The following is a 72,089-nucleotide window of genomic DNA, read 5'->3' on the forward strand; positions in this document are numbered from 1 at the left end:
TTCTTGAGGTGGATCGTGACGAAGGACGGAGGTTGAAGCGGTGCACACGTCGATCCAAAGTTTGACGAGGCAAGTTCCAGCGCTCTGGTCAACAGGCAGGATCATCAGGCGCCCACCGTGGGGCCGTGTAAAACCTGTTCCATCCACAGCGTGAGTTCTTGGAGGTTTTCGTAGTTTTCTGCGTGGTTGTGTGCTGGTGCAACCATTGTTCGCTGTTCGTTTGAGATTTGTTCGGTGATTTCGCGTTTTCCACCGTTCGTTTGGGTTGTTTTTCGGTGAAGTGAAGTTTTCTGTTGTTTACGCGAGATTTGTTCGGTGAGATTTGAGTTCTTTGGCTCGTTTGGTTTGTCGTGGGAGAAGCGGTGGTTTCTGGTGGAGTTGCAGGTTTCTGTGGAGGTTCGCTGTGTTCTTGAGTTTTCTTGCGGAGTTTCGCGCAGTTTTGACCGATTGATCGCTGAATCGATCGTCGCTGAAGGAAGTGTTGTTCGTTACTCTATGTGATTTGCTGAGTTTTCATGAGAAAAATGAGAAGCAACCGTTCAAGTCCAGTTGCGCCCGTTGCTACTAAAGGCGCCGCCGCCATGACCATGGCGCAGATGGTAGAGATTATGCGCTCGTTGCAGGCAACTGTGGAAGCCTCGCGCATAGAACAGACGAGAATGCATGAGGACCTGGCCGCCTCTCGGGCCAGGAATGATGAGCTTAGCAAAGTGACTGAGGAGCTGCATCAAGCTCTTCAGGAGCAGCAAGGGCGTCCTATTGCTGAAGAGGTCGCGCCGTCAACGCCGCCTCGTGTTTTCCCCATGCCTTTCGCTCAGGCGATTACTGACACGCCTATTCCTGCGAGTGTGGTACCTGTTAAGGCTGTTTTTACCGGCGTGGAGGATCCTGAGGCTCATCTCACCACGTTCCATACGCAGATGATGCTGTTAGGAGGATCGGACGCCGTGTACTGCAAGATGTTCGTGAGCACACTCCAGGGAACGGCGCTGGAATGGTTTGTGAGCCTGCCTACAGGTGACATAACCAACTTCCAACAGTTTTCGAAGATTTTCGTCGAGCAGTACATCGTAAATAAGGCACCGCCCAGGGTGTCTTACGATTTGTTTGATATAAGGCAATATCGAGGAGAGTCCCTCAGGGACTACTTGAATCGTTTTGGGGTGCAGATGGCCAGATCGCCGGCCAAAGATGAGGAAATGCTGGTCTACGCATTTAAGAAGGGTGTGCTGCCGGGACCATTCTGCGAGGCATTGATCAGGGCTCACCCTGCCACGTTTGCTGAGGTTAGGTGACTTGCGGTGGCCCACATCGCCGACGAGAGTGAAGTCGCCGAGAAGAGGGGAAGCGTGGCTCCCGCTAGGCCACGCGCCCAGACCAGGATCCAGCCACAGAGGGTTCTGGAGACAGCGGCGGCCAGAAGGGATCAGAGGACTCGCCATCCTTATGATCCGAGGAAGAACAAGGGCAGGGGCCAAGGGCGCCAGCAACCAGCACGTCGGGAATACAATCGCCCGCCTAAGCACAAGTTTGTCATGGGATTGGCGGACCTGATCGCCATTCCCAACATATCCGCTAGGTTGAAAGCGCCAGAGAAGGTGGGCGACAAGGTGCTGGGACCAAAGCCAGACGCCTGGTGTGAGTTTCACCAGGGCTTTGGCCATACAGTGGACTCGTGCTTGGCTTTAGGATACCAGCTCGACGATCTGGTTAAGAGCGTGTTCCTAAATGACTATTTGCTGGAGAGAAGGACGGGGCGCGCCGAGCTCCCAGCCAGCAGGTGGAGAAGCTCAGCAGCACGAGATGCCTACGCACGGGGAAATCCACACCATTGCAGGGGGTTTCTCGGGTGGTGGATGCACCGCATCACAGAGGAAGAGGTATGCGAGGCCTGTGATGACGGTGGATATGTTTGAAGACCACTCGCCTGAGGTGGACATCACGTTCACCAAGCAAGATCTGCGGGACGTTGTGCCCCATGACAACGATCCCATAGTCATCTCGTTGATCACGGCAGGAAGAAAGGTCCACAGGGTTCTGGTGGACCAGGGAAGCTCGGCAGAGTTGATGTTCTGGCCGACTTTCACGCAGCTGGAGCTGCCCCTTGACCAGCTGAGGCCTTATGGAGGGTGTTTGTATGGTTTCGCTGGTGACCAGGTGGAGGTCAGGGGGTACATAGAGTTGAGGACTACGTTTACAGATGAGGCGGGTTCGAGAACGGAGAAAATCAAATACCTTGTTGTAAACGCTCCTTCAGCATACAACATCCTGTTGGGAAGACCCACGCTCAACAGGATAGGCGCTATACCGTCGACCCGGCACATGAAGGTGAAGTTGCCGTCTATGGAGGGGGTGGTGATCACCATCAAATCCGATCAGAAAGAAGCGAAGAAGTGCTACGAGAATAGCCTGAAAAACAAGAGATCGGTGAGTTACGTGACAACCACCCCGCCTCCTGGTGTGAAGCCCAGATCGACGGTAGTAGAAGAGACCGCCGGAAGAGACGTGGAGATGGTGGATGCTGAGCTGGGGGAGGGGAATGCCGGTCTGGAGGAAGAAGAGGCGAGGAATCGCCCTGAGCAAGCGAGAGAGCTGGGAATCGCCAGGGCGGTGATCGCCAGAGAGACCAGGCCAAAACCCGTCGAGCAGTGGCTCGAGAGAGAGATCGGGGGAAAGATCTTCAAGCTGGGAAGATCTCTGGAGGTCGAGCTCCAGGACCAGATTGCTAAGGTGATAGAACGGCATCTGGATGCATTTGCATGGTCCGCTTCGGACATGCCCGGGATTGATCCCGACTTCTTGTGCCATCATCTGGCGATGGACAACTTGGTGAGACCAGTGCGACAAAGGAGAAGGAAGTTCAAAGAGGAGAGGAGGCAGGCGATCAGGGACGAAACACAGAAACTCCTCGCTGCAGGCCACATCAGGGAGGTCCAGTACCCTGAATGGCTGGCAAATGTCGTGCTGGTGAAGAAGAGTAATGGGAAATGGCGCATGTGCGTCGATTTCACCGATCTGAATAAGGCTTGCCCAAAGGACTCATATCCTTTACCAAGCATAGATGCCTTGGTGGATAGTGCTGCAGGGTGCAAGTGATTGAGCTTCCTGGATGCCTTCTCGGGGTATAATCAGATCAAGATGCATCCCATGGATGAAGAGAAGACTGCATTCATGACTGAGAGGTCGTGCTATTGCTACAAGGTGATGCCGTTTGGGCTGAAGAACGCGGGGGCCACGTACCAGAGGTTGATGGATCGAGTACTTGCACCGATGCTGGGAAGGAACGTGCAAGCGTACGTCGATGACATGGTCGTGACCTCGCCAGAGAAAAGCAAGCACGTTGCAGACTTGGAGGAGTTGTTCACGACGATCGCCAAGTTCAAGTTGAAGCTGAATCCAGAGAAATGCATCTTTGGTGTGGAGGCTGGAAAGTTTTTGGGTTTCCTCTTAACTGAAAGAGGAATAGAGGCCAACCTGGACAAGTGTGCCGCCATCTTGGCGATGAGGAGCCCGGCCACTGTGAAAGAAGTACAACAGTTAACAGGTTGGATGGCAGCCCTGTCTCGCTTCGTGTCAGCTAGCGGAGAGAAGGGCCATCCCTATTTTCAGTGCTTAAGGAGGAATAACAAGTTTTCCTGGACGAAGGAGTGTGAGGAAGCCTTCGTCAAGCTGAAGGAGTATCTGGCGAGCCCGCCGGTTTTGTGCAAACCGCTGGTGGGAACCCCTCTCAGGTTGTATTTTGCTGTAACTGAGAGGGCGGTATGTGCGGTGCTCGCCCAGGACCAAGATCAGGCTCAGAAGCCTATTTATTTTGTTAGTAAGGTGCTGTAGGGCCCCGAAACGAGATATCAGGCCCTGGAGAAGGCTGCACTGGCAGTGGTATTTTCGGCGAGGAGGTTGCGCCACTACTTCCATAGCTTCACGATACTGGTGATGACTGACCTGCCCATCCAGAAAGTTTTGAAGAAGCCCGACGTTGCGGGAAGGATGGTGAAGTGGGCAGTGGAGCTGTCGGAGTTTGACATTAAATATGAGCCCTGAGGCCCGATTAAGGGGCAAATTTTCGCAGATTTCGTGGTCGAGCTCTCGTCTGAGGCAACACGAGTGGAAGGGGACGACTTCCGTTGGGTGCTCTCGGTGGATGGATCGTCGAACCAGCAGGGTAGCGGTGTTGGAGTCATCTTGGAGAGACCCAACGGCGTGCTGATCGAACAATCTTTGAGGTTTGCCTTCAAAGCCAGCAACAATCAAGCAGAATATGAGGCGCTGATCGCCGGGATCTTGCTGGCAAAGGAGATGGGAGCGAGGGTGTTGATGGCTAAGAGTGACTCGCTGCTAGTCACGGGGCAAGTAACGGGCGAGTTCCAGGCTAAAGATCCACAAATGGAAGCTTACCTGGAGTATGTGCAGGAATTGAAGAGTTTCTTTGCCTCCTTTGAAGTGGTGCATGTGCCCAGAGAGCAGAATGCCCGAGCTGACTTGCTGGCTAAGCTCGCCAGTTCAGGCAAGGGGGGCAAGCAGAGGACGGTGATTCAAGAAACTCTGAAGACGCCGAGAGCATTTGTAGCAGATCACCTGGTTCTTCAGATAAGCAGGTCGACGGAAAAAGCGGCAAGAAGTCACAGGTCTTTGACGCAAGAAACGTTGAGATCGCCGAGAATTAGAGCATGTCGAGGAGAGAAGGTGAACATGACGCAGGTCTGCGCTACCCATGAGCCAGACACCTGGATAACACAGTACAAGCGGTGCCTGGCAGATGGCCTTCTCCCGCTGGATCCGACAGAGGCTAGGAAGATAAAGAAGAATTCTAGCAAGTTCACATTGATTGATGGCGAGTTGTACAGGTTTGGGTTCACTCACCCACTCATGGAATGTGTGCATGGCGAGAAGTGCATGAGAATCATGGCAGAGCTCCACGAAGGGATATGCGGAAGCCACGTCGGGGGTCGAGCTTTGGCCGCGAGGACTCTCCGTGCAGGGTACTACTGGCCAACGATGAGAGAAGATTGCAAGAGTTATGCGCAGTGTTGCAAACAATGCCAACAGCACGCCGATTGGCACAAGGCGCCTCCCGAGGAGTTGAAGTCGATCTACAGCCCTTGGCCGTTTCACACATGGGGAATCGACATCCTGGGACCGTTCCCGCTGGCGATCAGGCAGATGAAGTACTTGGTGGTGGCAATTGAGTATTTCACCAAGTGGATCGAAGCAGAACCAGTGGCCCAGATCACCGCACACAAGATCGAAGGTTTCGTGTGGAAAGACATTGTGTGCTGGTTTGGTGTGCCCAAGCGCCTGGTGTCGGACAATGGGACCCAGTTTGCAAGCCACCTGTTGAAGAAGCTGTGCGAAGGGGTGGGAATTCAGCAAGTGTTTGCATCCGTCGAGCACCCCCAGACAAATGGCCAAGTAGAGTCAGCTAATCGGGTGTTGCTAAGAGGTTTGAAGAGAAGGTTAGAGAAAGCCAAAGGAAGCTGGGCTGAGGAGGTACCCCGTATAGTCTGGGCGTACCACACCACCGAGCAGTCAGGAACCCATGAGACCCCGTTCAGCTTGGTCTATGGGTGCGACGCAATGATTCCAGTAGAGATCCAGGAGAGCTCGCCGAGATTCCAAAACTTCGTGGAGGAAGACTCGAATGAGGAGAGAAGGTTGAACCTGGATCTACTGGATGAGGTCAGGGAAGAGGCGAGATTGAAAGCTGAGGCGGTGAAGAGAAGGATTGAGCGAAGGTATAACTCGAAGGTGATGCCGAGACAGTTTAGAGAAGGCGACCTGGTGATGAGGAAAGCCCACCAGTACGAGATGGAGAATAAACTGTCGCCCAAGTGGACGGGACCGTTCAGAATACCGAGGCGCTCGGGAACGGCGCCTACCGCTTAGAGACATTGGAAGGAGGGGCGATTCCTCGCACTTGGAACGCCACGCACCTCAAGTTATATTACAGTTGAGAACTTTGTAAGTAAAGACAAACACGAAGTTATATTACAATGTCTCTGTTAAAACAGTTTGAAGGGGGCACTCTTTTTTCCCTAATGAGGGTTTTTAACGAGGCCACCCAATAAAGAAGAGTTTTCAAAGCTCAAAGTTGTTTTAGATTGCATGCTTGTTGTTTTCAGAAAGTTTTGAAGAAAGACCTTGTCACTTATATGTGATTTAAGGCAAGTAAAGATATATTGCATGCTTTCTAAAAGGTTTTAAGTCCTCATCGTCTTTCGGCGATCGGAGGCATCAGTTAAAGTTAAAGTCCTCATCGTCTTTCGGCGATCGGAGGCACCAGTTAAAGTTAAAGTCCTCATCGTCTTTCGGCGATCGGAGGCACTAGTTAAAAGACCTCAACGCCCTCGCGCGTTCTGAGGCGAGATAAAGACCTCCTCGCCGTCGAGCGAGTGCAGGCGAGGAAGAGTGAAAAGTCCTCAGTGTTTCTGGGGGCGAGAAGATGTAACCCCTGGGGCAATGTAGAGGCACCAATGAAAAGTCCTCAGTGTTTCTGGGGGCGAGAAGATGTAACCCCTGGGGCAATGTAGAGGCGCCAGTGAAAAGTCCTCAGTGTTTCTGGGGGCGAGAAGATGCAACCCCTGGGGCAATGTAGAGGCACGGTTGAAAGACCTTCTCGCCTATGAGCGAGTTCAGGCGAGTTAAAGACCCTCTCGCCGATGAGCGAGTTCAGGCAAGATAAAATCCTTCTCGTCTCGAACGAGTTCAGGTATGGTGTAAAGGGTGGAAGAAGTTTGGAGGGTGGCTAAGGTAGGTTCGAAGAGAGCGCCTAGCCACCCGGTCTCTTGTTCTGAAGCTCACGGAGGTAGAGAAGGATCCGAAAGGCGCCTCTACCCCCAGATAAAGGAACAATGGCCAAGGTATGAAGCCAAAAAGAAGCTGATATCGCCAAGAGTCTTTGGCGACCAGGAAAAGTTCAAGCAGTGGGAAGAAAGTTAAAGACCCGTTTCGATGAAGTAGGTCGGGTGAGCGATGTCTTAAGCCATTAGTTGGGTTAAAGTTCGTTGTTTGAAGAGTGATTTTACGCTAAAATTCATTGCCTTGAGATTACAAGTTATTAGAATGATTGTTATTCGAAAGCCAGTGGTTCGAAGCAGTTAAGTGTCTAATCGCGCTTACGAAATCGCTAAGTTAATTTCCTGAAGAAAATTGCGCATGGAAAGATAAAGCAGACAAAGGAGTTGCAAGAGGAAATACAAGGACTTTATCATTAAGTAAATATCAGTTCGAGGCACATGTACAGAAAGATAGAAAGTTTATTACAATCATATGAAAGGAGAAAGCATAAAGGTGGTGGATGGGGGGAATCAATCAGTCTTCGGCGGGAACAACCTTCCCATCCACCACCTCGTTGTTGAGGGACACCATGCTGAGATCTAGATCGGGGAACAAGCAGGCGAACTGTTCCCGTGCGGCCTCGAATCCAGCAGCAAGAATTTGGGCAGAACTCAGATTACGCTCTTCGATCTGTTTCTTAAGTTCTTCAATTTGTTTCTTCAGCCCCTCGTTCTGCTGCTCCAGCTCTTCAGCATGCTTCTTGAGTTCTTCTTTGGTTTCCTGAGCTTGAAGAAGGTCTTCAGCAACCTTCTTGGATTCTGCCTGCACCTGGCCCAGTTCAGCGGCGATCTTCCCTTTTTCTTAGTTGGCTTCGGCAAGCTTAGCCATGGTGTCGTCCCTCTCTTTCTCCACCTTTCCCAGGAAGACCTCCCGATCGGCTGACCTTTGTTCCAGTTTCTTCACCTTGGCGGCGTCAGTTTTAATCAAGGCCTCCAGGTCAACCACTTTGACACGATAACGCACTAACTTGCTCTCTAGCTCTATCTTCTCTTGAGCCAAAAGCTGCACCTTATGGCGTAGATCGGTGGCCTCCTTGCGCGCCACCCGGAGCTCGGTGCTTATTGCATCTTCTACTCGGGAGTGTTCAATCTCGGCGAGTGTCAGATTGCAGGATAGCTTCTCCGCCTCAATCCTTATAGTGCTATTCTCAGTTCGAAGGGCGAAGAGGTCATCCTGGAGCTTCCTGGTGGAGCTCTCCACAGCTTTAGATATAATGGCGGGGAAATCCTCCGCCATCATCTTTAGCTTTGCTGAGAAGGGCTCCCACATCCTCGTGACCTCAAGAGAGAGGTTTGCTCGTGGAGGCACCAGGTGGGCTTGTTGTTGATTTTCGCCGCCACCTTCTTGAGCTGGTTGCTCAGCGGGTTCTTCTTGGCGTGGTGGCGACGTCAGGGATTCAGTAATAAGAATTGGAGAGTGGTGAGCACCTTCATCCCCGATTGGTGCAGCGTTTGCGGTGGAGGCGTTTGAAGGAGGATCCCCTCCAGCTGTTATGTAAGGCGTGGAGGCGCTCGGGGGGTTCTCCAAGAAGTTGGCTTCGGCGCCCTCAGCCACAGGAGGCGCAGACGCCAATGGAACCGCTTGGACTGGCGAGGCGGGAGCTGGTGAAGGAGGCAATGTTGGAGGTGGAGCAGGCGTGGATGGCGGTGTTGATGTTGGAAGAGGGGGTGGAGCAGGTGGTGAAGAAGGCGCCACCCTCTTCCTCTTGGTGACAAGGCCATCTTCCATCGCCTCATCATCATCCTCTTCTTCTTCCTCGTGGACTACTTGGGGGGCTTTCCTCTTTGGTTTCCTGAGGATAAGCTTTTTGCGTTGGTTGGCGGGTTGGACATCGGGAGGAGTTGGGCCTTTGGGTGGCGATCTGCCCTGTGCGGCGGCGATCTCCACCACAGAGTTTGGCACGGTTTGGGAACCCGATGCCAACCCGTGGGTTCGGGCGAGCGCCCTCAGCTCCGCGAGTTTGCCCTGGCCCAACATACGATCTGCATAAAGCAAAGATGCATGGTTTAGCGCAGAGAGAAGAATAAATGCATAAGTCAGTATGCAGCAGAAAGCAGATAAATGATGCAGAAAATAAAACCAAAGTCTTGCGCACAACGCACAAGACGCCCAGAAACAGTTAACAGAGGTAATGTCAAAATAAAGACTTAGACGTTGAGGTGAGTTCTAACCTATGCGAATTTCAAGTTGATCTTCGAAGAACTCGAAGCAGATGAGTGTGGTGGTGAGGAAGGTAATGTTGGCGTCTGCCACACTCTTCCAGAAGAAGCAGAGGTCTTTGTCCAAAGCACCCATGCTATCAGGACTTCTTGGCCTCCTGAAGCTGCTTTTGGACTCTTTGTTCCCCTTGTTTACCCAATACAAGGGGAAAGCATCGAGCAGAGAAGCGTCCTTGTCATTGGGGCGCACTTGGACGAACTTGCCCTTCCAGTCTTTGTAGGATTGCTGGAAGATAGAGAGGATCGACCTCCCAGCGATCCCGTTCAAGCTTACCCACAGGCGATCTCCTGGGTGCTTGGCTTCAAAAAGAAAGAGGGAAACGTCCACTGACGCTGGCAGCCCCAAGTGGTCACACATTATCTGGAAGGCCCGTACGAACGCCCAGCTGTTGGGATGGAGCTGGGCGGCAGCGATGTCGAGCTCGGTGAGAAGCTCCCTTTCAAAGCGAGTGAAGGGAAACCTAAGTTTCACCTTCTTGAACAGGGTGGTGTAGACGAAGCAGAACAACCCGCCGTTGTTCCCCTTGTCGTCGGCGCACACGGGCAGATCGGGGGGGCAAGGTAGCACCGTCATTCTGTCGTCATGCTCCTTGTGGAACGATTGGTGAGGCTCATCCCCTTTCATCAGTCGAAGTACCGCCCCAGTAGAGTTTACTGAGGAGGTTTCCTTCAGCAAGGTCGAGGTGGCCCACGGGTATAGTTTTTTGAAATCTGGAGAAGGCACGGAGGCTCCTCCGGCGACGGGTGGAGTGGCCTGAGCCAAGTTGGGGCGGGAGGGTGCAGGCCTCTCAGCCTGAGAAGAAGAAGCACCGCGTGCTCGCGGTGGGTTGTGTGCTTGTGAGGAGGGGTTTCGTGACGAAGGAGGAGGATTTGGGGTGATCTTTGAGCGAGTCATTGCGGAAGCTGCAAAGGAAGAAGAAAAGAAAAGGTGATAAGGACTCGCAGAGGCTGACTCGATCATAAACGAAGGGTGAAAAAACGAACGAACGAAGGTTCGTTGTAACGAAGACGAAGCCCTAAGTTACGAAGAAGGAGAAATAGAAAAAACAACCCACAACGTATGCACCGGACAGTTAAAGGATGATGCGAATCGGTTAAAATGCAGGAAAAACCAGCAGAAGAAGGAAAGGAAGTACCTTTTTATGATCGGAAGAGTGATGGAGGAGGTTGGTGATTCAGGAGGTTGAAGAACGTTGAGAGCTTTTGCAGAAGAGAGTTGGAGCGTCTGAGAATACGAAGAAAGTGATGGAACAGTGGAGCGAAATGGGTTTAAGGGTTTTTTGAAATGGGTTTGGGAAGCGCAAACGTTAACTGAAGGTAACCGTTGATGAAGCCACGTGTCGAACGATGGGAGGAGTGTTTGGTGGAGCGTCAGAGAAGCAGAAAGTACAACCGCTTGGAATTCTGCGCCAGTGCCACGTAGATCGGTATTGACGTGACTCCTTTAGTCTTTTCGCTGGACTAGTCTTCGCTTAAGACTGGGGGGCTTGTGTACCGCCCTGGTAGTCGGAAGTGATGACGTGGCATCAAGCTACAGTATAGGCGTGTTGACAAGACGCCAGGTTGGCAAAAGGGAAGGAAGTCGGGGGGCTTGTGTAGTCGCCAATTATGAAGTTGGCGTGCTCCGATCTCCAGCATACTAGAGCCGGCGATCACCGGGTCAAAGATGAAGTCGCCAGATGTAAACTCAGGCGACCAAGTGATTGGAGATCGCCGGAGCAAGCACATCGCTGAAGATGAAGGTGGTGCAGATTATGAAGGCGGCCGGCGAGACCACAGGGAAGGTGTACGAAGGCACCCTAACTCGCCAATCCCAGTAGAGATCGCGCTCCAAGTTAGCTATGCACTGGGCAGTGCCATGCATAAGTAACTTAGCCAAGAGAGAGTCAGAAGCAGCGCCCAAGTCAAGGAGGCTCCAGATGATGGCACGTGTACGACTGGATGCGAGCCACGTGTCCAGGTGCGTAACTGCCAGGAGAGAGAAAGTGACCAGGTATAAAAGGGTTTCCCAACGAACTTCTGAGGTACGCACGTTCAGATTGTCTTCTTTACGCTTGCGAGTTCTTGAGCATACTGTGAGAGAGAACTGGTTCACGGTTCCTTGAGAGTTCTTGAGTGTTACTCTTGAAGTATTTGGTGGTTCAGTCACTGACTTGGGCGTTCGAGTGCGATCGGCCGCAGCGGCGCCGCTCTGTTCTTTTGCAGGTTCTTGAGGTGGATCGTGACGAAGGACGGAGGTTGAAGCGGTGCACACGTCGATCCAAAGTTTGACGAGGCAAGTTCCAACGCTCTGGTCAACAGGCAGGATCACATATCAAAACACAATTTTAACACATGAAATTGGTTTTCAAAGATATCATAAGTGTTTTCAATCAATTAATAGCGAAAAGAACAAGTCGCAAACATTTAGTTAAGTATTATGCTTGTTTTCGATAGTTAAGATACTTTTAAACTATTATTATACAGAACATTAACTTTCTTATAGTTTCCTAGGTTATAAAACCTTGGATTGTAAATGAAACAGGTATTAAACATATCAAAACACAATTTTAACATATGAAATTGTTTTTCAAAGATATCTATCATAAGTGTTTGAATTAGTTAATAGACCTTAGATTGTAAAAGAAGTATTAAACATATGAAAATACAATTTGAACACATGAAATGGTTTCTCAAAGGTATCATAGGTGTTTGAATTAATTAATAGACGTTAGATTGTAAAAAATATATGAAAACACAATTTTAACACATGAAATTGTTTTTCGAAGATATTCATTAGTGTTTCAATCAATTAATAGACTAAGATTGTAAAAGAAATATAAAACATATCAAAACACAATTTTAACACATGAAATTGGTGTTCAAAGATATCATAAGTGTTTTCAATCAATTAATAGCGAAAAGAACAAGTTGCAAACATTTAGTTAAGTAATATGCTTGTTTTCGATAGTTAAGATACTTTTAAACTATTATTATACAAAAAATTCACTTTCTTATAGTTGCCTAGGTTATAAAACCGTGGATTGTAAATGAAACAAGTATTAAACATATCAAAACACAATTTTAACACATGAAATTGTTTTTCAAAGATATCTATCATAAGTGTTTCAATCAGTTAATAGACCTTAGATTGTAAAAGAAGTATTAAACATATCAGAATACAATTTGCACACATGAAATGGTTTTCCAAAGGTATCGTAAGTGTTTGAATCAATTTATAGACCTTATATTGTAAAAAATATATGAAAACACAATTTTAACACATGAAATTGTTTTTCAAAGATATTCATAAATGTTTCAATCAATTAATAGACTAAGATTGTAAAAGAAATATTAAACATATCAAAACACAATTTTAACACATGAAATTGGTTTTCAAAGATATCGTAAGTGCTTTCAATCAATTAATAGCGAAAAGAACAGGTTGCAAACATTTAGTTAAGTAATACGCTTTTTTTCGATAGTTAAGATACTTTTAAACTATTATTATATAGAACATTCACTTTCTTAAAGTTTCCTAGGTTATATAACCTTGGATTGTAAATGAAAGAAGTATTAAACATATCAAAACACAATTTTAACACATGAAATTGATTTTCAAAGATATCTATCATAAGTGTTTCAATCAGATAATAGACCTTAGATTGTAAAAGAAGTATTAAACATATCAAAATACAATTTGACCACATGAAATGGTTTTTCAAAGGTATCATAAGTGTTTGAATCAATTAATAGACGTTAGATTGTAAAATAAAGATATGAAAACACAATTTTAACAAATGAAATTGTTTTTCGAAGATAGTCATAAGTGTTTCAATCAATTAATAGACTAAGATTGTAAAAGAAATATTAAACATATCAAAACATAATTTTAACACATGAAATTGGTTATCAAAGATATCATAAGTGTTTTCAATCAATTAATAGCGAAAAAAACAAGTCGGAAACATTTAGTTAAATAATATGCTTGTTTTCGATAGTGAAGATACTTTTAAACTATTATTATACAGAACATTTACTTTCTTATAGTTTCCTAGGTTATAAAACCTTGGATTGTAAATGAAACAGGTATTAAACATATCAAAACACAATTTTAACACATGAAATTGTTTTTCGAATATATCTATCATAAGTGTTTGAATTAGTTAATAGACCTTAGATTGTAAAAGAAGTATTAAATATATCAAAATACAATTTGAACACATGAAATGGTTTCTTAAAGGTATCATAAGTGTATGAATAAATTAATAGACGTTAGATTGTAAAAAGTATATGAAAACACAATTTTAACACATGAAATTGTGTTTCAAAGATATTCATAAGTGTTTCAATCAAGTAATAGACTATGATTGTAAAAGAAATATAAAACATATCAAAACACAATTTTAACACATGAAATTGGTTTTCAAAGATATCATAAGTGTTTTCAATCAATTAATAGCGAAAAGAACAAGTTGCAAACATTTAGTTAAGTAATATGCTTGTTTTCGATAGTTAAGATACTTTTAAACTATTATTATACAAAAAATTTACTTTCTTATAGTTGCCTAGGTTATAAAACCGTGGATTGTAAATGAAACAAGTATTAAACATATCAAAACACAATTTTAACACATGAAATTGTTTTTCAAAGATATCTATCATAAGTGTTTCAATCAGTTAATAGACCTTAGATTGTAAAAGAAGTATTAAACATATCAAAATACAATTTGAACACATGAAATGGTTTTTCAAAGGTATCATAAGTGTTTGAATCAATTAATAGACGTTAGATTGTAAAAAATATAAGAAAACACAATTTTAACACATGAAGTTGTTTTTCAAAGATATTCATAAGTGTTTCAATCAATTAATAGACTAATATTGTACAAGAAATATTAAACATATCAAAACACAATTTAAACACATGAAATTGGTTTTCAAAGATATCATAAGTGTTTTCAATCAATTAATAGCAAAAAGAACAAGTTGCAAACATTTAGTTACGTTATACGCTTGTTTTCGATAGTTAAGATACTTTTAAACTATTATTATACAGAACATTCACTTTCTTATAGTTTCCTAGGTTATAAAACTTTGGATTGTGAATGAAAGAAGTATTAAACATATTAAAACACAATTTTAACACATGAAATTGTTTTTCAAAGATATCTATCATAAGTTTTTGAATCAGTTAGTACACCTTAGATTGTAAAAGAAGTATTAAACATATCAAAATACAATTTGAACACATGAAATGGTTTTTCAAAGGTATCATAAGTGTTTGAATCAATTAATAGACGTTAGATTGTAAAAAATATAAGAAAACACAATTTTAACACATGAAATTGTTTTCCAAAGATATTCATAAGTGTTTCAATCAATTAATAGACTAAGATTGTACAAGAAATATTAAACATATCAAAACACAATTTAAACACATGAAATTGGTTTTCAAAGATATCATAAGTGTTTTCAATCAATTAATAGCAAAAAGAACAAGTTGCAAACATTTAGTTACGTAATACGCTTGTTTTCGATAGTTAAGATACTTTTAAACTATTATTATACAGAACATTCACTTTCTTATAGTTTCCTAGGTTATAAAACTTTGGATTGTGAATGAAAGAAGTATTAAACATATTAAAACACAATTTTAACACACGAAATTGTTTTTCAAAGATATCTATCATAAGTTTTTGAATCAGTTAATACACCTTAGATTGTAAAAGAAGTATTAAACATATCAAAATACAATTTGAACACATGAAATGGTTTTTCAAAGGTATCATAGTGTTTGAATCAATTAATAGACGTTAGAGTGTAAAAAATATAAGAAAACACAATTTTAACACATGAAATTGTTTTTCAAAGATATTCATAAGTGTTTCAATCAATTAACAGACTAAGATTGTAAAAGAAATATTAAACATATCAAAACACAACTTTAACACATGAAATTGGTTTTCAAAGATATCATAAGTGTTTTCAATCAATTAATAGCGAAAAGAACAAGTTGCAAACATTTAGTTAAGTAATATGCTTGTTTTCGATAGTTAAGATACTTTTAAACTATTAGTATACAAAAAATTCACTTTCTTATAGTTGCCTAGGTTATAAAACCGCGGATTGTAAATGAAAGAAATATTAAACATATCAAAACCCAATTTTAACACATCAAATTGTTTTTCAAAGATATCTATCATAAGTGTTTCAATTAGTTAATAGACCTTAGATTGTAAAAGAAGTATTAAACATATCAAAATACAATTTGAACACATGAAATGGTTTTCCAAAGGTATCGTAAGTGTTTGAATCAATTTATAGACCTTATATTGTAAAAAATATATGAAAACACAATTTTAACACATGAAATTGTTTTTCAAAGATATTCAAAAGTGTTTCAATCAATTAATAGACTAAGACTGTACAAGAAATATTAAACATATCAAAACACAATTTTAAGACATGAAATTCGTTTACAAAGATATCATAAGTGTTTTCAATGAGTTAATAGCGAAAAGAACAAGTTGCAAAGATTTAGTTAAGTAATAAGCTTGTTTTCGATAGTTAAAATTCTTTTAAACTATTATTATACAGAACATTCACTTTCTTATAGTTCCCTAGGTTATAAAACCTTGGATTGTAAATGAAAGAAGTATTAAACATATAAAAACACAATTTTAACACATGAAATTGTTTTTCAAAGATATCTATCATAAGTGTTTCAATCAGTTAATAGACCTTAGATTGTAAAACAAGTATTAAACATATCAAAATACAATTTGAACACATGAAATGGTTTCTCAAAGGTATCATAGGTGTTTGAATTAATTAATAGACGTTAGATTGTAAAAAATATATGAAAACACAATTTTAACACATGAAATTGTTTTTCGAAGATATTCATTAGTGTTTCAATCAATTAATAGACTAAGATTGTAAAAGAAATATAAAACATATCAAAACACAATTTTAACACATGAAATTGGTGTTCAAAGATATCATAAGTGTTTTCAATCAATTAATAGCGAAAAGAACAAGTTGCAAACATTTAGTTAAGTAATATGCTTGTTTTCGATAGTTAAGATACTTTTAAACTATTATTATACAAAAAATTCACTTTCTTATAGTTGCCTAGGTTATAAAACCGTGGATTGTAAATGAAACAAGTATTAAACATATCAAAACACAATTTTAACACATGAAATTGTTTTTCAAAGATATCTATCATAAGTGTTTCAATCAGTTAATAGACCTTAGATTGTAAAAGAAGTATTAAACATATCAGAATACAATTTGCACACATGAAATGGTTTTCCAAAGGTATCGTAAGTGTTTGAATCAATTTATAGACCTTATATTGTAAAAAATATATGAAAACACAATTTTAACACATGAAATTGTTTTTCAAAGATATTCATAAATGTTTCAATCAATTAATAGACTAAGATTGTAAAAGAAATATTAAACATATCAAAACACAATTTTAACACATGAAATTGGTTTTCAAAGATATCGTAAGTGCTTTCAATCAATTAATAGCGAAAAGAACAGGTTGCAAACATTTAGTTAAGTAATACGCTTTTTTTCGATAGTTAAGATACTTTTAAACTATTATTATATAGAACATTCACTTTCTTAAAGTTTCCTAGGTTATATAACCTTGGATTGTAAATGAAAGAAGTATTAAACATATCAAAACACAATTTTAACACATGAAATTGATTTTCAAAGATATCTATCATAAGTGTTTCAATCAGATAATAGACCTTAGATTGTAAAAGAAGTATTAAACATATCAAAATACAATTTGACCACATGAAATGGTTTTTCAAAGGTATCATAAGTGTTTGAATCAATTAATAGACGTTAGATTGTAAAATAAAGATATGAAAACACAATTTTAACAAATGAAATTGTTTTTCGAAGATAGTCATAAGTGTTTCAATCAATTAATAGACTAAGATTGTAAAAGAAATATTAAACATATCAAAACATAATTTTAACACATGAAATTGGTTATCAAAGATATCATAAGTGTTTTCAATCAATTAATAGCGAAAAAAACAAGTCGGAAACATTTAGTTAAATAATATGCTTGTTTTCGATAGTGAAGATACTTTTAAACTATTATTATACAGAACATTCACTTTCTTATAGTTTCCTAGGTTATAAAACCTTGGATTGTAAATGAAAGAAGTATTAAACATATAAAAACACGATTTTAACACATGAAATTGTTTTTCAACGATATCTAGCGTAAGTGTTTCAATCAGTTAATAGACCTTAGATTGTAAAAGAAGTATTAAACATATCAAAATACAATTTGACCACATGAAATGGTTTTTCAAAGGTATCATAAGTGTTTGAATCAATTAATAGACGTTAGATTGTAAAATAAAGATATGAAAACACAATTTTAACAAATGAAATTGTTTTTCGAAGATAGTCATAAGTGTTTCAATCAATTAATAGACTAAGATTGTAGAAGAAATATTAAACATATCAAAACATAATTTTAACACATGAAATTGGTTATCAAAGATATCATAAGTGTTTTCAATCAATTAATAGCGAAAAAAACAAGTCGGAAACATTTAGTTAAATAATATGCTTGTTTTCGATAGTGAAGATACTTTTAAACTATTATTATACAGAACATTCACTTTCTTATAGTTTCCTAGGTTATAAAACCTTGGATTGTAAATGAAACAAGTATTAAACATATCAAAACACAATTTTAACACATGAAATTGTTTTTCGAATATATCTATCATAAGTGTTTGAATTAGTTAATAGACCTTAGATTGTAAAAGAAGTATTAAATATATCAAAATACAATTTGAACACATGAAATGGTTTCTTAAAGGTATCATAAGTGTATGAATAAATTAATAGACGTTAGATTGTAAAAAGTATATGAAAACACAATTTTAACACATGAAATTGTGTTTCAAAGATATTCATAAGTGTTTCAATCAATTAATAGACTATGATTGTAAAAGAAATATAAAACATATCAAAACACAATTTTAACACATGAAATTGGTTTTCAAAGATATCATAAGTGTTTTCAATCAATTAATAGCGAAAAGAACAAGTTGCAAACATTTAGTTAAGTAATATGCTTGTTTTCGATAGTTAAGATACTTTTAAACTATTATTATACAAAAAATTTACTTTCTTATAGTTGCCTAGGTTATAAAACCGTGGATTGTAAATGAAACAAGTATTAAACATATCAAAACACAATTTTAACACATGAAATTGTTTTTCAAAGATATCTATCATAAGTGTTTCAATCAGTTAATAGACCTTAGATTGTAAAAGAAGTATTAAACATATCAAAATACAATTTGAACACATGAAATGGTTTTTCAAAGGTATCATAAGTGTTTTAATCAATTAATAGACGTTAGATTGTAAAAAATATAAGAAAACACAATTTTAACACATGAAGTTGTTTTTCAAAGATATTCATAAGTGTTTCAATCAATTAATAGACTAATATTGTACAAGAAATATTAAACATATCAAAACACAATTTAAACACATGAAATTGGTTTTCAAAGATATCATAAGTGTTTTCAATCAATTAATAGCAAAAAGAACAAGTTGCAAACATTTAGTTACGTTATACGCTTGTTTTCGATAGTTAAGATACTTTTAAACTATTATTATACAGAACATTCACTTTCTTATAGTTTCCTAGGTTATAAAACTTTGGATTGTGAATGAAAGAAGTATTAAACATATTAAAACACAATTTTAACACATGAAATTGTTTTTCAAAGATATCTATCATAAGTTTTTGAATCAGTTAGTACACCTTAGATTGTAAAAGAAGTATTAAACATATCAAAATACAATTTGAACACATGAAATGGTTTTTCAAAGGTATCATAAGTGTTTGAATCAATTAATAGACGTTAGATTGTAAAAAATATAAGAAAACACAATTTTAACACATGAAATTGTTTTCCAAAGATATTCATAAGTGTTTCAATCAATTAATAGACTAAGATTGTACAAGAAATATTAAACATATCAAAACAAAATTTAAACACATGAAATTGGTTTTCAAAGATATCATAAGTGTTTTCAATCAATTAATAGCAAAAAGAACAAGTTGCAAACATTTAGTTACGTAATACGCTTGTTTTCGATAGTTAAGATACTTTTAAACTATTATTATACAGAACATTCACTTTCTTATAGTTTCCTAGGTTATAAAACTTTGGATTGTGAATGAAAGAAGTATTAAACATATTAAAACACAATTTTAACACACGAAATTGTTTTTCAAAGATATCTATCATAAGTTTTTGAATCAGTTAATACACCTTAGATTGTAAAAGAAGTATTAAACATATCAAAATACAATTTGAACACATGAAATGGTTTTTCAAAGGTATCATAGTGTTTGAATCAATTAATAGACGTTAGAGTGTAAAAAATATAAGAAAACACAATTTTAACACATGAAATTGTTTTTCAAAGATATTCAAAAGTGTTTCAATCAATTAATAGACTAAGACTGTACAAGAAATATTAAACATATCAAAACACAATTTTAAGACATGAAATTCGTTTACAAAGATATCATAAGTGTTTTCAATGAGTTAATAGCGAAAAGAACAAGTTGCAAAGATTTAGTTAAGTAATACGCTTGTTTTCGATAGTTAAAATTCTTTTAAACTATTATTATACAGAACATTCACTTTCTTATAGTTCCCTAGGTTATAAAACCTTGGATTGTAAATGAAAGAAGTATTAAACATATAAAAACACAATTTTAACACATGAAATTGTTTTTCAAAGATATCTATCATAAGTGTTTCAATCAGTTAATAGACCTTAGATTGTAAAAGAAGTATTAAACATATCAAAATACAATTTGAACACATGAAATGGTTTTTCAAAGGTATCATAAGTGTTTGAATCAATTAATAAACCTTAGATTGTAAAAAAATATATGAAAACACAATTTTAACACATGAAATTGTTTTTCAAAGATATTCATAAGTGTTTCAATCAATTAATAGACTAAGATTGTAAAAGAAATATTAAACATATCAAAACACAATTTTAACACATGAAATTGGTTTTCAAAGATATCATAAGTGTTTTCAATCAATTAATAGCGAAAAGAACAAGTTGCAAACATTTAGTTAAGTAATATGATTGTTTTCGATACTTAAGATACTTTTAAACTATTATTATACAGAAAATTCACTTTCTTATAGTTTCCTAGGTTATAAAACCTTGGATTGTAAATGAAAGAAGTATTAAACATATCAAAACACAATTTTAACACATGAAATTGTTTTTCAAAGATATCTATCATAAGTGTTTCAATCAGTTAATAGATCTTAGATTGTAAAAGAAATATTAAACATATCAAAATACAATTTGAAAACATGAATTGGTTTCTCAAAGGTATCATAAGTGTTTGAATCAATTAATAGACCTTAGATTGTAAAAAATATATGAAAACACAATTTTAACACATGAAATTGTTTTTCGATGATATTCATAAGTGTTTCAATCAATTAATAGACTAAGATTGTAAAAGAAATATTAAACATATCAAAACACAATTTTAACACATGAAATTGTTTTTCAAAGATATCATAAGTGTTTTCAATCAATTAATAGCGAAAAGAACAAGTTGCAAACATTTAGTTAAGTAATATGATTGTTTTCGATACTTAAGATACTTTTAAACTATTATTATACAGAAAATTCACTTTCTTATAGTTTCCTAGGTTATAAAACCTTGGATTGTAAATGAAAGAAGTATTAAACATATCAAAACACAATTTTAACACATGAAATTGTTTTTCAAAGATATCTATCATAAGTGTTTCAATCAGTTAATAGATCTTAGATTGTAAAAGAAATATTAAACATATCAAAATACAATTTGAAAACATGAATTGGTTTCTCAAAGGTATCATAAGTGTTTGAATCAATTAATAGACCTTAGATTGTAAAAAATATATGAAAACACAATTTTAACACATGAAATTGTTTTTCAATGATATTCATAAGTGTTTCAATCAATTAATAGACTAAGATTGTAAAAGAAATATTAAACATATCAAAACACAATTTTAACACATGAAATTGTTTTTCAAAGATATCATAAGTGTTTTCAATCAATTAATAGCGAAAAGAACAAGTTGCAAACATTTAGTTAAGTAATACGCTTGTTTTCGATAGTTAAGATACTTTTAAACTATTATTATACAGAAATTCACTTTCTTATAGTTTCCTAGGTTATAAAACCTTGGATTGTAAATGAAAGAAGTATTAAACATATAAAAACACGATTTTAACACATGAAATTGTTTTTCAACGATATCTAGCGTAAGTGTTTCAATCAGTTAATAGACCTTAGATTGTAAAAGAAGTATTAAACATATCAAAATACAATTTGAACACATGAAATGGTTTTTCAAAGGTATCATAAGTGTTTGAATCAATTAATAGACCTTAGATTGTAAAAAATATATGAAAACACAATTTTAACACATGAAATTGTTTTTCAAAGATATTCATAAGTGTTTCAATCAATTAATAGACTAAGATTGTAAAAGAAATATTAAACATATCAAAACACAATTTTAACACATGAAATTGGTTTTCAAAGATATCATAAGTGTTTTCAATCAATTAATAGCAAAAAGAACAAGTTGCAAGCATTTAGTTACGTAATACGCTTGTTTTCGATAGTTAAGATACTTTTAAACTATTATTATACAGAACATTCACTTTCTTATAGTTTCCTAGGTTATAAAACCGCGGATTGTGAATGAAAGAAGTATTAAACATATTAAAACACAATTTTAACACATGAAATTGTTTTTCAAAGATATCTATCAAAAGTTTTTGAATCAGTTACTACACCTTAGATTGTAAAAGAAGTATTAAACATATCAAAATACAATTTGAACACATGAAATGGTTTTTCAAAGGTATCATAAGTGTTTGAATCAATTAGTAGACGTTAGTTTGTAAAAAATATAAGAAAACACAATTTTAACACATGAAATTGTTTTTCAAAGATATTCATAAAAGTTTCAATCAATTAATAGACTAAGATTGTACAAGAAATATTAAACATATCAAAACACAATTTAAACACATGAAATTGGTTTTCAAAGATATCATAAGTCTTTTCAATCAATTAATAGCAAAAAGAACAAGTTGCAAACATTTAGTTACGTAATACGCTTGTTTTCGATAGTTAAGATACTTTTACAATATTATTATACAGAACATTCACTTTCTTATAGTTTCCTAGGTTATAAAACTTTGGATTGTGAATGAAAGAAGTATTAAACATATTAAAACACAATTTTAACACATGAAATTGTTTTTCAAAGATATCTATCATAAGTTTTTGAATCAGTTAATACACCTTAGATTGTAGAAGAAGTATTAAACATATCAAAATACAATTTGAACACATGCAATGGTTTTTCAAAGGTGTCATAAGTGTTTGAATCAATTAATAGACCTTAGATTGTAAAAGAAGTATTTAACATATCAAAATACAATTTGAACACATGAAATGGTTTTCCGAAGGTATCGTAAGTGTTTGAATCAATTAATAGACCTTATATTGTAAAAACTATATGAAAACACAATTTTAACACATGAAATTGTTTTTCAAAGATATTCATAAGTGCTTCAATCAATTATTAGCGAAAAGAACAAGTTGCAAACATTTAGTTAAGTAATATGCTTGTTTTCGATACTTAAGATACTTTTAAACTATTATTATACAGAAAATGCACTTTCTTATTGTTTCCTAGGTTATAAAACTTTGGATTGTGAATGAAAGAAGTATTAAACATATAAAAACACAATTTTAACACATGAAATTGTTTTTCAAAGATATCTATCGTAAGTGTTTCAATCAGTTAATAGACCTTAGATTGTAAAAGAAGTATTAAACATATCAAAATACAATTTGAACACATGAAATGGGTTTTCAAAGGTATCATAAGTGTTTGAATCAATTAATAGACGTTAGATTGTAAAAAATATATGAAAACACAATTTTAACACATCAAATTGTTTTTCAAAGATATTCATAAGTGTTTCAATCAATGAATAGACTAAGATTGTAAAAGAAATATTAAACATATCAAAACACAATTTAAACACATGAAATTGGTTTTCAAAGATATCATAAGTGTTTTCAATCAATTAATAGCAAAAAGAACAAGTTGCAAGCATTTAGTTACGTAATACGCTTGTTTTCGATAGTTAAGATACTTTTAAACTATTATTATACAGAACATTCACTTTCTTATAGTTTCCTAGGTTATAAAATTTTGGATTGTGAATGAAAGAAGTATTAAACATATTAAAACACAATTTTAACACATGAAATTGTTTTTCAAAGATATCTATCATAAGTTTTTGAATCAGTTAATACACCTTAGATTGTAAAAGAAGTATTAAACATATCAAAATACAATTTGAACACATGAAATGGTTTATCAAAGGTATCATAAGTGTATGAATCAATTAATAGACGTTAGATTGTAAAAAATATATGAAAACACAATTTAAATACATGAAGTTTTTTTCAAAGATATTCATAAGAGTTTCAATCAATTAATAGACTAAGATTGTACAAGAAATATTAAACATATCAAAACACAATTTAAACACATGAAATTTGTTTTCAAACATATCATAAGTGTTTTCAATCAATTAATAGCAAAAAGAACAAGTTGCAAGCATTTAGTTATGTAATACGCTTGTTTTCGATAGTTAAGATACTTTTAAACTATTATTATACAAAACATTCACTTTCTTATAGTTTCCTAGGTTATAAAACTTTGGATTGTAAATGAAAGAAGTATTAAACATATTAAAACACAATTTTAACACGTGAAATTGTTTTTCAAAGATATCTATCATAAGTTTTTGAATCAGTTAATACACCTTAGATTGTAAAAGAAGTATTAAACATATCAAAATACAATTTGAACACATGAAATGGTTTTTCAAAGGTGTCATAAGTGTTTGAATCAATTAGTAGACGTTAGATTGTAAAAAATATAAGAAAAGACAATTTTAACACATGAAATTGTTTTTCAAAGATATTCATAAGTGTTTCAATCAATTAATAGACTAAGATTGTACAAGAAATATTAAACATATCAAAAGACAATTTAAACACATGAAATTGGTTTTCAAAGGTATCATAATTGTTTGAATCAATTAATAGACCTTAGATTGTAAAAAATATATGAAAACACAATTTTAACACATCAAATTGTTTTTCAAAGATATTCATAAGTGTTTCAATCAATTAATAGACTAAGATTGTAAAAGAAATATTAAACATATCAAAACACAATTTTAACACATGAAATTGGTTTTCAAAAATATCATGAGTGTGTTCAATCAATTAATAGCGAAAAGAACAAGTTCCAAACATTTAGTTAAGTAATACGCTTGTACGATAGTTAAGATACTTTTAAACTATTATTATACAGAAAATTCACTTTCTTATAGTTTCCTAGGTTATAAAACCGTGGATTGTAAATGAAAGAAGTGTTAAACATATCAAAACACAATTTTAACACATGAAATTGTTTTTCAAAGATATCTATCATAAGTGTTTCAATCAGTTAATTGACCATAGATTGTAAAAGAAGTATTAAACATATCAAAAACAATTTGAACACATGAAATGGTTTTCCAAAGGTATCGTAAGTGTTTCAATCAATTAATAGACCTTATATTGTAAAAAATATATGAAAACACAATTTTAACACATGAAATTGTTTTTAAAGATATTCATAAATCTTTCAATTAATTAATAGACTAAGATTGTAAAAGAAATATTAAACATATCAAAACACAATTTTAACACATGAAATTGGTTTTCAAAGATATCATAAGTGTTTAAAATCAATTAATAGCGAAAGGAACAGGTTGCAAACATTTAGTTAAGTAATACGCTTGTGTTCGATAGTTAAGATACTTTTAAACTATTATTACATAGAACATTCACTTGCTTATAGTTTCTTAGGTTATAAAACCTTGGATTGTAAATGAAAGAAGTATTAAACATATCAAAACACAATTTTAACACATGAAATTGTTTTTCAAAGATATCTATCATAAGTTTTTGAATCAGTTAATAGACCTTAGATTGTAAAAGAAGTATTAAACATATCAAAATACAATTTGAACACATGAAATGGTTTTTCAAAGGTATCATAAGTGTTTGAATCAATTAATAGACGTGAGATTGTAAAAAAATATATGAAAACACAATTTTAACAAATGAAATTGTTTTTCAAAGATATTCATAAGTGTTTCAATCAATTAATAGACTAAGATTGTAAAAGAAATATTAAACATATCAAAGCACAATTTTAACACATGAGATTGGTTTTCAAAGATATCATTAGTGTTTTCAATCAATTAATAGCGAAAAGAACAAGTTGCAAACATTTAGTTAAGTAATATGCTTGTTTTCGATAGTTAAGATACTTTTAAACTATTATTATACAGAACATTCACTTTCTTATAGTTTCCTAGGTTATAAAACCTTGGATTGTAAATGAAAGAAGTATTAAACATATCAAAACACAATTTTAACACATGAAATTGTTTTTCAAAGAAATCTATCATAAGTTTTTCAATCAGTTAATAGACCTTAGATTGTAAAAGAAGTATTAAACATATCAAAATACAATTTGAACACATGAAATGGTTTTTCAAAGGTATCATAAGTGTTTGAATCAATTAATAGACCTTATGATGGAGATCAAGCTCAAGAGGACATGGAGGCCAATCAACAAGATCAAGAAGAAGTAGAGGCACAAATGGAGGACGCCCATGGAGGTCAAAGCCCACCTCAAAGGATTACAAAAAGCATGTTCAAAGCTTTAGGAGCTAGGGGACATTTATTTTCTCTTTTTGTAATTTCTTTAGTTGAAGGTGCTTAGAGGGAAACATTAGAAACCTCTTTTGTTATAGCATCTTTTAGGATTTAGTTAGGAGCTTTAGGAGGGGGGTGTATTAGTAGATAGGTGTAGGAGTAGAATAGGAGGTGCCAAAGTGAAGGAAGGGATCACACCTTCCTCATGCATAGGTTTAGGCGCCGGTTTTGAATAAGTTTAGGAGGGAATTTTGAATTCTCTTAGCTTTGATTTTCAGCACCTTAGGCTATAAATAGAGGTGCTCTCCTTGTATTTTTCAGATTTGAATTTATCTAAAGAAACTATACTCAAAATTGGAGTGAGCATTGGAGAGCTTTTGAGCCTTCTTCTCTAGTTTTATCTTGAAGGATCCATGGTGTCCTCAAGTGGCGGCAACACTCTCATCTAGGAGCAACCACACTTCTAGTGGCGAGATCATTCATCATTCATCCATCTTCATGAGCACTCTCTTCTCCTTCCTTTCTTCTCTTGTTAATTTCCTTGTCTTAGCTTGTTTCCTAGTTGTTTTGGTTCGGCAATTTCAGCTTGTTATTGTGTAGCTATGGTTCATTTGTGTTCTTGGCTGTTTTTCATCTTTTCTTCTTCAATTCCAGCAATTTGATTCGGTACCTTACTGTTTTGTTTTGTTAATTAGTGTTTTTGCCTTTCCTCCATCTCTTTTGGTTCAATTTGACAATATGTGGAATATCCAAATGAGTTTGGGATTTGGTACTAGTTTTTGGTGAGTTCTTGTCTTAGAACAATGATCCAAATCTAAGAAAAGTGCCACAATAATGTCCAACTCAAGGTGATTCCTAAGAATGTCAAGAATCATTCTCTATATGGCTAATAGAATCACATCACCTTAGATTGTAAAAAATATATGAAAACACAATTTTAACACATGAAATTGTTTTTCAAAGATATTCATAAGTGTTTCAATCAATTAATAGACTAAGATTGTAAAAGAAATATTAATCATATCAAAGCACAATTTTCACACATGAAATTGGTTTTCAAAGATATCATAAGTGTTTTGAATCAATTAATATCGAAAAGAACAAGTTGCAAACATTTAGTTAAGTAATACGCTTGTTTTCGATACTTAAGATACTTTTAAACTATTATTATACAGAACATTCACTTTCTTATAGTTTCCTAGGTTATAAAACCTTGGATTGTAAATGAAAGAAGTATTAAACATATCAAAACACAATTTTAACACATGAAATTGTTTTTCAAAGATATCTATCATAAGTGTTTGAATCAGTTAATACACCTTAGATTGTAAAAGAAGTATTAAACATATCAAAATACAATTTGAACACATGAAATGGTTTTTCAAAGGTATCATAAGTGTTTGAATCAATTAATAGACCATAGATTGTAAAAAATATATGAAAACACAATTTTAAAACATGAAATTGTTTTTCAAAGATATTCATATGTGTTTCAATCAATTAATAGACTAAGATTGTAAAAGAAATATTAAACATATCAAAGCACAATTTTAACACATGAAATTGGTTTTCAAAGATATCATAAGTGTTTTTAATCAATTAATAGCGAAAAGAACAAGTTGCAAACATTTAGTTAAGTAATACGCTTGTTTTCGATAGTTAAGATACTTTTAAACTATTATTATACAGAACATTCACTTTCTTATAGTTTTCTAGGTTATAAAACCTTGGATTGTAAATGAAAGAAGTATTAAACATATCAAAACACAATTTTAACACATGAAATTGTTTTTCAAAGATATCTATCATAAGTGTTTCAATCAGTTAATAGACCTTAGATTGTAAAAGAAGTATTAAACATATCAAAATACAATTTGAACACATGAAATGGTTTTTCAAAGGTATCATAAGTGTTTGAATCAATTAATAGACCTTAGATTGTAAAAAATATATGAAAACACAATTTTAACACATGAAATTGTTTTTCAAAGATATTCATAAGTGTTTCAATCAATTGATAGACTACGATTGTAAATGAATACTTCAATCAATTCATAAGTGTTTCAATCAATTCATAAGTGTTTCAAAGATGACTGCCGCTCAATCACCTTGGCGATCTGGTCTTGGAGATCGACTTCCAGAGATCTTCCCAGCTTGAAGATTTTCCCTCCGATCTCCTTTTCGAGCCACTGCTCGACAGGTTTGGGCCTGGATTCTCTGGCGATCACCGCCTTGGCGATTCCCAGTTCTCTCGCTTCCTCGGGGCGATTCCGCGCCTCTTCCTCCTCCAGGCCAGCATTCCTCTCCCCCAGCTCTGCGTCTATCATCTCTACGTCCCTTCCAGCGGCCTCCTCCGTTACCGGCGGTCTGGGCTTCACACCGGGAGGTGGGGTGGTTGTAACATAGCTCACTGATCTTTTATTCTTCAGGCTATTCTCATAGCACCTTTTCGCTTCTTTCTGATCAGACTTTATCGTGATCACCACCCCTTCCATCGATGGCAACTTCACCTTCATGTGTCGTGTCGACGGAATGGCACCTATCCTGTTAAGAGGGGGCCTTCCCAACAGGATGTTATACGCTGAGGGGGCATTTACGATGAGGTACTTGATTTTCTCCGTCCTCGACCCAGCCTCATCTGTAAACGTGGTTCTCAGCTCAATGTACCCCCTGACCTCCACCTGGTCGCCAGCGAACCCATACAAGCATCCTCCATAGGGCCTTAGCTGGTCAAGGGGCAATTCCAGCTGCGTGAAAGTCGGCCAGAACATCACGTCTGCCGAGCTTCCTTGGTCCACCAAAACTCTGTGGACCTTCCTTCCCGCCGTGATCAACGAAATAACAATGGGATCGTTGTCATGAGGCACAACGTCCCGAAGATCCTGCCTGGTGAATGTAATGTCCACTTCCGGCGAGTGATCTTCAAACATGTCCACTGCCATTACCGATCGCGCGTACTTTTTCCTCTGCGATGCGGTGCATCCACCACTTGAGAAACCCCCTGCAATGGTGTGGATCTCCCCATGGATAGGCATCTCGTGTTGCTGGGCTTCTCCACCTGCTGGCTGGGAACTCGACGCTCCTCCGGTCCTTCTGTCCAGCAGATAGTCATTTAGGAACCCGCTCTTAACCAGATCGTCGAGCTGGTATCCTAAAGACAAACACGAGTCCAGGTTGTGGCCAAAGCACTGGTGGAACTCGCACCAGGCGTCCGGTTTTGACCCCAGCACCTTGTCGCCCACCTTCTCGGGCGCCTTCAATCTAGCAGATATGTTAGGGATAGCGATCAGGTCCGCTAGTCCCATGACGAATTTGTGCTTAGGCGGGCGATTGTACTCTCGGCGTGCTGGTTGTTGGCGTGCTGGTGGTTGGCGCGCTTGGCTTCTTCCCTTATTTCTCCTATCGTAAGGATAGCGAGTCCTTTGGTCTTTTCTGGCCGCCGCCGCCGTTTCCAGCACCCTCTGTGGCTGGATCCTGGTCTGGGTGCGCGGCCTGGCGGGAGCCACGCTGCCTCTCTTCTCGGCGACTTCACTCTCGTCGGCGATGTGGGCCACCGCAAGTCGCCTGACTTCAGCAAACGTCGCTGGATGATCCCTGATCAAGGCCTCGCAGAATGGCCCTGGCTGCACGCCCTTCTTGAAGGCATAGACCATCATTTCTTCATCCTTGGCCGGCGATCTGACCATCTGCGCTCCGAAGCGATTGAGGTAGTCTCTGAGGGACTCCCCATGGTACTGCCTTATATCAAACAGGTCATAGGACACCCTGGGTGGTGCCTTGTTCACAATGTACTGCTCGACAAAGATTTTCGAGAATTGCTGAAAATTGGTTATGTGGCCATTAGGCAGGCTCACAAACCACTCCATCGCCGTTCCTTGGAGCGTACTCACAAACATCTTGCAGTAGACGGCGTCATCTGCGTGTGGAACGTGGTCAGATGAGCCTCCGGATCCTCCACGCCGGTAAAAACAGCTTTAACCGGAACCACGCTCGTGGGAATTGGCGTGTCGGTAATGGCCTGAACAAAAGGCATTGGGAACACACGAGGTGGCGTCGACGGTGCCACCTCTTCAGCAGAAGAACGTCCCTGCTGCTCCTGAAGAGCTCGACGCAGCTCCTCAGCTACCTTGCTGAGCTCCTCGTTCCTGGCGCGAGAGGCGACCAGGTCCTCATGTATCCTTGCCTGCTCCACGCGCGAGGCTTCCACAGTCGCCTGCAACGAGCGCATCATCTCTGCCATTTGCGCCATGGTCATGGCGGCGTCGCCTTCAGCAGCGACGGGAGCAACGGGACTGGAACGATTGCTTCTCATCTTTCTCATTAACCTTCGCAGGAAACCACAAAAGAACTCGAACCTCCACCAGACAGATTGCGCGTAGGCAGCCAAAGACCTCACTCCACCGATTGAAAGCCAAACAATCGGTACAAAACACAAACTCACCGAGCGAAACTCAAAGAAGCTGCAAACGACGGTTGCACCAGCACACAACCGCGCAGAAAACCTCGAAAACTTACACGAACTCACGCTGTGGATGGGAGCACGTTTTACACGGCCCCACGGTGGGCGCCTGATGATCCTGCCTGTTGACCGGAGCGCTGGAGAGTGCCTCGTCAAAGGATCGACGTGCGCACCGCTTATCACCTTCGTTCCTCCTCTGGATCTACTTCAAGAACCTGCAAAGAAACGACACGGCGCCGCTGCGGCCGATCGCACTCCGACGCTCAAGTCAGTGACGGTATCACCAAATACTAAGAACTAGAACCGTGCAAAAACTCTCTCTCTCAACAGCTCTGTCACTCGCAAGCGTAAAGTGTATGAACTGAACGTGCGTACCTCAGAAAGTTGGTTAAGAGCTCTTATATACCTGGTGATTTTCTCTCTCCTGGCAGTTACAGATTTGGACACGTGGCTCGTATCCAACTGTACACGCGCCATCATCCGGAGGCTTACTGACTTGGCGCTACTTCTACTCTCATTTTGGCTAAGTTACCTATGCATGGTACTGCCCAGTGCATAGCTAACTTAGGAGTGCGATCTCTACTGAAACTGGCGAGTTAGGGCCTTCATACACCTTCCCTGTGGTCTCGCCGGCCGCCTTCATAATCTGCTTCTCCTTCATCTTCGGCGATGTGCTTGTTCTGGCGATCTCCGACTGCTTGGTCGCCTGAATCTGCATCTGGCGACTCTATCCTCAACCTGGCGATCGCCTATTCTGGTAAACTGGAAGTCGGAACACGCCAACTTAACAATCGGCGACTACACGTGCCTCCCGACTTCCTTCCTAACTGCCAACCTGGCGCCTTGTCAACACGCCTACACTGTAGCAGGGTGCCACGTCATCATACCCGACCACCAGGGCGGTACAAAATATTAAACATATCAAAGCACAATTTTAACACAGGAAATTGGTTTTCAAAGATATCGTAAGTTTTTTCAATCAATTAATAGCGAAATGAACAAGTTGCAAACATTTAGTTAAGTAATACGCTTGTTTTCGATAGTTAAGATACTTTTAAACTATTATTATGCAGAACATTCACTTTCTTATAGTTTCCTAGGTTATAAAACCTTGGATTGTAAATGAAAGAAGTATTAAACATATCAAAACACTATTTTAACACATGAAATTGTTTTTCAAAGATACCTATCATAAGTGTTTGGATCAGTTAATAGACCTTAGATTGTAAAAGAAGTATTAAACATATCAAAATACAATTTGAACACATGAAATGGTTTTTCAAAGGTATTATAAGTGTTTGAATCAATTAATAGACCTTAGATTGTAAAAAATATATGAAAACACAATTTTAACACATGAAATTGTTTTTCGAAGATATTCATAACTGTTTCAATCAATTAATAGACTAAGATTGTAAAAGAAATATTAAACATATCAAAACACAATTTTAACACATGAATTTGGTTTTCAAAGATATCAAAAGTGTTTTCAATCAATTAATAGCGAAAAGAACAAGTTGCAAACATTTAGTTAAGTAATACGCTTGTTTTCGATAGTTAAGATACTTTTAAACTATTATTATACAGAACATTCACTTTCTTATAGTTTCCTAGGTTATAAAACTTTGGATTGTGAATGAAAGAAGTATTAAACATATTAAAACACAATTTTAACACATGAAATTGTTTTTCAAAGATATCTATCATAAGTTTTTGAATCAGTTAATACACCTTAGATTGTAAAAGAAGTATTAAACATATCAAAATACAATTTGAACACATGAAATGGTTTTTCAAAGGTATCATAAGTGTTTGAATCAATTAATAGACGTTAGATTGTAAAAAATATATGAAAACACAATTTTAATACATGAAGTTGTTTTTCGAAGATATTCATAATAGTTTCAATCAATTAATAGACTAAGATTGTACAAGAAATATTAAACATATCAAAACACAATTGATGAGAGTCAAGTAAAGGAGGTTTTTATTAATGAAGGAAGAGGCAATTCACCATCACACTTGAAGTTCTTCCTTCTAGTCTTCTCAAAATTAAAAGAAGACATAAAATAAAGAGAGGCCCAAGCCCAAAGCCCAAGTCCATCCTATGAAGGGCAAGGCCAAGTTTTAAATAATAAAGAATTTTGTTTGAATGTGCTTAAAGGGAAACATTAGAAACCTCTATTGTTAAAGCATCTTTTAGTCTTTAGTTAGGAGTCTTAGGGGGTGTGTGTTAGTAGATAGGTGTAGGAGTAGAAAAGGAGGTGCCAAAGTGAAGGAAGAGGTCACACCTTCCTCATGCATTGTTTTAGGAGCCAATTCTAGAAGCTTTTTAGGAGGGAGTTTTTGAATTTGTGTAGCTTACATTTCAGCACCTTAGGCTATAAATAGAGGTGCTCTCTTTGTAAATTTCAGATTTGAATTTTAGAGAAAAGAAACTATACTCAAATTTTGAGTGATCATTGGAGAGCTTTTGAGCCTTCTTCTCTAGTCTCATCTTGAAGGATCCATGGTGTCCTCAAGTGGCAGCAGCACACTCATCTAGGAGCAACCATCCTTCTAGTGGCGTGATCATCCAACCATTCTTCCATCTTCATGAGCACTCTCTTCTCCTTCCTTTCTTCTTTTGTTATTTCCTTGTCTTAGCTTGTTTCCTTGTTGATTTTGGTTCGGCAGTTTCAGCTTATTTTTGTGTTGCTTCGGTTCTTTCATTATGCTTTGCTGTTCTTCATCTTTCTTCTTCATTTTCCAGCTTTTTGTTCGGTTCAATTTAATTTCCAGCATTCAGTTTCAGTTTGCTTAGCTTTTGTGCCTTTTTGTTCGGTTCAATTTGACAATAATTGGATCTTCTATATGAGTTTGTGTTTTGGCACTAGTTTTGGTGAGTTCTTGTTCATAGAACCTTGATCCATTTCTATCATAAAGTGCCTAGCTCTTAACCAACTCAAGATGATTCCTAAGAATGTCAAGAATCATTCTAATTGTGCTAGTGGAATCACATCATGTGGTATCATGAGTTTAGGTGTGTTCTTATTTAATTGTTGAGTTGTGTAGCACTTTATTTCAAGAGCTCTTTTAATTTCTTGCAATTTAAGTTTCTGTTTTAGGCTTATTTTGAGTTTACTTGCTGTTTTAATTCTTTTGCCTATCATATGTTTGAGTATTTTCCTTTTTGAATCATGTCAAGTTTTGTCTTAGTCATGTTACTCCATAATTGTCATTACTTCTAGTAGTACTTTTATTGTTTTTGATTGTTTCTTGCTTTAGTGTCATATAATTTTCTGAATTGATTTTGATCCTTTGTGCATTTTTCTTTTTAGAATTGAGTTCATACTTGTATTCTAGACCTATACAAGTTCCAATACATCATTTTCCATTATGTCTTTGCTAGTTCATAAATCTGTTTTTCATTCCTATTAGGATTCCTCTGTTTCTGAAAAAAAGTGCTTACTGTTTTTTCCTTATTACAATTGATTTACTCACTGGAAAATTCTGAAATTCTGGATTTGTGATATTCAAAGTGTTACAAAAGAGTATTTAAAAGAATTATTCAAAAATTCAAAGTACACAATAAAATAAAAAAAGTGTACAATTCTGCCGAAAAGAATACGGTAATCTGGCAACGATTTTAAAAAATTTATCTCAATTAATTGGCTTACTGTTTTTAATTGATTCCAGTGCCATTATTGAGTTAACATCTTGAAGTTTCTGTGGTTTAAATTTCATAATCCAGTTCGCTCTACATCATTCCAGTTAAATCAGTGAATATTAAGCACAGTTTGCATTAAAAAAAAATTTCCAGTAGCTAATTTTTTTTTTGTTTTCTTCATCTACTCTAGTGCTTTTCCTTAAGTATTCTTTTGTGTGCCTACTTTCTCATTGAGTTCTTTATTTTCTTGATTGTCTTTCATTCTTTACTCTTTGAGTTTGTCTTACATATTGTTTTCCTTTTGCAATTACCTTTCTTTGCTTATACCTTTTTTTGTTTGTACTTATTGTTTCATTGGTTTTGTGGTGGTTGCCTTTGAGATTGGTGTGCTTGCTTTGACATCTTTCATTTGCGGATTCCAAGGCCTCAAGATCAGATTGGTGCAAGGACATTATTTCTTTGAGAGTGACCTCTTTTTCTGCCTCTTTTCACTTTGGCATTATTGCTGGACACACACTCACTGTTTTTGCTAATTTTTGTTTCTTAACTTGTTTGCTGTTTTTGCGTGTTTGCTGTTTTTAATTTCAAATGGCTGGATTTTCAAGTGATGCATCCTACAAGCAGAATTCTCCTTCCAAAGCTTCAATCCTTGGTGAATTACATGAAGCACAAAGAACTATTAGACGCTTGGAAGAGAAAATGCAAAAGATGGAGGTCCAACAAGCTAGACCATCTCCTTCTATCCATGATGGGCATCATTCTCCAAGAGCCTCTTCAAATGATTTTGGCCGTGAAGAAGAGCATAGGAGAAGGAGGAATCCACCACAATTTCATGGACAAAGACCTCATCATCAAGGAGAAAGACATCACTACGGCAATGGTTACTACCAAGATGCAAAGGCTAGGCTTTTAACACATGAAATTGGTTTTCAAAGATATCGTAAGTGCTTTCAATCAATCAATAGTGAAATGAACAAGTTGCAAACATTTAGTTAAGTAATACGCTTGTTTTCGATAGTTAAGATACTTTTAAACTATTATTATACAGAACATTCACTTTCTTATAGTTTCCTAGGATATAAAACCTTGGATTGTAAATGAAATAAGTATTAAACATATCAAAACACAATTTTAACACATGAAAATGTTTTTCAAAGATATCTATCATAAGTGTTTCAATCAGTTAATAGACCTTATATTTTAAAAGAAGTATTAAACATATCAAAATACAATTTGAACACATGAAATGGTTTTTCAAAGGTATCATAAGTGTTTGAATCAATTAATAGACCTTAGATTGTAAAAAATATATGAAAACACAATTTTAACACATGAAATTGTTTTTCAAAGATATTCATAAGTGCTTCAATCAATTAATAGACTAAGATTGTAAAAGAAGTATTAAACATATCAAAACACAATTTTAACACATGAAATTGGTTTTCAAAGATATCGTAAGTGCTTTCAATCAATTAATAGTGAAATGAACAAGTTGCAAACATTTAGTTAAGTAATACGCTTGTTTTCGATAGTTAAGATACTTTTAAACTATTATTATACAGAACATTCACTTTCTTATAGTTTCCTAGGTTATAAAACTTTGAATTGTAAATGAAAGAAGTATTAAACATATCAAAACACAATTTTAACACATGGAATTGTTTTTCAAAGATATCTATCATAAGTGTTTCAATCAGTTAATACACCGTAGATTCTAAAAGAAGTATTAAACATATCAAAATACAATTTGAACACATGAAATGGTTTTTCAAAGCTATCATAAGTGTTTGAATCAATTAATAGACCTTAGATTGTAAAAAATATATGAAAACACAATTTTAACACATGAAATTGGTTTTCAAATATATTCAAAAGTGTTTCAATCAATTGATAGACTATGATTGTAAAAGAAATATTAAACATATCGAAGCACAATTTTAAGACATGAAATTGGTTTTCAAAGATATCCTAAGTGTTTTCAATCAATTAATAGCGAAAAGAACAAGTTGCAAACATTTAGTTAAGTAATACGCTTGTTTTCGATAGTTAAGATACTTTTAAACTATTATTAAACAGAACATTAACTTTCTTATAATTTCCTACGTTATAATACCTTGAATTGTAAATGAAAGAAGTATTAAACATATCAAAACACAATTTTAACACATGAAATTGTTTTTCAAAGATATTTATCATAAGTGTTTCAATTAGTTAATAGACCTTAGATTGTAAAAGAAGTATTAAACATATCAAAATACAATTTGAACACATGAAATGGTTTTTCAAAAGTATCATAAGTGTTTCAATCAATTAATAGACTAAGATTGTAAAAGAAATATTAAACATATCAAAACACAATTTTAACACATAAAATTTGTTTTCAAAGATATCTAAAGTGCTTTCAATCAATTAATAGTGAAATGAACAAGTTGCAAACATTTAGTTAAGTAACACGCTTGTTTTCGATAGTTAAGATACTGTTAAACTATTATTATACTGAACATTCACTTTCTTATAGTTTCCTAGGTTATAAAACCTTGGATTGTAAATGAAAGAAGAAATAAATATATCAAAACACAATTTTAACACATGAAATTGTTTTTCAAAGATATTTATCATAAGTGTTTCAAATTAGTTAATAGACCTTCGATTGTAAAAGAAGTATTAAACATATCAAAATACAATTTGAACACATGAAATGGTTTTTCAAAGGTATCATAAGTGTTTCAATCAATTAATAGACCTTTGATTGTAAAAAATATATAAAAACACAAATTTAACACATGAAATTGCTTTTCAAAGATATTCATAAGTGTTTCAATCAATTGATAGACTATGATTGTAAAAGAAATATTAAATATATTAAAGCACAATTTTAACACATGAAATTGGTTTTCAAAGATATCATAAGTGTCTTGAATCAATTAATAGCGAAAAGAACAAGTTGCAAACATTTAGTTAAGTAATACGTTTGTTTTCGATTGTTAAGATACTTTTAAACTATTATTATACAGAACATTCACTTTCTTATACTTTCCTAGGTTATAAAACCTTGGATTGTAAATGAAACAAGTATTAAACATATCAAAACACAACTTTAACACATGAAATTGTTTTTCAAAGATATCTATCATAAGTGTTTGAATCAGTTAATAGACCTTAGATTGTAAGAGAAGTATTAAACATATCAAAATTCAATTTGAACACATGAAATGGTTTTTCAAAGGTATCATAAGTGTTTGAATCAATTAATAGACCTTAGATTGTAAACAATATATGAAAACACAATTTTAACACATGAAAGTGGTTTTCAAATATATTCAAAAGTGTTTCAATCAATTGATAGACTATGATTGTAAAAGAAATATTAAACATATCGAAGCACAATTTTAACACATGAAATAGGTTTTCAAAGATATCGTAAGTTTTTTCAATCAATTCATAGCGAAAAGAACAAGTTGCAAACATTTAGTTTAGCAATAAACTTGTTTTCGATAGTTAAGATACTTTTAAACTATTATTATACAGAACATTAACTTTCTTATAGTTTCCTAGGATATAAAACCTTGGATTGTAAATGAAATAAGTATTAAACATATAAAAACAGAATTTTAACACATGAAATTGTTTTTCAAAGATATCTATCATAAGTGTTTCAATCAGTTAATAGACCTTAGATTGTAAAAGAAGTATTAAACATATCAAAATACAATTTGAACACATGAAATGTTTTTGAAAGGTATCATAAGTGTTTGAATCAAGTAATAGACCTTAGATTGTAAAAAATATATGAAAACACAATTTTAACACATGAAATTGTTTTTCAAAGATATTCATAAGTGTCTCAATCAATTAATAGACTAAGATTGTAAAAGAAGTATTAAACATATCAAACCACAATTTTAACACATGAAATTGGTCTTCAAAGATATCGTAAGTTCTTTCAATCAATTAATAGTGAAATGAAAAAGTTGCAAACATTTTGTTAAGTAATACGCTTGTTTTCGATAGTTAAGATACTTGTAAACTATTATTATACACAACATTCACTTTCTTATAGTTTCCTAGGTTATAAAACCTTGGATTGTAAATGAAAGAAGTATTAAACATATGAAAATAAAATTTGAACACATGAAATGGTTTTTCTAAGGTATCATAATTATTTGAATCAATTAATAGACCTTAGATTGTAAAAAATATATGAAATCACAATTTTAACACATGAAATTGTTTTTCAAAGATATTCATAAGTGTTTAAATCAATTAATAGACTAAGATTGTAAAAGAAATATATTAAACATATCAAAACACAATTTTAACACATGAAATTGGTTTTCAAAGATATCATAAATGTTTTCAACAAATTAATAGCGAAAAGAACAAGTTGCAAATATTTAGTTAAGTAATACGCTTGTTTTTGAAAGTTAGGATACTTTTAAACTATTATTACACAGAACATTCACTTTCTTATAGTTTCCAAGGTTATAAGAACTTGGATTGTAAATGAAAGAAGTATTAAACATATCAAAACACAATTTTAACACATGAAATTGTTTTTCAAAGATATCTATCATAAGTGTTTCAATCGGTTAATAGACCTTAGATTGTAAAAGAAGTATTAAACATATCAAAATACAATTTGAACACATGAAATGGTTTTTCAAAGGTATCATAAGTGTTTGAATCAATTAATAGACCTTAGATTGTAAAAAATATATGAAAACACAATTTTAACACATGAAATTGGTTTTCAAATATATTCAAAAGTGTTTCAATCAATTGATAGACTATGATTGTAAAAGAAATATTAAACATATCGAAGCACAATTTTAACCCATGAAATTGGTTTTCAAAGATATCGTAAGTGTTTTCAATCAATTAATAGCGAAAAGAACAAGTTGCAAACATTTAGTTTAGTAATACACTTGTTTTCGATAGTTAAGATACTTTTAAACTATTATTATACAGAACATAAACTTTCTTATAGTTTCCTAGGTTATAAAACCTTGGATTGTAAATGAAAGAAGTATTAAACATATAAAAACACAATTTTAACACATGAAATTGTTTTTCGAAAATATCTATCATAAGTGTTTCATTCAGTTAATAGACCTTAGATTGTAAAAGAAGTATTAAATATATCAAAATACAATTTGAACACATGAAATGTTTTTGAAATGTATCATAAGTGTTTAAATCAATTAATAGACCTTAGATTGTAAAAAATATATGAAATCACAATTTTAACACATGAAATTGTTTTTCAAAGATATTCATAAGTGTTTCAATCAATTGATAGACTATGATTGTAAAAGAAATATTAAACAAATTAAAGCACAATTTTAACACATGAAATTGGTTTTCAAAGATATCATAAATGTTTTCAACAAATTAATAGCGAAAAGAACAAGTTGCAAATATTTAGTTAAGTAATACGCTTGTTTTCGAAAGTTAAGATACTTTTAAACTATTATTACACAGAACATTCACTTTCTTATTGTTTCCAAGGTTATAAGACCTTGGATTGTAAATGAAAGAAGTATTAAACATATCAAAACACAATTTTAACACATGAAATTGTTTTTCAAAGATATCTATCATAAGTGTTTCAATCGGTTAATAGACCTTAGATTGTAAAAGAAGTATTAAACATATCAAAATACAATTTGAACACATGAAATGGTTTTTCAAAGGTATCATAAGTGTTTGAATCAATTAATAGACCTTAGATTGTAAAAAATATATGAAAACACAATTTTAACACATGAAATTGGTTTTCAAATATATTCAAAAGTGTTTCAATCAATTGATAGACTATGATTGTAAAAGAAATATTAAACATATCGAAGCACAATTTTAACCCATGAAATTGGTTTTCAAAGATATCGTAAGTGTTTTCAATCAATTAATAGCGAAAAGAACAAGTTGCAAACATTTAGTTTAGTAATACACTTGTTTTCGATAGTTAAGATACTTTTAAACTATTATTATACAGAACATAAACTTTCTTATAGTTTCCTAGGTTATAAAACCTTGGATTGTAAATGAAAGAAGTATTAAACATATAAAAACAGAATTTTAACACATGAAATTGTTTTTCGAAAATATCTATCATAAGTGTTTCAATCAGTTAATAGACCTTAAATTGTACAAGAAGTATTAAACATATCAAAATACAATTTGAACACATGAAATGTTTTTGAAATGTATCATAAGTGTTTAAATCAATTAATAGACCTTAGATTGTTAAAAATATATGAAATCACAATTTTAACACATGAAATTGTTTTTCAAAGATATTCATAAGTGTTTCAATCAATTGATAGACTATGATTGTAAAAGAAATATTAAACATATTAAAGCACAATTTTAACACATGAAATTGGTTTTCAAAGATATCATAAGTGTCTTGAATCAATTAATAGCGAAAAGAACAAGTTGCAAACATTTAGTTAAGTAATACGTTTGTTTTCGATAGTTAAGATACTTTTAAACTATTATTATACAGAACATTCACTTTCTTATACTTTCCTAGGTTATAAAACCTTGGATTGTAAATGAAACAAGTATTAAACATATCAAAACACAATTTTAACACATGAAATTGTTTTTCAAAGACATCTATCATAAGTGTTTGAATCAGTTAATAGACCTTAGATTGTAAAAAATATATGAAAACACAATTTTAACACATGAAATTGTTTTTCAAAGACATTCATAAGTGGTTAAATAAGTTAATAGACTAAGATTGTAAAAGAAATATTAAACATATCAAAACACAATTTTAACACATGAAAATGGTTTTCAAAGATATCATAAATGTTTTCAATCAATTAATAGCGAAAAGAACAAGTTGCAAATATTTAGTTAAGTAATACGCTTGTTTTCGATAGTTAAGATACTTTTAAACTATTATTACACAGAACATTCACTTTCTTATAGTTTCCAAGGTTATAAGACCTTGGATTGTAAATGAAAGAAGTATTAAACATATCAAAACACAATTTTAACACATGAAATTGTTTTTCAAAGATATCTATCTTAAGTGTTTCAATCAGTTAATAGACCTTAGATTGTAAAAGAAGTATTAAACATATCAAAATACAATTTGAACACATGAAATGGTTTTTCAAAGGTATCATAAGTGTTTGAATCAATTAATAGACCTTAGATTGTAAAAAATATATGAAAACACAATTTTAACACATGAAATTGGTTTTCAAATATATTCAAAAGTGTTTCAATAAATTGATAGACTATGATTGTAAAAGAAATATTAAACATATCGAAGCACAATTTTAACACATGAAATTTGTTTTCAAAGATATCGTAAGTATTTTCAATCAATTAATAGCGAAAAGAACAAGTTGCAAACATTTAGTTTAGTAATACACTTGTTTTCGATAGTTAAAATACTTTTAAACTATTATTATACAGAGCATTCACTTTCTTATAGTTTCCTAGGTTATAAAACCTTGGATTGTAAATGAAAGAAGTATTAAACATATCAAAACACAATTTTAACACCTGAAATTGTTTTTCGACGATATCTATCATAAGTGTTTCAATCAGTTAATAGACCTTAGATTGTAAAAGAAGTATTAAACATATCAAAATACAATTTGAACACATGAAATGTTTTTAAAAGGTATCATAAGTGTTTGAATCAATTACGAGACCTTGTATTGTAAAAGATATATGAAAACACAATTTTAACACATGAAATTGTTTTTCAAAGACATTCATAAGTGGTTAAATAAGTTAATAGACTAAGATTGTAAAAGAAATATTAAACATATCAAAACACAATTTTAACACATGAAAATGGTTTTCAAAGATATCATAAATGTTTTCAATCAATTAATAGCGAAAAGAACAAGTTGCAAATATTTAGTTAAGTAATACGCTTGTTTTCGATAGTTAAGATACTTTTAAACTATTATTACACAGAACATTCACTTTCTTATAGTTTCCAAGGTTATAAGACCTTGGATTGTAAATGAAAGAAGTATTAAACATATCAAAACACAATTTTAACACATGAAATTGTTTTTCAAAGATATCTATCTTAAGTGTTTCAATCAGTTAATAGACCTTAGATTGTAAAAGAAGTATTAAACATATCAAAATACAATTTGAACACATGAAATGGTTTTTCAAAGGTATCATAAGTGTTTGAATCAATTAATAGACCTTAGATTGTAAAAAATATATGAAAACACAATTTTAACACATGAAATTGGTTTTCAAATATATTCAAAAGTGTTTCAATCAATTGATAGACTATGATTGTAAAAGAAATATTAAACATATCGAAGCACAATTTTAAGACATGAAATTGGTTTTCAAAGATATCCTAAGTGTTTTCAATCAATTAATAGCGAAAAGAACAAGTTGCAAACATTTAGTTAAGTAATACGCTTGTTTTCGATAGTTAAGATACTTTTAAACTATTATTAAACAGAACATTAACTTTCTTATAATTTCCTACGTTATAATACCTTGAATTGTAAATGAAAGAAGTATTAAACATATCAAAACACAATTTTAACACATGAAATTGTTTTTCAAAGATATTTATCATAAGTGTTTCAATTAGTTAATAGACCTTAGATTGTAAAAGAAGTATTAAACATATCAAAATACAATTTGAACACATGAAATGGTTTTTCAAAAGTATCATAAGTGTTTCAATCAATTAATAGACTAAGATTGTAAAAGAAATATTAAACATATCAAAACACAATTTTAACACATAAAATTTGTTTTCAAATATATCTAAAGTGCTTTCAATCAATTAATAGTGAAATGAACAAGTTGCAAACATTTAGTTAAGTAACACGCTTGTTTTCGATAGTTAAGATACTGTTAAACTATTATTATACTGAACATTCACTTTCTTATAGTTTCCTAGGTTATAAAACCTTGGATTGTAAATGAAAGAAGAATTAAATATATCAAAACACAATTTTAACACATGAAATTGTTTTTCAAAGATATTTATCATAAGTGTTTCAAATTAGTTAATAGACCTTCGATTGTAAAAGAAGTATTAAACATATCAAAATACAATTTGAACACATGAAATGGTTTTTCAAAGGTATCATAAGTGTTTCAATCAATTAATAGACCTTTGATTGTAAAAAATATATAAAAACACAAATTTAACACATGAAATTGCTTTTCAAAGATATTCATAAGTGTTTCAATCAATTGATAGACTATGATTGTAAAAGAAATATTAAATATATTAAAGCACAATTTTAACACATGAAATTGGTTTTCAAAGATATCATAAGTGTCTTGAATCAATTAATAGCGAAAAGAACAAGTTGCAAACATTTAGTTAAGTAATACGTTTGTTTTCGATTGTTAAGATACTTTTAAACTATTATTATACAGAACATTCACTTTCTTATACTTTCCTAGGTTATAAAACCTTGGATTGTAAATGAAACAAGTATTAAACATATCAAAACACAACTTTAACACATGAAATTGTTTTTCAAAGATATCTATCATAAGTGTTTGAATCAGTTAATAGACCTTAGATTGTAAAAGAAGTATTAAACATATCAAAATTCAATTTGAACACATGAAATGGTTTTTCAAAGGTATCATAAGTGTTTGAATCAATTAATAGACCTTAGATTGTAAACAATATATGAAAACACAATTTTAACACATGAAAGTGGTTTTCAAATATATTCAAAAGTGTTTCAATCAATTGATAGACTATGATTGTAAAAGAAATATTAAACATTTCGAAGCACAATTTTAACACATGAAATAGGTTTTCAAAGATATCGTAAGTTTTTTCAATCAATTCATAGCGAAAAGAACAAGTTGCAAACATTTAGTTTAGCAATAAACTTGTTTTCGATAGTTAAGATACTTTTAAACTATTATTATACAGAACATTAACTTTCTTATAGTTTCCTAGGATATAAAACCTTGGATTGTAAATGAAATAAGTATTAAACATATAAAAACAGAATTTTAACACATGAAATTGTTTTTCAAAGATATTTATCATAAGTGTTTCAAATTAGTTAATAGACCTTCGATTGTAAAAGAAGTATTAAACATATCATAATACAATTTGAACACATGAAATGTTTTTGAAAGGTATCATAAGTGTTTGAATCAAGTAATAGACCTTAGATTGTAAAAAATATATGAAAACACAATTTTAACACATGAAATTGTTTTTCAAAGATATTCATAAGTGTCTCAATCAATTAATAGACTAAGATTGTAAAAGAAGTATTAAACATATCAAACCACAATTTTAACACATGAAATTGGTCTTCAAAGATATCGTAAGTTCTTTCAATCAATTAATAGTGAAATGAAAAAGTTGCAAACATTTTGTTAAGTAATACGCTTGTTTTCGATAGTTAAGATACTTGTAAACTATTATTATACACAACATTCACTTTCTTATAGTTTCCTAGGTTATAAAACCTTGGATTGTAAATGAAAGAAGTATTAAACATATGAAAATAAAATTTGAACACATGAAATGGTTTTTCTAAGGTATCATAATTGTTTGAATCAATTAATAGACCTTAGATTGTAAAAAATATATGAAATCACAATTTTAACACATGAAATTGTTTTTCAAAGATATTCATAAGTGTTTAAATCAATTAATAGACTAAGATTGTAAAAGAAATATATTAAACATATCAAAACACAATTTTAACACATGAAATTGGTTTTCAAAGATATCATAAATGTTTTCAACAAATTAATAGCGAAAAGAACAAGTTGCAAATATTTAGTTAAGTAATACGCTTGTTTTTGAAAGTTAGGATACTTTTAAACTATTATTACACAGAACATTCACTTTCTTATAGTTTCCAAGGTTATAAGAACTTGGATTGTAAATGAAAGAAGTATTAAACATATCAAAACACAATTTTAACACATGAAATTGTTTTTCAAAGATATCTACATAAGTGTTTCAATCGGTTAATAGACCTTAGATTGTAAAAGAAGTATTAAACATATCAAAATACAATTTGAACACATGAAATGGTTTTTCAAAGGTATCATAAGTGTTTGAATCAATTAATAGACCTTAGATTGTAAAAAATATATGAAAACACAATTTTAACACATGAAATTGGTTTTCAAATATATTCAAAAGTGTTTCAATCAATTGATAGACTATGATTGTAAAAGAAATATTAAACATATCGAAGCACAATTTTAACCCATGAAATTGGTTTTCAAAGATATCGTAAGTGTTTTCAATCAATTAATAGCGAAAAGAACAAGTTGCAAACATTTAGTTTAGTAATACACTTGTTTTCGATAGTTAAGATACTTTTAAACTATTATTATACAGAACATAAACTTTCTTATAGTTTCCTAGGTTATAAAACCTTGGATTGTAAATGAAAGAAGTATTAAACATATAAAAACACAATTTTAACACATGAAATTGTTTTTCGAAAATATCTATCATAAGTGTTTCAATCAGTTAATAGACCTTAGATTGTAAAAGAAGTATTAAATATATCAAAATACAATTTGAACACATGAAATGTTTTTGAAATGTATCATAAGTGTTTAAATCAATTAATAGACCTTAGATTGTAAAAAATATATGAAATCACAATTTTAACACATGAAATTGTTTTTCAAAGATATTCATAAGTGTTTCAATCAATTGATAGACTATGATTGTAAAAGAAATATTAAACATATTAAAGCACAATTTTAACACATGAAATTGGTTTTCAAAGATATCATAAATGTTTTCAACAAATTAATAGCGAAAAGAACAAGTTGCAAATATTTAGTTAAGTAATACGCTTTTTTTCGAAAGTTAAGATACTTTTAAACTATTATTACACAGAACATTCACTTTCTTATTGTTTCCAAGGTTATAAGACCTTGGATTGTAAATGAAAGAAGTATTAAACATATCAAAACACAATTTTAACACATGAAATTGTTTTTCAAAGATATCTATCATAAGTGTTTCAATCGGTTAATAAACCTTAGATTGTAAAAGAAGTATTAAACATATCAAAATACAATTTGAACACATGAAATGGTTTTTCAAAGGTATCATAAGTGTTTGAATCAATTAATAGACCTTAGATTGTAAAAAATATATGAAAACACAATTTTAACACATGAAATTGGTTTTCAAATATATTCAAAAGTGTTTCAATCAATTGATAGACTATGATTGTAAAAGAAATATTAAACATATCGAAGCACAATTTTAACCCATGAAATTGGTTTTCAAAGATATCGTAAGTGTTTTCAATCAATTAATAGCGAAAAGAACAAGTTGCAAACATTTAGTTTAGTAATACACTTGTTTTCGATAGTTAAGATACTTTTAAACTATTATTATACAGAACATAAACTTTCTTATAGTTTCCTAGGTTATAAAACCTTGGATTGTAAATGAAAGAAGTATTAAACATATAAAAACAGAATTTTAACACATGAAATTGTTTTTCGAAAATATCTATCATAAGTGTTTCAATCAGTTAATAGACCTTAGATTGTAAAAGAAGTATTAAACATATCAAAATACAATTTGAACACATGAAATGTTTTTGAAATGTATCATAAGTGTTTAAATCAATTAATAGACCTTAGATTGTTAAAAATATATGAAATCACAATTTTAACACATGAAATTGTTTTTCAAAGATATTCATAAGTGTTTCAATCAATTGATAGACTATGATTGTAAAAGAAATATTAAACATATTAAAGCACAATTTTAACACATGAAATTGGTTTTCAAAGATATCATAAGTGTCTTGAATCAATTAATAGCGAAAAGAACAAGTTGCAAACATTTAGTTAAGTAATACGTTTTTTTTCGATAGTTAAGATACTTTTAAACTATTATTATACAGAACATTCACTTTCTTATACTTTCCTAGGTTATAAAACCTTGGATTGTAAATGAAACAAGTATTAAACATATCAAAACACAATTTTAACACATGAAATTGTTTTTCAAAGATATCTATCATAAGTGTTTGAATCAATTAATAGACCTTAGATTGTAAAAAATATATGAAAACACAATTTTAACACATGAAATTGGTTTTCAAATATATTCAAAAGTGTTTCAATCAATTGATAGACTATGATTGTAAAAGAAATATTAAACATATCGAAGCACAATTTTAACCCATGAAATTGGTTTTCAAAGATATCGTAAGTGTTTTCAATCAATTAATAGCGAAAAGAACAAGTTGCAAACATTTAGTTTAGTAATACACTTGTTTTCGATAGTTAAGATACTTTTAAACTATTATTATACAGAACATAAACTTTCTTATAGTTTCCTAGGTTATAAAACCTTGGATTGTAAATGAAAGAAGTATTAAACATATAAAAACAGAATTTTAACACATGAAATTGTTTTTCGAAAATATCTATCATAAGTGTTTCAATCAGTTAATAGACCTTAGATTGTAAAAGAAGTATTAAACATATCAAAATACAATTTGAACACATGAAATGTTTTTGAAATGTATCATAAGTGTTTAAATCAATTAATAGACCTTAGATTGTTAAAAATATATGAAATCACAATTTTAACACATGAAATTGTTTTTCAAAGATATTCATAAGTGTTTCAATCAATTGATAGACTATGATTGTAAAAGAAATATTAAACATATTAAAGCACAATTTTAACACATGAAATTGGTTTTCAAAGATATCATAAGTGTCTTGAATCAATTAATAGCGAAAAGAACAAGTTGCAAACATTTAGTTAAGTAATACGTTTGTTTTCGATAGTTAAGATACTTTTAAACTATTATTATACAGAACATTCACTTTCTTATACTTTCCTAGGTTATAAAACCTTGGATTGTAAATGAAACAAGTATTAAACATATCAAAACACAATTTTAACACATGAAATTGTTTTTCAAAGATATCTATCATAAGTGTTTGAATCAATTAATAGACCTTAGATTGTAAAAAATATATGAAAACACAATTTTAACACATGAAATTGGTTTTCAAATATATTCAAAAGTGTTTCAATCAATTGATAGACTATGATTGTAAAAGAAATATTAAACATATCGAAGCACAATTTTAACCCATGAAATTGGTTTTCAAAGATATCGTAAGTGTTTTCAATCAATTAATAGCGAAAAGAACAAGTTGCAAACATTTAGTTTAGTAATACACTTGTTTTCGATAGTTAAGATACTTTTAAACTATTATTATACAGAACATAAACTTTCTTATAGTTTCCTAGGTTATAAAACCTTGGATTGTAAATGAAAGAAGTATTAAACATATAAAAACAGAATTTTAACACATGAAATTGTTTTTCGAAAATATCTATCATAAGTGTTTCAATCAGTTAATAGACCTTAGATTGTAAAAGAAGTATTAAACATATCAAAATACAATTTGAACACATGAAATGTTTTTGAAATGTATCATAAGTGTTTAAATCAATTAATAGACCTTAGATTGTTAAAAATATATGAAATCACAATTTTAACACATGAAATTGTTTTTCAAAGATATTCATAAGTGTTTCAATCAATTGATAGACTATGATTGTAAAAGAAATATTAAACATATTAAAGCACAATTTTAACACATGAAATTGGTTTTCAAAGATATCATAAGTGTCTTGAATCAATTAATAGCGAAAAGAACAAGTTGCAAACATTTAGTTAAGTAATACGTTTGTTTTCGATAGTTAAGATACTTTTAAACTATTATTATACAGAACATTCACTTTCTTATACTTTCCTAGGTTATAAAACCTTGGATTGTAAATGAAACAAGTATTAAACATATCAAAACACAATTTTAACACATGAAATTGTTTTTCAAAGATATCTATCATAAGTGTTTGAATCAATTAATAGACCTTAGATTGTAAAAAATATATGAAAACACAATTTTAACACATGAAATTGGTTTTCAAATATATTCAAAAGTGTTTCAATCAATTGATAGACTATGATTGTAAAAGAAATATTAAACATATCGAAGCACAATTTTAACCCATGAAATTGGTTTTCAAAGATATCGTAAGTGTTTTCAATCAATTAATAGCGAAAAGAACAAGTTGCAAACATTTAGTTTAGTAATACACTTGTTTTCGATAGTTAAGATACTTTTAAACTGTTATTATACAGAACATAAACTTTCTTATAGTTTCCTAGGTTATAAAACCTTGGATTGTAAATGAAAGAAGTATTAAACATATAAAAACAGAATTTTAACACATGAAATTGTTTTTCGAAAATATCTATCATAAGTGTTTCAATCAGTTAATAGACCTTAGATTGTAAAAGAAGTATTAAACATATCAAAATACAATTTGAACACACAATTTTAAAATATATGAAAACACAATTTTAACACATGAAATTGTTTTTTAAAGATATTTTTAATTGTTTCAATCAATTAATAGACTAAGATTGTAGAAGAAATATTAAACATATCAAAGCACAATTTTAACACATGAAATTGGTTTTCAAAGGTATCATAAGTGTTTGAATCAATTAATAGACGTTAGATTGTAAAAAATATATGAAAACATAATTTTAACACATGAAATTGTTTTTCAAAGATATTCATAAGTCTTTCAATCAATTGATAGACTATGATTGTAAAAGAAATATTAAACACATTAAAGCACAATTTTAACACATGAAATTCGTTTTCAAAGATATCGTAAGTTTTTTCAATCAATTAATAGCGAAATGAACAAGTTGCAAACATTTAGTTAAGTAATACGCTTATTTTCGATAGTTAAGATACTGTTAAACTATTATTATATAGAACATTCACTTTCTTATAGTTTCCCAGGTTATAAAACCTTGGATTGTAAACGAAAGAAGTATTAAACATATCAAAACACAATTTTAACACATGGAATTGTTTTTCAAAGAAATCTATCATAAGTGTTTCAATTAGTTAATAGACCTTAGATTGTAAAAGAAGTATTAAACATATCAAAATACAATTTGAACACATGATATGGTTTTGAAAATGTATCATAACTGTTTGAATAAATTAATAGACCTTAGACTGAAAAAAATATATGAAAACACAATTTTAACACATAAAATTGTTTTTCAAAGATATTCATAAATATTTCAATCAATTAGTAGACTAAGATTGTAAAAGAAATATTAAACATATCAAAACACAATTTTAACACATGACATTGGTTTTTAAAGATATCATCAGTGTTTTCAATGAATTAATAACGAAAAGAACAAGGTGCACACATTTACTTAAGTAATACGCTTGTTTTCGATAGTTAAGATACTTTCAAACTATTATTATACAGAACATTCACTTTCTTATAGTTTCCTAGGTTATAAAACCTTGGATTGTAAATGAAAGAAGTATTAAACATATAAAAACACAATTTTTACACTTGAAATTGTTTTTCAAAGATATCTATCATAAGTGTTTCAATCAGTTAATAGACCTTAGATTGTAAAAGAAGTATTAAACATATCAAAATACAATTTGAACACATGAAATGGTTTTTCAAAGGTATCATAAGTGTTTGAATGAATTAATAGACCTTAGATTGCAAAAAATATATGAAAACACAATTTGAACACATGAAATTATTTTTCAAAGATATTCATAAATGTTTCAATCAATTAATAGACTAATATTGTAAAAGAAATATTAAATATATCAAAAAACAATTTTAACACATGAAATTGGTTTTGAAAGATATCATAAGTGTTTTCAATGAATTAATAGCGAAAAGAACAAGGTGCAAACATTTAGTTAAGTAATATGCTTGTTTTCGATAGTTAAGATACTTTTAAACTATTATTATAGAAAACATTCACTTTCTTATAGTTTCCTAGGTTATAAAACCTTGGATTGTAAATGAAAGAAGTATTAAACATATAAAAACACAATTTTAACACATGAAATTGTTTTTCAAAGATATCTATCATAAGTGTTTCAATCAGTTAATAGACCTTAGATTGTAATAGAAGTATTAAACATATCAAAATACAATTTGAACACGTGAAATGGTTTTTCAAAGGTATCATGAGTGTTTGAATCCCTTAATAGACCTTAGATTGTAAAAAATATATGAAAACACAATTTTAACACATGAAATTGTTTTTCAAAGATATTCATAAGTTTTTCAATATATTAATAGACTAAGATTGTAAAAGAAATATTAAACATATCAAAACACAATTTTAACACATGAAATATGTTTTCAAAGATATCATAATTATTTTCAATCAATTAATAGCGAAAAGAACAAGTTGCAAACATTTAGTTAAGTAATACGCTTGTTTTCGATAGTTAAGATACTTTTAAACTATTATTATACAGAACATTCACTTTCTTATAGTTTCCTAGGTTATAAAACCTTGGATTGTAAATGAAAGAAGTATTAAACATATCAAAACACAATTTTAACACATAAAATTGGTTTTCAAAGATATCATAAGTGTTTTCAATCAATTAATAGCGAAAAGAACAAGTTGCAAACATTTAGTTAAGTAATACACTTGTTTTCGATAGTTAAGATACTTTTATACTATTATTATACAGAACATTCACTTTCTTATAATTTCCTAGGTTATAAAACCTTGGATTGTAAATGAAAGAAGTATTAAACATATCAAAACACAATTTTAACACATGAAATTGTTTTTCAAAGATATCTATCATAAGTGTTTCAATCAGTTAATAGACCTTAGATTGTAAAAGAAGTATTAAACATATCAAAATACAATTTGAAAACATGAAATGGTTTTTCAAAGGTATCATAAGTGTTTGAATCAATTAATAGACCTTAGATTGTAAAAAATATATGAAAACACAATTTTAACACTTGAAATTGTTTTTCAAAGATATTCATAAGTGTTTCAATCAATTAATAGACTAAGATTGTAAAAGAAATATTAAACATATCAAAACACAATTTTAACACACTAGCGCAGAAATGTAAAATAAATGCGGCTATTTTACATTTACAAATTCGGTTATAGAACCGCATTTGATCAGCACGCATTTGTAAATCGGACATATACAAATGCGGTCATAGTACCGCATTTATAAATTAGATTTACAAATGCGGTTATTTAAAATAACCGCATTTGTATATTATTCTGAATGAGGGATGAGGGTTTAAGGGTTTAAGATTTACGAATGCGGTCTTGGTAAAAACCGCATTCGTAAATCACATTTGCAAATGCGGTTTTGGTAAATGACCGCATTTGTAAAAGGTAAATCACATTTACAAATGCAGTTTTGGTAAATGCCCGCATTTGTAAATAGTTTTTTTTTTTTTAAAGTGCAGTTTGTATTGTGCATAAACCATATAAATTAATAACCTGCATAATGATCAAACCCAGCCAGACAAATACAGAAATATAGTAATCAATTGAGATCATCAAAATGTACATTTACAAGTAATCAAATTACATATAATAAAACCACTATTGTTTACCTATGCTAGAGTTATAAAATTTTATGAAATATGTTGACCAAGAATCTCTAACATATGAAATGCCTTCCTCATTCATTGGTGTTTCTTCTGTGAATAACTGCATTGCAAAGTTGACATAAATTAGTTTTTAGATATATATATATATATATATATATATATGTTCAAGAATTATAAAAATGATTTAACATATATAGTACCTCTTTCCAACCAGTTTTAACATCTAGTCTTATAATGGTAATCATCCATTGCATAATGTAATAGTCACACTCATAGCTTCCTGGTTGTTTATTACACTATAATTCAATACAAAGTCATATGTTAGTATATTGATAAACAATGATAATAGAGAAAGAAAAAAATTACAAACCTTTATTCTTATCCAGTTCAAATTATTTGAACTTGATCGACCTTTTAGGATGTTATATCCACTCCATGAACTGGTTAATACAAAAAACCTCGTTAGTAGATGGTTAATTAGTAACATATACAAAGTTCAGTTTATAATGTACTTACGTATCAATGATATCCTTAAATTTTGTGGGAATCTTCTTGTGCAGGGAACAGAACCACACAACAGCCTTATCAACCATTGATAAGACAAGTAACTGCCAATGATGCCTATATCATCAATATTTAAAACATGAAATAATAATAATTGATGACATATAATTAAACTTACTCATTAATATAAGGGCATAAATAATTTTTTTTCCCTCTTTTTCCAGGGTGTTAGTGATGTATGCTTGAGTCTCAGATGAGTTTGGTCTAACGAGATTAGTATATGCAGGATCTAAGAATCCATACATATTTTCCTTCCCCTCAGTGATACAGACTCTATGCAAAAACCTACAAGTTTTTAGTTAAAGCATAATCAATAATAATTTAACATAAAGTAAATTGAATAATAGGTAAAGATACTTACATCATAAAAAATTGAATTATACTTATATTGAGCTCCTGTTTCCCAGATATAAATTCTGATAAATCTGTGTTGTAAATCATCAGTGGCAGTTCAGTGTTTATTTGAAAAAATGTATCATCCCACGGAACTGAAAAAGGTTCATTGCCAATCTGATTAGCAATGAGACGTAAGGAAGCTAGAGGATCGTCAACTGGAACCTCACGCTTCTTTTCCGGACTTGGTGGCCGAAAAGGTTTCTACAAGATAAACAACATTTGTATTAAATTATATGTAATATATAAATATAAATAAAAAATAATATAATGAAATGAAATTATTACATGAGGTTTGGGCATAGATCGAATGAGCTCTCTGGGCCAGTCAACGAATGTCTGAAATGCATCGGCCACAGTGGTTACCTCATCTGAAGGTAGTGGAACACGAGCATCAGGAAATCGTACTTTTTCAACTGTTACCTTCGCCACATCAGGGGAGAGAGGAACGCTATGTAAGGTGGTGACGTTTTGATAGACTTTTCCAAGGGCCACCACTTGAGGAAGTTTGTCGCCCACTACCAGTAGCTCACAATCCTTCGTCTGCCCATTGATATCATCCCTTGATGTTGGAGGAGCCGCATAACTCCCCTTTGTGCTATTGGGAGTGGGACTAACGAGGGGTTCAATCGGCTCAGCATAAACTTGTTGCGATAGAAATTCTTGTCGCATTCGACCATTCTCCTTTTTCATCTCTAGCCACATCAAATCAGTCTCCTTTCTCACCTCCTCCATTAATTCTTCACGTATCTTAATCTTCATTTGAGTTTCGTTCTCTTTGGAGGAGGAGGATGACTGTCGTTCTGAAACTCCAAAATATAGTTTAATTCTGACCCCTTGTCCAGCTGCACGAACAGGACCAGAGTGCTCAAGTCGTCCAATTGCTTCAACCAGGATATCATGACGACCTTCAGCAACAAATTTACCGTCGGATTCCAAGGAATCCTGCAAGAGTACACAAAAATCATATCTTCAAGCATTAATATAATTAATGCTTTAAAATAAATGAAAATAACAAAAATGACTTACAATTTTTTCGATGATAACCCCAGATTGCTCAGAACTTGGTGCACCCGACTTTTTAATTTGGGCCCTCTTCCATTTTACATGGCGAAAAGGTGGTGATGGAGGAGAAGTGACCCCTGTTTCCACATTCTCAGACAACGTCCCCTGTATAGATTTCTCCTTTTCCACCATCAGTGTTTGCTCAAGTTTTCGATACCCCGAACGAGACATAACGTACGGGGTAAGATTCTTCAAAGCTATCTCTTGAGCTTTCTTCCGACGATCCTGTCATAATTGAAATAAACAAACTGAAGTAAATAAGATAAACTTATTAATGTTATATAAACAAAAAAGTTACTTCACTTACCATCCAAGCCTCATTTTCACAGCTTTCTCTAAAAAGACGCCATGTCTCTTCATCAATATGTTTGTACTTTAAACATGGATTTTTGTCTTTAAGGTCGCCAAAAATGTATCTCGAAGTCAGTCTTGACTTAAAGGTACGAAATTTGAGTCCGATATTGGATATAATCTTTGATCGAAGCGGTTCCACATCAGGAATTTCAAAGTTTGTCTGCAAAATAACATCAGCAAATTAAAATTAATCAATGAATATTAAAAAGCATTATATCAAAATGTAAAGCTTACCAGAACATCCTCCCAGATCATGTTACGGTCGACCTCTGACACCTCATCCCATGAATTAATCAGAATGGAGAGCCTCTCACGAGAAACAACTCCAAGATAGCTCATAAACTCATCTGCCTTAGGACCAAAAGCCACTCCAGTGTTGACGTCAATGTCAACACGTGTCTTCTCACCAGCAGCACGTCTCAATGCGAGACGCTTCAATCTAGTAGGTCCTCTGCTGCATCGTCCGGATCGAGGTTTGAGTGGGGTCTGATCGTCATCCATGTCTCTGTTAAAAAAATTAGGTAACAAACATGAGTATAATCTGCATTGAATTAAAATCTTATAAAAATAATACATAAAAATCTAAATCTAAAATGCTTATTTACAGGTTGCATGGGGGTTGAAAGTTCATATGTAAATTCCTTCACTGTGGTCTTTACGGTTTGCATGTACATCATCAACTACATCGTCATCTTTATTAATTATCTTTGGTGTGAATGAATAGGGGTCACCATTTTCAATATCATCTATGGTCTCCCCTTGTTTTTTGCCGTGTAAAACGACATACCAATGTTCTGACGTAGGATCTTTCACGTAGAAAACTTGAGATGCTTGTTGAACCATTATAAATGGCTCATCTCGATACCCTATCTTTCGAAAGTCCACTAGTGTGAATCCTGAATCATCAATTTTAACCCCACTTTTATTGTCAACCCATTTACACTTGAAAACTGGAACGGAAAACTTAGTGTAGTCAATCTCCCATATCTCTTCTATAAACCCATAGTATGCCATTGATCCAAGTACTAGATTTGTATCTTTCGAAATCGAAAACTGCATTGACTCGGCTTCAATAGTAACACCAGAATTTTGAACTGTACTCTTTTCATCCATGGACTTCGTGTAAAATATACAATTATTCACTTCATACGCTCTACATGAGATGACATCAAACTTCAATCCAGCAGCCAACCAGGTTAAGGTCTCTGATGCCGTTGAATCCTTGAACACCTCGTCTTTAAACCAAGGCATGAATGTTCTATTATGTTCCATCAAGACCCATTTCTCTGCTTGTCTTGGGTTATTTGCCTTCACAATGGCTTTATGAGCTTCTATGTAAGGTACAACTTCATATGTGTTATTCAATATGTACAAATGTGCTTGCAAGACTTCTGATCAAGATTTGCTTACAATCTTCACACCACGTAAACATTTACTTGTAGAACGCCTGTGGTGCCATGAATTAGCTGGAACACCTATTGGATTTGCTTTTGTCATGTACTCTGAACAAAATTCAATACTTTCTTCAGCTATGTACCTTTCAATCATTGAAGCCTCTGGACGATAATGATTTTTCACATAACCTTTCAAAATTTTCATATACCGCTCAACAGGATACATCCATCTTAAGTACACTGGTCCACACAATCTAACCTCTCTTACCAGATGCACCACTAAATGAACCATGATGTCAAAAAAAGACGGAGGAAAAAACATCTCCAATTCACACAAGATAACAACAATTTCATTTTGAAGTTCATCTAGTTTTGAGGGATCAATGACTTTACAACAGATGGAAGAGAAGAATGAGCACAAACGGGTTATGGTATGTCTAACATTTTTTGGTAAGATCCCACGGATAGCTACCGGCAACAACTGTTGCATCAAGATGTGACAATCATGAGACTTCAACCCAATTAACTTCAAATCTTGCATTGAAACTAGGCTCTTCACATTTGAGGAATGTCCTTGTGGCACTTTCACACCTTTTAGACATTGACAAAAACTAATTTTTTCATCTTTTGACATTGTGTAAGAGGCTGGGGGCAAATATGTACGCTTACCCATTTCTATGGGTGCCAACACGTCGCGTATGTTCATCTCAATCAACTCTAAATGAGCATTTAGACCATCCTTCGTCTTCCCGTTAATGTTAAGAAGTATACCAATTAAGCTATCACACATTCTTCTTAACATGCATTACATCTATACAATGTCTGACTTCTAACCTCGACCAGTACGGAAGATCAAAGAAGATTGATTTCTTCTTCCAAATATTTGTCACAGATGACTTTTTTTTTTACTTACCGAAGGTGTGGTCTATGTGATGGCAAATTCATGAAGTTCTTCTTTGAATCATGTGAAGAATGGTGCGGAAGCTATGGATGTGTATGAGTAAGATCCTCCTAGGAGCTATGGTGATCTTGAAGGTGCATGATATGTATGGGATTAGGGAGGTTCAGCCAGCCCTATGGTAAGTGAGGAAGATGAAGATTAGAGCCTAGAGACTAGGTAGAAGCAAAGCTTGACACAATGTTGGCAGCATAACTTTACTCACAATAATCTTGGAAAATACAAGAGATGGCCTTCCCTTTTATAGGCTATATGGCCGTGAAAGCTAAGCTAAGTCCAAATGAAATGAGAGCAAAATGAAATGCAAAATGACAAGGCACATGGCACATGTGCTCATGACCGGCCAAGTAAAACAAGCTTCTAGAATATTCACTCATTTATGCTTTCTAGCACTACTCTAATTACTAAGCACCCCTAATGGGCCTCCATGTAACATGTACAAGGCTTTCTCTCTTCCATCCGTGGCTTCATCCAATTGGGCCTGAATGTGCTTAGCCATTGACCTTGTAATAGGGCCTAGACGGTCTAGGTCTCCTCCTAGACGCTCCATGTGTAGCCTTCCCTCATCACGTCCTAGACGCTCCTTCCTTGAGTCTAGACGCTCATCACGGTCTAGTTTTGGGTCTTGGCTTCCATGGTGAGATGTGCTTGGCCCTCCTCCATCATCCCCTCCCCCTTGGAAAGGATTTGTCCTCAAATCCAGCTCGTCATCGTCATTGGTACCTACAAATGGAGAAAGATCAATTACATTAAACGTGTCATGAACTCCATATTCAAGAGGTAGGTTCAATTTATATGCATTGTTATTGACTCGCTTGAGGACTTGAAAGGGTCCATCACCTCGGGGACTTAGTTTGGACTTCCTTTGAGTTGGAAATCTATCTTTGCGAAGGTGAAGCCAAACTAAGTCTCCTTCCTCAAAAATTATTTCCTTCTTCCCTTTATTGTTGTATTTTGTGTACTTCTCATTTTGTTGTTGTATTTGGAGTTTAATCTTCTCATGCATTTTCTTCACAAAGTCGGCTTTGATTACTCCTTCCTTATGCACAAATTCTTGTGGATTAGGAAGAGGTAACAAATTCGTGGGTGTGAGAGTATTAAAACCATATACTACTTCAAAATGAGAAGCATTAGTAGTCTTGTGAACTACTCGATTGTAAGCAAATTCAATGTGGGGAAGATACTCAGCCCAAGATTTATGGTTGCCCTTCATGATAGCCCTAAGCATAGTCCCAAGAGATCTATTGACTACTTCGATTTGGCCATCCGTTTGAGGATGACAAGAAGTTGAAAATTGTAGTCTTGTTCCAAGTTTGCCCCAAAGAGTTTTCCAAAAGTGGCTTATAAACTTGGGATCTCTATCGGATACTATACTTCTAGGGAGACCATGAAGTCTCACCATTTCTCTAAAGAAGAGTCTAGAAATATTTTGAGCATCATCTACCTTGTGGCAAGGAATAAAATGGGACATTTTGCTAAAACGGTCCACTACCACAAAGATAGAGTCATGGCCTCTTGCAGTCCTAGGAAGTCCTAAAATGAAATCCATGTTAATGTCTTTCCAAGGAGCATTTGCAATCGGCAAAGGGGTGTAGAGTCCATGAGGCATTGTTCTAGACTCGGCTTTTAAACATGATATGCATCTAGAACAATGTCTTTGGACATCTTTCCTTATGTGTGGCCAACAAAATTTTGCTTTTAAAAGGTCTAGAGTCTTATCAACTCCAAAATGGCCCATGAGTCCCCATTCATGTGATTCCTTGACAAGGAGTTTTCTATGTGTTCCTTGGGGAATGCAAAGTTTTCCCTCTTTAAAAAGATATCCCTCGGACACATAGTAACCTCCTTGCGCTCTATGTAGACATTGGGCATAGATGGATGAGAGTTCTTGATCTTCTTGGTAAAGCTCTCTTATGTGGTCAAATCCAAGAATTTGGGCACCCAATTTTGAAAAGAGTGTATGCCGTCTTGAAAGAGCATCAACCACTATATTGGTGCTTCCTTTCTTGTATTTGATTACATAAGGAAATTGTTCAAGAAATTCCATCCATTTAGCATGTCTCTTGTTGAGCTTGTGTTGGCCCTTTAAATATTTTAAAGACTCGTGATCACTATGGATGACAAATTCTTTGGACACAAGGTAGTGTTCCCAAGTCTTTAGGGCTCGCACAAGAGCTTAAAGCTCTTTGTCATAGGTGGGATAGTTGAGGGTGGCACCATGGAGTTTTTCACTAAAATAAGCAATGGGGTGTCCACCTTGCAACAATACCGCACCTATGCCTACCCCTGATGCATCACACTCTATCTCAAAAGTTTTGGAAAAATTTGGGAGAGATAGAATTGGTGCATTGGTGAGTTGAGCTTTTAGCCTTTGGAAGGCTTGCTCATGCTTTTCATTCCAACAAAATGCAACATCTTTTTTAACAAGTTCATTCAAAGGAGAAGCTAGACTAGAAAAATTAGGCACAAACCTTCTATAGAAGCTAGCTAACCCATGAAAACTTCTTACATCACTTACATTTTGTGGAGTGGGCCACTCTCGGATGGCTCTGATTTTCTCGGGGTCTACATGCACCCCCCTTTTGTTGACAATAAAACCTAAGAAAACTACACTATCTACACAAAAGGTACACTTATCCCTATTGGCAAAAAGACTATTTTTCCTAAGCACTAGAAGAACTTCCCTAAGGTGACTTAGATGGTCTTCTAGCGTTTTACTATACACTAGGATATCATCAAAATAAACTACTACATATTTACCTATACAATCTCTCAAGGTGTGATTCATAAGCCTCATGAATGTACTTAGGGCATTAGTAAGCCCAAAGGGCATCACCAACCACTCATATAATCCAAATTTGGTCTTAAAAGCGGTTTTCCACTCATCACCCTCCTTGATTCGAATTTGGTGATATCCACTTTTAAGGTCAATTTTGGAGAATAGAGTTGACCCATGTAATTCATCAAGCATATCATCAAGCCTTGGGATTGGATGCCTATACTTGATGGTGATGTTATTGATTGCTCGACAATCACAACACATGCGCCATTTTCCATCCTTTTTGGGCACCAACAAGACAGGTACAACACAAGGGCTTAGGCTCTTTCGAACCCAACCCTTCTCCAACAAGTCTTGAACTTGTGATTCTATCTCCTTTGTTTCCTCGGGGTTTGTTCTATAAGCAGGCCTATTTGGTAGGCTTGCCCCCGGAATGAAGTCAATTTGATGTTCTATACCTCTAAGGGGAGGGAGCCCAATGGGACCCTCATTAGAGAATAGATCTTCAAATTTACTTAAAAGGTTTTCTATTTGAGAAGGTAAAGTCATAAGTTCACTACTTGTGGCAGTGCATGTAAGTGCTCCTTTACAAAAGATAAGGCTTGGTTGTTCAACAAGAAGCAAATTTTCAAAAACGTTTTCAAAAGGCTTTTCTTGTTGATCAACCTTGTGGGAAGGAACACTCTTCTCCCACGCCTTCCTATCCTTAAGGATTTTCTTTTTTTCTAGCGCTCTTTTTTTTTGTTTTCCTCATCCCTCTTATGCTTCATTTGTATTTGGTCTTTCACCACTTGAGAATGTGGTAAAGGACTAAGTACAAACTTTTTATATTTGTGGGTGAAGGAAATCTCGTTAGTGAGACCATCATGCAAGGTTTTCTTATCAAATTGCCATGGTCTCCCTAATAAGATATGACAAGCTTCCATAGGTACTACATCACATAAAACTTTGTCTTTGTAGTTCCCTATGGAAAACTTGATTTCCACTTGCTTGTCTACATGTAGTTCCCCATTTTCATTAAGCCATTGAAGTTTGTAAGGTTTTGGGTGAGGAACTACTTGTAGCTTAAGATTTTCCACCATCTTAGCACTACAACAATTACAACTAGATCCACTATCCACAATGAGGGAACATATGTTTTCTAAAACATTGCATCTTGTATGAAATATGTTCTCTCTTTGTGTTTCAATGGATGTGCTAGGGTGATTGTTGAGGGTTCTCCTAATCATAAGCAATTCTCCCTCTAGTGGAGCTACCCTCTCATCCTCTCCCTCTTCCTCTCTCTCACTAGGCTCATCCTCGCCACTAGTGTATTCATCTACACCCTTAAGAAACAAAGTCCTTTGGTTTGGACATTGTGCTTGCACATGTCCTCTACCATAGCACTTGAAACACTTAACATCTCTAGCTCGGATGGGTGGGGTGGAGGTTTCTTTGGTGAAGGGTTTGGTAGGTTCTTTTCGTTTTTCTTTTGATGTACTACCCTCCCTTCTAAACTCTTTCTTGGGATAAAAGTTAGAGTAAGGGCTCACCTTTTGACTTGACGTTTTGCGTAAGATTTGTTGCTCAACTTTAATGCAAAGTTGAACCAAGTCATTCAAGTCTTGGTAAGGTAAGAGCTCTACCCTATCTCTTATCTCAAGTGATAGGCCACTAAGGAACCTAGCTATTGTGGTATCCTCCTCTTCTCTAATGGATGCTCTCATCATGTAGAGCTCCATTTTTTGCCTATACTCTTCCACACTCATGTTCTTTTGTTGGAGTCTTTGGAGCTTGTCCATCAACTCCGTATGGTAGTAGGAAGGTATGTGGCGGCGTCTTAGGGCTCCCCTAAGGTCATTCCAATATGTAATGGGAGGTTCCCTATGAAGACGCCTTTCTCTTTCGAGAGAGGTCCACCAATACATGGCGTTCCCTTGGAAGCTAAGGGTGGCTAGGGGTACCTTACGTTCTTCACTCACCCTATGGCAAGCAAAGAGTTGTTCTACTTTCATCTCCCAATCTAGGTAGGTTTCTACATTCTCCTTACCATGGAAGTGAGGTAGGTCTACTCTAGTTTCCCTTGGCCCCTCTTGCTCCCTTTGCCTATTCCTTCTAGGGGGTGGTTGGTAATAGTCATTAATTCTAAGGCTCCCCTCCCCTAGAGACTCATTACTCCTAGATGCATGAGTATGAGTTTTCTTTGATTTTTGTGATTTTTGGGATTTCTCTTCTTGGGCTTTAGCCAATTCATTAATTTTTGTCTCATTCTCCAATTGTCTAAAAGAAATCATTTGCACAGCTTGTGAAACTTCTTTTAAAAGAGATTTTATAGATTTTACTTCACTTTCAATAGACTTTGGAGAGTGAGGAGGAGAAGACATGGCTAAAGTTTTTATGTATATAAGTGTTTTACCTTGAGAAAATTTAGGAAAGTCAAAGAAGGTAGTTTTCCAGGTAAGGGAGGTGAGTCACAAAGGACTACTTAAGTACCAAGCCTTTGCCTTAGCCAAAAACTGTCCCTCAATGTCTTCACACAAAACTTTCTCTTAGTAAACCACTTAGAACACAATTAAGTTGAGAAATCAAATTTTCAATGCAAGAAAACAATGCAAGCTAACTAATTAATAATTCTAGACGATTTACAAAGCTTAAACAAACCAACCACACATGCAAAGCGTAACTAAAGAAGCAAGTTATGTAGTTAAAAACAATTAACAGTTGCTAATTAAAACTCTACACTAGTCGGCCCTAGGTGAGGCTTCTTGGACACTTTGAGCCCTTGAAGACACACTCACCGTCTAAGTACGTAATTAAGAAGTAATTAACACAACTAAGTTGCAAAGAAATTAAGAAAACTCCCTTTGTTGATCCTCTTTTTGCTATTGGCACTTCCTTGGTTGTCTTTGCTTGTTGGGCCTTCCAAGTGTTTGTGGTGATTTGGGAAAGTGTTTGATTCTGCCTTTGTCTTTGTTCCCCTTAGAATGAAGGTCCTAATTCTCCAATTCCATCACCTATCAAGAAGACTAGACCTTACCCAAGTCAAATTTCCACTTAATCAAGCACCAAAAGAGAATAAATTCCAGCACCAAATTTAGAGGTCAAAGAATAAAAGTAAGAAACAAGTTAATTGAAGAAAACAGTACCACACAAATGGAGTTAGATTGTGACAACTAGAAAGAGGTCCAAGAATTTTAGACAAGCAAATAAAGGTAATCAAATAAAGGTAGGCACACAAAAGAATCCTAAGAATAACACTAGAATTAGATTACAAAATAAAAAACAGCACCACTGGAAAATTGTTGTGGGCCAGAAACGTGTTTTTCCACAATTTATGCTGAGCTGTGCTTTTTAGATTTGATTCTGAAATTTGATATGCAAGATATTCAAGATCTTAGTGGCGTTGGAATCACTCAAAACACATGAACCACTTTATTTTAATAAATTTTTCAATTTCAGTGTTCAGTTACGCCAGCTGTAGCGCCTCAGATTTGCACACTGATTTTAAAATATTTATCATTTTTTTTTCTGTTGACTCTTTTGAGCTAATTCTTTTTTTGTCTTTTCTGTAACACTCTAATCTTGCATATTCCAGAAAATCAAAATTTTCCTATGAGGGAAAATATTTTTCTGGAACAAAACAGCCAGCACAGAGAATGTGAAACAGGGGATTCTGGAAAAACTGGAAAAAACAGTAAGATACCAAAATTTAAACACAATGGAATTGAGAAAAGGAATTTGTGTAAGATCTAAACACAAATAGGAACTCAAAGTAAAATTAAAAAGGCACCAAAATATCAAATGAACAGCAGATTCAAAGCAAAAGTATATACCCAAAATCAAGAAACAATCAAGCCAAACAAAGGACTACTATGAATTGATGACATTGTGGATGAACATGACTTGACAAAACATATATGGATTCAGAAATTAAAAACTCAAAGAGCATAATATGAACCAAATTAAAAGTGCAATAAAGACTCAAAAACCTAAAAGAAAACAGCAACTCAAAGGTGTATGGAATCCTATCACAATTTGCACAAGGATTGTTCAAGATCAATTGAACAAAGTGCACCGGTTGGATCTTCCAAATAGCACACCAAAACAAATTAAAATTTAAAAAAAACAGCAAAACAATTATGGAAACAAGATGAACAACATGAAATAAAGAAGAACTAAAAATGAAAAGACCAAGAACAACTCATCTTTGAAGAACCTATGCTCATGATACCAAATGATGGCAAATTCATGAAGTTCTTCTTTGAATCATGTGAAGAATGGTGCGGAAGCTATGGATGTGTATGAGCAAGATCCTCCTAGGAGCTATGGTGATCTTGAAGGTGCATGATATGTATGGGATTAGGGAGGTTCGGCCAGCCCTATGGTAAGTGAGGAAGATGAAGATTAGAGCCTAGAGACTAGGTAGAAGCAAAGCTTGGCACAATGTTGGCAACATAACTTTACTCACAATAATCTTGGAAAATACAAGAGATGGCCTTCCCTTTTATAGGCTATATGGCCGTGAAAGCTAAGCTAAGTCCAAATGAAATGAGAGCAAAATGAAATGCAAAATGACAAGGCACATGGCACATGTGCTCATGACCGGCCAAGTAAAACAAGCTTCTAGAATGTTCACTCATTTATGCTTTCTAGCACTACTCTAATTACTAAGCACATGTACAAGGTTTTCTCTCTTCCATATGTGGCTTCATCCAATTGGGCGTGAATGTGCTTATCCATTGACCTTGTAATAGGGCCTAGACGGTCTAGGTCTCCTCCTAGACGCTCCATGTGTAGCCTTCCCTCATCACGTCCTAGACGCTCCTTCCTTGAGTCTAGACGCTCATCACGGTCTAGCTTTGGGTCTTGGCTTCCATGGTGAGATGTGCTTGGCCCTCCTCCATCACTATGTTATTTACCTTTTCGTAAACCTCAACACCGGTTAATGGAGTTGGTGGACCACTACCCTCTTGGTGTCCATTAAAGGCTTTTTTCAACCTCCGGTAAGGATGCTGACTTCTAAGAAACCTCCGATGCCGAAGATATACTGTTTTCCTTCCATGTTTCAATTGTTGAGAAGCAGTGTCTTCTTCGCATATTGGACACACTTTGTGACCCTTAACACTATAACCTGATAAGTTACCATCTGCCGGAAAGTCATTGATGGTGCAAAATAAAATGGCATGAAGCTTGAAAGTTTCATTAGCAAATTCGTCAAATACTTCAACACCCTGGTCCCACATTCACTTCAAATCTTCAATTAGGGGACTTAGATAAACAACAATATCATTCCCTGGCTGTTTCGGACCGGATATCATCATAGACAACATCATGTATTTTCGCTTCATGCACAATCCAGGAGGTAAGTTGTAAATAACTAGTAATACAGACCATGAACTGTGATTTGTACTCATATTACCAAACGGATTCATTTCGTCTGTAGCTAAACCAAGTCGGATATTTCTTGATTCTTTACCAAACTCTGGAAATTCATCATCAAAATTCTTCCATTGAATAGAATCAGCTGGATATCGGTACATGCCATCGCATTTCCTCTCATCTGCATGGCATCTAAGATTCTTAGCATCGTCTGGGTTTGCAAACAAACGCTTCATCCTTGGAATGATGGGAAGATACCACATCACCTTCATTGGGGGTCCATGCTTTTCCATTTCATCAATAGAATCATCATATTTTTGTTTCAACTTATAACGTGATAACCCACACCTCGGACAACTTTTCAACAATTCAAAATCTTTCCGGTATAATATACAATCATTAGGACATGCATGTATCTTTTTGTACTCCATAGCCATTGGACAAAGAATCTTTTTGGCCTCTTAATTACGATTAGGTAGAGTATTTCCCTCTGGAAGCATATCCTTCAACAGCTGGAGCAATTCCGTGAAGCTTTTACCAGTTCATCCATTTATTGCCTTCAAATTCATCAATCTTAACACCGCCGACAACCGTGTGAAGTTACTTGATCCAGGATACAAAGGAGTCTCTGCATCTTTTGACATACTTCCATATCCATGCGCTTTTGCAAAACACTCAGCTCCCACATCACGAATCATGTCCTCCAATCGATCATCATCTCCATCATCGTGTACTGTTTCATCCATGGTAGAACCCACATATTCTTCAGTTACGGAAACACGTGGTAAATTTAATAATTCACCATGCCATGTCCAAGTTGTATAAGATCGAAACCCATCACATAGCAGGTGTTTCCTCATGATATTCACATCCAGTATCCTTCCATTCAAACAGTTAACGCACGGACACCTGATCTTTGCTCCATCATGACCACTAATAATCGCGTTACGCTGCGCAAATTGTATAAATTCCTCTACTCCCCATTCGTACTCATAACTTATACGAACAACATTAATCCAACCTCGATCCACTATATATTCTGGAATAGTTAGGATTTTCTAATAATTAATATTCTATCTCACACATTTGCCGAGGGTCGAACACCCCCGGACTCAATCCAAACACGATAATTCTATTCTAAAAGTAACAACTAATGATGGAGATCAAGCCCAAGAGAACATGGAGGCCACTCATCAAGCTCAAGAAGAGGTGGAGGCACAAATGGAGGACGCCCATGGATGTCAAAGTCCACCTCAAAGGATTACAAAAAGCATGTTCAAAGCCTTGGGAGCTAGAGGACATTTATTTTCTCTTTTTGTAGTGTCTTTAGTTGAAGGTGCTTAGAGGGAAACCTTAGAAACCTCTTTTGTTATATCATCTTTTAGGCTTTAGTTAGGAGCTTCAGGGGGGTGTATTAGTAGATAGGTGTAGGAGTAGAATAGGGGGTGCCAAAGTGAAGGAAAGGATCACACCTTCCTTGCTTTGCAAATAGGTGCCGGTTCTAGTTTGAATTGGAGGGAATTTTGAATTGTTTTAGCTTTCATTTTTCAGCACCTTAGGCTATAAATAGAGGTGCCTTCCTTGTAAAATTCAGATTTGAATTCATCTAAAGAAACTATACTCAAAATTGGAGTGAGCATTTGGAGAGCTTTTGAGCTTCTACTCTAGTCTTATCTTGAAGGACCATGGTTTCCTCAAGTGGCGGCTTGCACACTCATCTAGGAGCATCCATACTTCTAGTGGCGTGATCATCCAACCATTCTTCCATCTTCATGAGCATTCTCTTCTCCTTCCTTTCTTCTTCTTCAATTTGTTCATGTTGCCTTGTGTTTTGAGTTGTTGTTGTTTCGGTTCTTCTAATTTTCCAGCACCTATATTCTGTTTGTTTCTTAATTCTGTTCGGTACATTTGATTTTAATTCAATTCTGTTCGGTCTCTTCTTTTTAAATTCCTTTGTTGATTCAATTTGACAATATTTGGTTCATCCAAATGAGTTTGGGGATTTGGTACTTGTTATTGGTGAGTTCTTGACTTAGAACCATGATCCAACTTCTAAGAAAGTGCCTCTATATTTTCCAGCTCAAGGTGATTCCTCAAAGTGTCAAGAATCTTGTTCTATGTGGCTATTGGAATCACATCATGTGGTATCATGAGTCTTAGGTTCATTCTTTTTTAATTGTTGAGTTGTGTGCACTTTATTTCAAGAGCTCTTTTAATTTCTTGCAATTTAAGTTTCTGTTTTAGAATTTTATTTGAGTTTTCTTGCTGTTTTTCTTTTGCTCCAAGTGTTTGAGGAAAGGTTTATGGCACTCATAATTCTTATGAGTATGGTTGCTCTTTTGGAATGGCATTATCCTTCCTAGAGTTTACCTTAAGCTTCCTTTCACTTGTTACAATTTGTGTTGTGTCTTTTAATTTTTGAATCATGTCAAGTTTTGTCTTAGTCATGTTATTCCATATATGTCATTACTTCTAGTAGTACTTTTATTGTTTTGATTGTTTCTTGCTTTGGTGTCATATAATTTTATGAATTGATGTTGATCCTTTGTGCATTTTTCTTTTTAGAATTGAGTTCATACTTGTATTCTAGACCTATACAAGTTCCAATACATCATTTTCTATTATGTCTTTGCTAGTTCATCATCCTGTTTTTTATTCCTATTAGGATTCCTCTGTTTCTGAAAAAAGTGCTTACTGTTTTTCCTTATTGCAACTGATTTACGTACTGTAAAATTCTGAAATTCTGGATTTGAGATATTCAAAGTGTTAGAAAAGAATAGAAAAAAGAATCATTCAAAAATATGAAGTACACAAAAAATGATAAATAAAATAAAAAAAAGTGTACATTCCTGCCGAAAAAAATACGGTAATCTGGCAGTGATTTTAAAAAATTTATTTCTCTCAATTGGCTTACTGTTTTTAATTGATTCCAGTGCCATTTTTGAGTTAACATCTTGAAGTTTCTGTGGTATAAATTTCATAATCCAGTTCGCTCTACAACGTTCCAGTTAAATCAGTGAATATCAAACACAGTTTGCATAAAAAAAAAAAAATTCCAGTAGCTAAAATTTTTGTTTTCTTCATCTACTCTAGTGCTTTTCCTTAGGTATTCTTTTGTGTGTCTACTTTTCTCATTGAGTTCTTTATTTTCTTGATTGTCTTTCATTCTTACTCTTTGAGTTTGTCTTACATATAGTATTCCTTTTGCAATTACCTTTCCTTGCTTATACCTTTTCTTGTTTGTCTTTATTGTTTCTTTGGTTTTGTGGTGGTTTGCTCTTAAGATTGGTGTGCTTGCTTTGACATATTTCATTTGAGGATTCCAAGGCCTCAAGATCAGATTGGAGCAAGAACATTATTTCTTTGAGAGTGATATCTTTTTCAGCCTTAAGTTCACTTCGGCAGTTTCATTACAGCTCACTGTTTTTGCTAATTTTTAACTTGTTTGCTGTTTTGTGTGTTTGCTGTTTTTAATTACAAATGGCTGGATCTTCAAGTGATGCATCCTACAAGCAGAATTCTCCTTCCAAAGCTTCCATTCTTGGTGAATTACATGAAGCTCAAAGAACAATTAGACGGTTGGAAGAGAAAATGCAAAAGATGGAGGTCCAACAAGCTAGACCATCTCCTTCTATCCATGATGGACATCATTCTCATAGACCATCTTCAAGAGCTTCTTCAAATGATGTTGGCCGTGAAGATGAGCATAGGAGAAGGAGACCTCCACCCCAAGTCCATGGACAAAGACATCATCACCATGGGGAAAGAATTCACTACGGCAATGGCTTCTACCATGATGCAAAGTCCAAGCTTCCTTCGGTCAAGCTACCATGATTTAATGGTTCTAGTGATCCAAATGTGTATTTAGATTGGGAGGCTAAGTGTGAACAAATTTTTGAGATCCATGAGATCCAAGATGAGCATAAGCTCAAGCTAGCCACCCTAGAGTTTAGTGATTATGCCATGAAATGGTGGCATGGAATTGTAAAGGACATTATCTATCACAAGGGTCCTCCCGTGGACTCTTGGAACTCTTTAAAGGATCATATGCGCGCTAGGTTTGTGCCCCCACATTTTAGGAAAGACCTCATGTTGAGACTCCAACGGTTTCAACAAGGCACGCTAAATGTGGATGAATATTATAAGGAGCTTGAGACGCTTGTGCTTAAAATTGAATTAGAAGAAAGTGAAGAAGCCATGGTTGCTAGGTTTGTGAGTGGTCTTAGGAAGGATATCCAAGACATTGTTGAGTTACAAGAGTATTCATCATTGGGCTCTTTAGTTCATCTTGCAATGAAGGTGGAAGCCCAACTTGCTAAGAAAAACTCTTTTAAAAATGCTTCCAATAATGGATACTACTCCAAGTCTTGGAGAAACAAAACTTCTTTTTCTAAACATCCTTCCAAAGATTCTTCTTTCAAACCCAAGGAATCTAAGCCATCAACGTCTAGACCTAAGTCTCCCACTAGAACATCTAACACTAAATGCTTTAAATGTATGGGTTATGGTCATATTGCTGCAAATTGTCCTTCCAAACGAAGTATGTACATGCATGAGGGCATTGTAGTTAGTGAGCATGATTCGGATTCTTCAAAGCATTCATTGCATTCTCATGCATCTAGTGAGGAAGAGAGCGAATGTCCACTTGAAGGGGACTTGTTAGTTGTGAGAAGACTTCTTGGACAAGTTTCACAACCTTTTGATGAAAGTCAAAGGGAAAATATTTTCCATACAAGATGTCTTATTCAAAACAACATTTGTTCCTTGATAGTGGATGGGGGTAGTTGTGCAAATGTGGCTAGTACGAGAGTAGTAGATAAGCTTGGATTGCCTACTATCTCTCATACAAAGCCCTACAAGTTACAATGGCTTAGTGAAGTAGGAGAAGTAATTGTTAATAAACAAGTCCTCATCCATTTCTCCATTGGAAAATACAAAGATGAGGTATTATGTGATGTTGTGCCCATGGAAGCCACTACAAGGTATTATATATTTAGGTAGTTGTTAATTACATTCACTTTCTTATAGTTTCCTAGGTTATAAAACCTTGGATTGTAAATGAAAGAAGTATTAAACATATCAAAACACAATTTTAACACATGAAATTGTTTTTCAAAGATATCTATCATAAGTGTTTCAATCAGTTAATAGACCTTAGATTGTAAAAGAAGTATTAAACATATCAAAATACAATTTGAACACATGAATTGGTTTTTCAAAGGTATCATAAGTGTTTGAATCAATTAATAGACCTTAGATTGTAAAAAATATATGAAAACACAATTTTAAGACATGAAATTGTTTTTCAAAGATATTCATAAGTGTTTCAATCAATTAAAAGACTAAGCTTGTAAAAGAAATGTTAAGCATATCAAAACACAATTTTAAAACATGAAATTGGCTTTCAAAGATATCATAAGTGTTTTCAATCAATTAATAGCGAAAAGAACAAGTTGCAAACATTTAGTTAAGTAATACGCTTGTTTTCGATAGTTAAGATACTTTTAAACTATTATTATACAGAACATTCACTTTCTTATAGTTTCCTAGGTTATAAAACCTTGGATTGTAAATGAAAGAAGTATTAAACATATCAAAACACAATTTTAACACATGAAATTGTTTTTCAATGATATCTATCTTAAGTGTTTCAATCAGTTAATAGACCTTAGATTGTAAAAGAAGTATTAAACATATCAAAATAGAATTTGAACACATGAAATGGTTTTTCAAAGGTATCATAAGTGTTTGAATCAATTAATAGACCTTAGATTGTAAAAAATATATGAAAACACAATTTTAAGACATGAAATTGTTTTTCAAAGATATTCATAAGTGTTTCAATCAATTAATAGACTAAGATTGTAAAAGAAATATTAAACATATCAAAACACAATTTTAACACATGAAATTGGTTTTCAAAGATATCATAAGTGTTTTCAATCAATTAATAGCGAAAAGAACAAGTTGCAAACATTTAGTTAAGTAATACGCTTGTTTTCGATAGTTAAGATACTTTTAAACTATTATGATACAGAACATTCACTTTCTTATAGTTTCCTATGTTATAAAACCTTGGATTGTAAATGAAAGAAGTATTAAACATATTAAAATACAATTTCAACACATGAAATGGTTTTTCATAGGTATTATAAGTGTTTGAATCAATTAATAGACCTTAGATTGTAAAAAATATATGACAACACAATTTTAACCCATGAAATTGTTTTTCAAAGATATTCATCAGTGATCCTGCCGGTTGACCTAGCGCAAGAGCGTTGCCTCATCACGATCTTCCTCACCAGCTTGACAGCACGTGCCCTCCAAGTCCACACCACAGATAGCCTCTCTGAGAACCTGAAAAACACAAGGTGGCGCCTCTGCGGCCGGTGGCGCTCCGACGCTCAAGTCAATGACAAGAACACCCAAAAAACTAAGAGAAAATATGCTCTGTTGGACCGTACTAAAGGCACACAACCCTAGCAGAATGAGCCGTAATGAAAAACGTACCTCTGCAAATTCTGTTAAGTTTACCTTTATAGCTAGGTTTCTTCTCTCTCCAGGCCGTTATGCTTTTGGACGCGTGGCTCGCATCCAACCCTGCACGTGTCACCATCTGGGCTGGGGTCGCAGGTTGTGCCAAGCCCTGCACGTGTCATCATCTGAGCTAGGATAACTCGAG

The sequence above is a fragment of the Phaseolus vulgaris genome, unplaced genomic scaffold, assembly GCF_000499845.2.
Source record: "Phaseolus vulgaris cultivar G19833 unplaced genomic scaffold, P. vulgaris v2.0 scaffold_12, whole genome shotgun sequence".
NCBI lineage: Eukaryota > Viridiplantae > Streptophyta > Magnoliopsida > Fabales > Fabaceae > Phaseolus > Phaseolus vulgaris.